Here is a 72,089-nt window from a genome sequence, read left to right as displayed (position 1 = left end):
TGTCCCTGACTTTTTGGTAAATGACTGAAGTTACAGATGAATCAGTAATGCTGGACATAAAGATTTTCATACTTCCTCTAGTTCATACAAGGTCTGTTGATGCAAACTCTGTTGTTATATTAACTTTTTTAAATTGGTCATGTTTGTAGCATTTATGCTTTACAGCGAACAGCTTTTCTCATTGTACTTTGCTGATAAAGTTGCAAAAGATTTTCAAAAAATAATGATTATAGGATGTTGTTAAACTTTTTAATTTCACCATTTACTCAGCCCTTCTCTATAACCACACCCACAAAATGACATCACCATAGGAACTGAAAAAAGATTTGCATGCAAATGCAACGCATTGTGGGTAATCAAAATTAACTTACTTACCAACAAAATAAATTGAAAAAATAATATACTTTTTGCTTCAAAAACTCTATAATTTGGCATTGTATAAGGTAAGGAGGTTATATCCTACTTCAAAGGTCTGTTACTTAACATGTGTTTTAAAACATGACAAATACACTGTAAGTGAATTAGAGTAATAGTTATAAATTGTCTCTGATTTTGTCCCCCCGTTATTTTTAGCTATGTCTAGGAGTTTTATGGAAAGAAATTGAGAGATACGCAAGGATCCCCACACATATCAGTTGTGCTAAAATTTAAAAAAAAACACGCATAGTCTGCTGCGGGTAGTATTTGTTATTATCACTGATCACAGGCGCTGTCCGGTTCGATTCTCAGCTAGAGCGTCTTCTGCGTGGAGACATGCGTGAATGGGCGTACCTTCGTTGAAGGTTGTGCATCAGGCCTGGCAAGCCGGTATGTAAAAATCAACTGCCAATCATTAGCGGACCGGAGTTCATAGGTTCATAGGTTCATACTAGGCTATCTGCCCTAGGGCATTTATAAGCCTAGCCAGAGTGTGTTTGGCTTTCGCCACCCATTTTAAATTAATTTTGCTATGCCATTTTTCAAGGTTAGTATACTGTGCCTCTGTCTAACAGTGACACAGAAGTGATACCCGGGGTAAACCTACGATCTCCCATCCACTCATCAAGATTCCTCTTGAAGAGAGTCAATGAGGGACTCTGCCTAACCTGGACTGGGATTTTATTCCAGAGTGAAGGGAGCCTCTGGGTTATGAATCTGTCCCTCCAGCATGTCCTATTTATTTCAGTGCTGAGGTTCAAGTCTCTCGAGCACGTAGCTCAATGGGATTTGGATTTTCTGAGGTGCAGCATGTCCATTAATTCCTGGTTGGACATGGCTTTATACGTCAGGCACAGATCGCCTCTGAGCAGGCGGTATACCACTGAGTGGAGCTGGAGTTTCTTTAACCATGCAGCATATGGCATCTGTTTGAGCCCTTTGATCCTCTTGGTGAGGTACTTTTGGGGTCTTTCCAGTTGCTGCAGGTGTCTGGTAAGGTACATCACAGAAGGGGCATTGTACTCAATTATGGGCCTGATGAGGGATGAGTAAAGAGGCACGATGACCTCCCCTGATCTAGATGTGAATCCCTTCATGATTAGGTGGGCTATATAAAATGTTTTTCTAACTACTTTGGCCACGTGGTTGTCAAATGAGAGATTGCTATCAACTTGGGTCCCCAGGTCCCTAATTACTTCTTCTGTACTTAATGGATTACCACCTATGTGGTAATTTGTGGGCACTTTGTTTTTGCCAAAGGGGATGACTATACACTTTTTGGCATTTAGCTTGAGGCCATGGCTCTGGTACCAGTTGTCTGTTTCTATGAGGCCTTTTTGGAGGATGCTTGTGTCGGCTGGAGAGTCAATTATGGCGCCCAGTTTGCAGTCATCTGCGAACTTGGTCAGCCACAGTCCTTCCGTGTTGGCCTGTACCTCCGAGAAATATATACCGAACAAGAGAGGTCCCAGGACTGAGCCTTGTGGGACACCACTTGTAACTGGTTTGGAGTCTGACATGACTCCAGCAATTCTAACCATGTGGGTTCTGTCCTTGAGCCAGTTTGCAACCCATCTAGTGACATAGGGGTTTATATTTAAGCTGGTGAGCTTATCTATAATACCCGAGTGGGGTATTGTATCAAAGGCTTTTGCGAGGTCCAGGTAGGCTGTGTGGACCACCTTCCCCTAGTCAATGGCCTTGGTGACTGTTTCAAAGAAATCAACCAGGTTTAAGAGGCAGGATCTGCCCTTAACAAAGCTGAACTGGGTAGGATCCAGTGTCTGTAGGTCCCCAATATCTTTATTTATGAGGTCCATGATGATCCTTTCCATAGCTTTGCAGACCAAGCTAGCCAGGCTTATGGGGTGATAGTTTCCAGGATCCGTTGAGGCACCACCTTTGTGGAGAGAGACCACTGTTGCTGTACGCCACTCTTTGGGTACATATCCTGTAGTAAGGCTGAGATTGAACAGTAGTTTTATGTTTGGGTTTAGCTCTTCTTGGAGTTCATGTAGGACGCAGCCCGGGACACCGTCTGGTCCCATTGATGCAGTGTTTTTTGCTTTGGAGAGGGTGGCTCTTACCTGGCATTTGAGATGTCAGGGGGGCAGCACTCTGCTGGGATAGATATTTGCCCTTTTGGTGGGGGGGGGGAGAAGTTTGCGCTGAACCTGTCAGCTAGGATGTTGGCAATCTCTGTGGGTTCGGTGTATTTTTTGTCATTTTGGACTAATTCTGAGCATATCTGGGAATTCCCACCCAGGCTCCTGGCATAACTAAAGAAAGCCGTGTGATTATCTTTAGTGTCCTATGCAATTTTTCTCTAGAAGCTGGCCTTAGACGATTTTATGAGTGCCCGTAGTTTTTTGCTAATACTGATCAGAGATGCCTTCCCTTTTTCGGATTTTGCTATATCATGTAGTAGCTTCCTCCTTCTATTGTATAGCTTGTTTATGGCTGGGGTCCACCAGATAGGACTTCTGCCTTTGGAGGATTGGGTCTTGGTTTTATTTGGGATTGCATGATCCATGCATTCCTGAAGGTGTTCATAGAATGCGTTTATAAAGGATTCTGCGGTCTGGGCTGTATTTTCCACAGGCCCGGGGGCTTTGAAGGATTCCACCTTGGTTTTGAGGAGTGTGAAATTTGCTTTAGAGAAGTTTTTCACTGTGGTTTTCTGGGCAGGGGGTGGGGTCAGGATGTGAATATCCAGTGAGATTAGTTTATGGTCTGATCTTACCAGTGAGGGATACACTTCTGGTCTGGAGCATAGAGTCCCCATGTTGGTGATGATCAGGTCCAGTATGTTTTCCCCTCTTGTGAGAGTGGTAACAAGTTGTTCCATAGCATTTGAGTTTATAAATTCTAGGAACCTTTGGGCTAGGGTGTTGGAGCTAGAGTAATGCTCCCAGTCTACGTTTGGGTAGTTGAAGTCGCCCAATATAATGGTGTTTGGAGAGACCTTCATATTTTCCAGTGTTCTCAGGAAGGCCGAGTGGGGTTCCTGGGTTTGGGTGGGTGGTCTGTAGCAGGCTATAAACTGGAAGGCAGTTTTACCCACTGTTAGCTGCACATGGATAGTCTCTGATGCTTTGTGCTGTGCCACCAACCTGGAGGTGTGGGCATCTTTGACGAATATTGATACTCCCCCTCCTTTTGTGGTTCGGTCCAAGTTTTGGGGCCAAAAAGCATGGTATGAGGTATAACCTGGTAGTGCTGGGGTACTCTCAGGAGCCTTGAACCAGGTTTCTGTTACTGCACAGATATCAATGTTCTGCATCCTAAGGAGAGTTTTGAGTGCGTGCATCTTGAGGTTTAGACTTCTGGCGTTGAGTAGCATTACTCTTAGTTTCTTATCCCTTGTGATAACTATGGAAGTGGGTTTGTCTTTTGAGCCTTGCCTAAAAAAGGCACTATGGGGGTAGCAAGAGCCTTTGCCAATATCCAAAAGCCCAGGGGTGACAGGTGCAAGCCATCCCTAGCGAAGCATCGTGGCTTGTCAAGCATGTCATCCCAGGCTGACAGGCATTGGATCCCCTTTGAATGACACCAATACTTAATCCAATTGTTGAAATTGATCATCTTGTCTTCATATTGTGGCATCATTCTTGGTGAGGGTAAGATGCTACTCAAGGTCAGGGTCATACCAGCCTGGGCTACATGCTCAGAGAGCTCCTCTATGTCTCTTTTCATGTAGTCCAGGGAGGCCTCAGGTCATTCACACCAGCATGGACAATGACTGAGTCGTATTTGTACTTGCCTTGGAGTGACCTGAGTGCTTATGTTATGTGGCAGATCCTAGCACCCAACAGGCAGCTCACCGTGACCTTCTCCTTGTTCAGTCTGGTGGGCGGGACGTCAGTGTGCCTGATGATAGAGTCACCTATTACAAGTGTATCAGGTGTGTTGTTTAGCCTTAAGGGCTGTGACTGTTCGGCACACTGGCTTTGTGAGCTATGTGTTGCACGTGTTTTGTTTTGGGGTAGCAGTTGCTTGGGTGTCTGCTTTGGAGATCTCTGCTGCTTAGGCAGATTTTTATTTAGAGCCTCCGAGTATGTTTTTGTGTGTTTATGTGTTTGGTTTGCTGTCATGGTAGGTCTATGTGAGACTGGAATTGTAGTGAGTGTGGTTTCCTTCTCCTCCTGACTGGTTACGCCAGTACTGAGTTGAGAGAGCTTAGCCTCCAGTTTGGCTATATGGTTGCATCTCTCACATGTGCTGGAATTTGTTGGGAGGAGGAGAGGGTTGTCTGTGTACATGAGGCAGTTGTAACATTGCCTCAAGATTCCCAGATTCACCAGCTGGACCGGAGAGGAGATTGACAACTGACCTTTGGACATGCTAGAATAGTACTGGGAATTCCTTTATAATTGAAAAAAGGGCCAATGGGGAACAAGGTACTCAAGGGGAGTTTGTGAGGGTGTAGTGCTTTTAATTTTTTAGTGCTGACTTAGTGAGCAAGTGCCAGGTAACTTAAATGCAATGTGTTACAGGTAACTTAAATGCAAAAACGACAAACAGTAACTTTCTGCTGTGACGACCCCTAACCAGGAAAAGCCGAAAGACACAAACAAACTGATCACAGTTTTGTTTAGTTTCTTGTCACAATTTAAAAAATGTACTTACAAAGCAAGTCTACAATTCTAGTCAATCTCTCATCAAATGACTACTAGACTACAGATTGCTGAGAAAGCATGGAGAGTGGTTGTTAAAGGCAACCAGTTTGAGACATTTAGACTGTACAGTTCTTGGTAGTTTTGTCATATTAATAGATGACTAGAGATTGTCAGTCAGCTCTTCATTCAGTTGCTAAGGATAACCAATTTCAGGAGCTTATATAGCATAGTAATAGGATGTTGGTTGGTAACCCATATCCTCTTATTATGATGAGAAAAAAATGAAATTGCTGGTCAATGTACACAGAGCATACAAGGTACACTTATCCCTTGTTAATAGCCACCGTCTTAGGGCACCTCCTACTTCCAGGAGTGATAAAGTCAAGATGTAAATGAATTAACGGGCATCCATCTAATCATCATGATTTGTCTTAAAGCAAGTCAAAAAAGACTCTGCCCAGATGGGTTCTTCCAGTTAACAAAGGCAAATAAATATCAGTCTGTTTTGTATGCAACATATTCCAGTGGTGAAGGAAGCATTGGATAGCAAATTTGTCCCTATGGCATGCCTTATTTGTTTATAACCGGAGATTCAAGCCTTTCATTTTAATGTTCATAGAGACATTTTGTTTTGTGGAGGTTTAGGAGATCATTGAGGGTTGAATCATCAATAACATAGAATGGTAGACATAACTTGCAGCACAGGAGTCTATACAAGGCAGAATATAAAGTTTTAAGCATGTCTTGGTAAACAAAGGTCATTAGCCTGGTGATCTTTTTAGTTAGCACCCTCTGGTGTCTTTGTAGCTCTGTGATGTGCTGATCAGGCTAGATTATAGCAGAAGGACAGCTTCTTTTGTCTTGAATAAGATACCTTGACTTTTAAACAGGGGAGGCAGAAGGACGTCCTGATTACTATTACTGCTGCTGCTTGGTGGTAAAAAGATAGGGATTTGTGTATCTACAATGGTGTTAAATCTCTGATGACCATGTCATTCTGGAGTAAGGTGCCAGCTATAATTGTCATGTTTTAATTACCAGAGGTGATAATGCTTCACTCTCTTACATTTAACTTAAGCCCATTTCCTAATACATCATTGATTTTGTATGGTTTAGCCCTTGCTGGTATCAGCTGTTGAGTGTATGAGAACAATGGCTTACAGTCATTGATAAATTTAAGTAGTGGTTTGTTGGAGTTTGTGATTTGGAGATACAAGTAGATAGATATTGGACAGAAGGGATCCCACTACTGACCCCAGGAGAAATACCTCTAACTATCGTTTTGCTTTCTGAGGTGCCACCTGCTATCTTAAATATGTGGGTTCTATGCATCAGATAGTTTGCTGTCTGATTTACAACTTTGAGGTCTGTGTTTAGGCATTTAAGCTTACTAGAAGTACCAGAGGAAGTAATAGTGTCCCACATCTTGGCAAGCTCCAGATACACTGTATGAGTTGCATGGCTGCTATCTACAGCTTCAGTGACTTTCTCAAAGTTTTCTAAGTCAAATAGCCATTATCTCCTTTTGACAAAATAATATTGTTGTTGGTATAGAACATTATTTTTGTATGTTGGAGCTTAGGAAATCAGATATAAATTAACAGATGGTATAGCTTTACAAACTGAAGTTATTAGATTGATGGATCTGTAGTTCCTGGGATCTCAGGTGAGGCTCCTTTATGGAGGGGCATACAATGGTCATTTTCTAACACTCAGGAACATACCCTGTGGCTCTTTTTAAGTTGAACAATTTTAGTGGTTAAAGAAAGATTTCTTATTATCTTTGACTGTGGATGCTAATTTTAATTGTGTTCCAGTATGGTCTTTATGGTTTCAGATTTTTGCTGAACTTTATTTTTTTATAGAGTCTTTAATGTGGGTAGAGTTTGATTTATTACAACCTTAATTAGATTTTTATGACTTTATTTCATTATATAGTTTATTAATGTTGCATTTCACCAAGATGGTTTACTTTTACATTCCCCAAGTATATTTGATGCTGATTGCAACAGCTTGGTTTATGACAGTTCTCAGACTGCAGTAAAACTCAGCTGCATGGAGGCTGGAAGTTCTGCATTCGATTTCTGGCAGCTCATCACAGTTTTAATAGGTCTGTCTTTTTAAAGCCAATGAATTAAGTGTTTTTTGGTGGGTTTAACTGCATTTATGATGTCACTGTAACCACAGGTAGACTCTTAGGGTATACTGTGCATGCTGGCCTAGATTGATGAGTGCAGAGGAGGAATGTTACTTTGTAGACCACTTTCCATGCTGTGGCACAGACATGTCACTGCTTCATATTGTCATTTGTGTGAATGGACCTGTGGACCTAGTTGCCATGATGCAGTATGCAGGCTTGGTGATCAGCAGTGATACTGGTGAGGTTGAAACCAAAAGCCAGTTTATGTCATGTGGCCAAAGAGATAAGGTACTGCAGTACAAATTCATGGTCTGTACATTTTATGGTGGGGGGGGGGCAGTATGGTTCTAACTGTGTAATTCAGTGATATGGCATAATCTATACCTTTGAAAGTAGGGTCAGTACAATATAGCTATGGTGTGTACAGTTCCAAATTCCTGGCTAGACCCCTGGTTGATGGCTCATTTTTTACCCTTGTCACTTATAAAATGTTTGATTTTCTGGTAAGTTATTACAGTCAGTCAGTAATGCCAGTCATTAGGGTTTCACATTTTTTACTGTTTGAAAAATGCATGTTTATGTGATACCTTCCTGCTATTCTATCAACTTTTTAAGAGAATTGAGATACTATTTAAAAAATGTTCCTAATCATCGGCCTTTGGCTCTCATTATTTTTGGTGTTGCTCTGAATTCTCGAGCAAAGGAGTTGAGAGGTATGGAAAAAGAAGACTCTGAGGGATTTAGTTCATCACCTTCATTTTACAAACACAGCAGTTGCGCAGCTTCCTTATTATTGTTGTCTTATACGGATAACAGATTAGAAAATATTTTTTCCAGCTGTTTCAGTGTGCATACTGCTGTCTCATTGGGACTGTTCATTTCTGAGGTGTGCTTTATGGCAGGTTTCATAAACGGTTGCACTGAGGTTGGATATAGCTGTAACACATGCACTTCTTCTCAGCCAAATAGGTGAAGATTATTGACACTAACAATAATAGATTTTGAGTTAGACCATGTTCTTCAGAAGAATGGATGCTAACTATTCTAGCCAGTTTCTAAGAATGTAAGAGAAGAGGAATATTTGAAATTATTTCAGTAATTATGAACCTTTTCCTCCACCTTAGCTTTTAGTTTTGTTAGCTTTGCTCCTGAGCTTTTTATTTTTTTTATTTTGAGCTGTATATGAAGAACAAAGCAACGTGATTAATCCTGCAGCAACAACTTGATCTACTTTGCTGTGGTTACTTGTCATTTTTTACAACTTTTAGTAGTTACTGATAATCACCAGAAGTGTTTTTTATTTGTTGGCGAGACCGTTGGTGCATGAAAGCAAACTGCAGTTACCATGATCATGGCCAAGTGATCATCAGTGTGTCTTGGCTGGGGTTGAGGGGGAGCACAGAATACTGCTTGAAAACTCCAAGTTGTGATTCTTTCATGTGGTTCTTTCAAGGTCAGAGGTACTGTAACTACATTCCGTTGGGACACTATGCATGTGTTTTGTACCAAAGTACCTTATTAGAAAGCCATGATTTTTTAGATGAATTGTCCTCATGCAACTGAAATACTGTCTTTTAAATGTAGCTAGTAAAGTCAACATTTCAGTGGGCCTTTGTTGTCACAGTTTGGCAATATGCTTGGTTTCCACATTGGTGCTCTGCACAAAAGGATGGAGGCAGGTGATTTACGAAAGAAAACAGTAGTTACAGTATCACTTCTGATTGATTATTGATATAGTTTGTTTGGGGGCAATGTCTGTCAAAGTGCCACATGGCCATTATAGTTATATGATTCATCCTGAATCAAAGGTAGTGTACCATCTCAGAAGTTGGACATTCCACTGGGACAATGTATGTTTTATACCACATACCTTATAAGAAGACTTTGATTTTTATCTGAACTATCTCTTACATACAGATGGTAAATCCTAGTTCTCCAAGGGCTCTTATAAGTCTCATAATTTGTGTTGTGAGCTCTTTTCAGGGATTTGATCTGTGGCTTTATATATACAGCTAGTGAAGTCAGAGTTTCAGGGGACTTTTGCTGTCACAGTCTGGTACTATGTTTTGTTTCCACCTGAGGGCTATATTTGTTTGTGTCTTTTGGCTTTTCCCAGTTAGGGGTCGGCACAGCGGAACTCCTGTCCACTAATGATTGGCAGTTGATTTTTACGTACTGGCTTGCCAGGCCTGACACACAACCTTCAATGAAGTTATGCCCATTCACGCATGTCTCCACGCAGAAGACGCTCTAGCTGAGAATCGAACCGGACAGCGTCTTACTGTGAGGCGACAACATTACCGCAGCACCACCTGAGGGCTATATGACCCCTGTAAAAAAGGCTGTGTAAATTAATTAACCACAGACTATGTAGACCAGTAAAACATGTAAAGAAGGCTCTTCTGAGGTCGCTAGAATGAATTTTATTCACCACACTCCAAATAGTCCAAGAAAAGACGAATAAATTACAGAATCCAAACCATAACCATAAAAGTACTTAGCGCTTTCACCCTGAGTCACTTCTGGGCATCTTCAGAGTACTAATGCATTGTAACACCTACTACCAATATAAAGATGTCATCACTAATTACACAATGCCTATAAATTAGTTAATTAGTAATTAATCATATGATGCCCAGAAGTGACTCAGGGTGAAAGCGTCAAAGTACTTTCATCTTTTATTGGTTATTTGGACTATTTGGAGTGTGGTGAATAAAATTCATTCTAGCGACCTCAGAAGAGCCTTCTTTACATGTTTTACTGGTCTACATAGTCTGTATTTAATTGAAAAAGGCTGAGGTCTCCGAAGGGGCTGCCTGAAGAATTTTATTTTCGCACATTTACCTTTTGGAATACATCAAGTACTGCTTTTAATTATTCACTTCCACTATATCCAGTAATTTTCAGTATTTTTCAGCATTTCTCAGCATTTCCCAGTATGGAATTACTTATGAAGCAGCATTTAGAAATCACGCAACACCTGATCAACCTAATTCAAGAATATGGAAATAAACAGCCCCAGGGTCCTAATGTCACTATTTCCGAGCCCCAGGAACAGCTATTGACACTGCATTCTACACCGGGCAACAATCCTACCCTTCCGTCGGCTAGTTATGGTTCAGCGGATTCCATTGGAGGTGGACACAAGAAGAACAACAACGGAAATAAAGGAAGTGTTGTTCCGCCTTCGAATCTGACATTGAACGCTGGAGACGGTAATAAGGGGAATGTTTATGCTAACAAGTTTTCAGATATTAAGGAACTCTTGAAAGCACCGAGCTTTGCGGATATACTCAAAACGAACACTAAGGACATGGGGACATTGAATCAACAGTTCAAAGAGTTCAAAAAGACTATTAAACAATACAAAACTCTGCAGATGGACAATGCGTTCCTAGAGAGATCGTTGGAACTGGAACAGGTACCGAAAGGTTTACGCATTTTCAAAATGCCTTTTGGGTTTGAAAATGACTCTGAATTATTAGACAAACTATTTCTTTTATATGATAGAACTGGCTTAGATCTTATGCAACTTATCATTAGGAACAATAATAGAAAATTAAGTAAACTAGATGTGATACTAACTAATTTAGATAGAAGTTTAAGATGAAAAAACATAGAATTGACAATATTTTAAAAGAATTGGATAATTTCATTTTGAAAGGGTTGGAATACAAAAATAAAAAGCTTGTAAGGGATAGTAATGATTATGCAAATAAGAAGGCATACAGTCACTTTAGAGAATTTAAAAATTTTAAATTGTATTATGACAGAGGTGAAAGTGAAAGTGTTGCTGTATTCTATCCAGAAGGTGAAGTGTACACATCTTCACATGAGAAGTCCAATCACACTAACAATGTACACAGGATACAATCTAATAAGAATGACAAAAGGGGACATAATGAAAATGACACTGTTTTTTTAGATGAACCAGTTGTGAGGAGATCAGAAAGGCTACACGACAGATATCAGGGGCAACCACACCAACAGATGCAGTACAGGAATGCCCCGATTTACAGGAAAAATACATATTATTGAGTGAAAATGAAATAAATTTGGTTAATTCCTTATCTGATAGTACAATATTAAATGAAAATTACGATATTGATTTTAATGAAGTAAATATAGAAAGAAGGTTTAGTGACAACTTCAAGGTTGACAGTGATAAAATTTCTCTAGAAAGTGGGGATATGGAGATTAATTTAGAAAAGGTAATCCTTCTGACATAATCATCACAGATGGAAGTTTTAGTCTGTACAACTACACAGGCAATACACTTGGACATGAATATGTTACACTTTTTAAAAAAGGTTTTACCTTTATTCCTAACTTTAGACATGATATAGGAAGACTATTGATTAATTTAAAATTGTATATTAGGTTGTTAAATTTAAAATTGTTTTTTTCAAACAACAACAAGGGGGTTGAACCAGATTTAGGCAGGCTGACTTTAAAAAGATCCAGCACATTTATACCACCCCAGAACCCAATTATATGTTTATTTGAGATGCTATGTGAATCACAAGTACGCAGAATTGTAAAAACACCCATTAATCAGGAAGGCAATCTCACCAATACAGAGAGATTTTGTTTAAAAGAACTAACTACTAAGGACAAATACAGAGTTATGAAGCCCAACAAAGGTGGAGGGGTGGTAGTTATGACAAAAACAGACTATATTAATAGAATGACTAACATGCTAGAAGATGATGAAACATATGAAAAAGTATCAAAATTTGAGATAAACAGGGCATACACAAAGATAGACTGGTTACTTTATGACTATCAGATAGAAGGTATTATTGATAAATCTGAATACGAATATCTTATGGTTGAACACCCTATAACTCCGTCAATTTTTGGTATTCCAAAAACACACAAAAGTATTGTAAACCCTCCCTTTAGGCCTATTGTTTCTGCCAAGGGTTTTAAATTAGAAGCCATGGCTAGATATATTGATTATTATTGTAAGGACATTCTCAATTTAGTCCCACACATCATCAAGGACTCCTGGCATTGCCTAGATAAACTAAGGACATATAATAATGTGAACAACATTGAAGATACTGTTATGATTACCATTGATGTGATAAACCTATTTTCTGTCATACCGCATAAGTTGGGTTTGGATATGTTTCAAACTATTTTAGACAGTCACAGTGGACTACACGCTGTTAAAAGTAGGTTACTGATTGAGATGATGGAAATGGTTTTATTCAACAATTTTATTTACATGGAAGGTGAATATTATAGACAATGCACAGGGGTAGCAATGGGGGCCAGATGTGCCCCCATTTATGCTAATTTGGTACTAGCACAATGGGAAACTGAAAGCATTTTTACATCCAGGTTCTGGACAAAAATATCATTTTATGTTAGATACCTGGATGATATATTAGTCTTTTGGAGAGGCAATAGGGATGAATTAAATGAATTTATAAGCTATATAGGTACTACATCGACCTTTCTTAAATTCACAACTAAAATACACAAAGAAAAATGTGAATATCTAGATATATATATGTATTTTAAAAATCATCAAGTTGAATCTAACATTTTCCGCAAACCTACATATTCTAATTCCTTTCTTCATTATGACAGCTGTCATCCATACTTTCAAAAAAAGAACCTTGTAAAGGGTCAGATGGTTAGACTGTCATGTATCATTAGTGAGGACAGGAATTTTATTTGTGAAATGGAGACTATTAGTAACATGTTTTTAGACAGAAGCTATCCATTAAGTCTCATAAATCAAATAAACAAGGAAGTTATGATGAAAAGAAATACTTTATATAAACCTATTCTGAAATTTGGACTAAACTATATGTCCAAGGTGACCAATAGTACTGACATTGCTAAAAGAGATGCATTTATTTTACCATTTAACGAACACTCAGACACTATTATTCAAGTTCTAAATGATACTTGCACCAGTGTTTTTTCCAATAAGATTGAATACAGTGAAATATTAGGACATTTCCCAAAGGTTACATTTAGTAGGGGTACCAATCTTAAAGAAAGCCTGGAAAATAATAACAAAGGTCGTGCATATACTATGTCCAAAATGAGTAGATGTGGTTTTCGCAAAGTGTGTAAATTTATAAATGATGGACCCTATACTATGGTACAAGGCTATGGTAAATCCATCAAATGTCCAGGACATTGTAATTGCAATACCAGGAGGGTGGTATACCTGGCCACATGCGTTTCCTGTCCAGCATATTATGTTGGAAAAACTACTAGGAAATTAAGGGAACGCATTTTGGAACATAACAGGGATATCAAGAATAAAAAGATGGTAAATGCACTTTATGTACATAGTACTAAATGTGAGAATTTTAAGCGTTTTATATTTTTTGTTATTGATAGAATCCCCAATTGTTGGGAAAAAGGAGAGGATTATGATAACCTGTTAGAAGCCAAGGAATGTCTATGGCAGCTAAGATTAAATGCAAGCTGCATACCTGGCATTAATGGTCACATTTCTATTTCCAGTATTTTAAAACAAAGATCCTACTGTATTTAATTACTGTTTTATTACTATTAATATATCTTTTTTCTGATTTTTTATATTTAGGTGGTTGCAACACAAGGGAAATACAATATAATTTATATGATATTTAAAAAAATATATAATTCATTTTTCTGGTCATTTATAACAATTTATTGTGTACAAATTATTTTAAATAAGAGTTCAACACTAATAATTTTTTATGAATTTTTAATGAATTTTGTATGAAGTTTTTTATTGCAACATTAATTTATTTTAATTCACAGATAACCATGAAATTATTGATTTTAAAAATGTGCTTTTTACAATTTAAACACTGTTTCTAGCTAAACATTGTGTCAAGCCAACAATAGTCTTAACGAATTTATACATATGTCTTTAAAACTATGATTAATTACTAATTAACTAATTTATAGGCGTTGTGTAATTAGTGATGACATCTTTACATTGGTAGTAGGTGTTACAATGCATTAGTACTCTGAAGATGCCCAGAAGTGACTCAGGGTGAAAGCGCTAAGTACTTTTATGGTTATGGTTTGGATTCTGTAATTTATTCGTCTTTTCTTGGACTATTTGGAATGTGGTGAATAAAATTCATTCTAGCGACCTCAGAAGAGCCTTCTTTACATGTTTTACTGTGTAAATTAATGTCCAGAATATATGTGTAATAAGTTTGCAGTACCTCAAAATGAAAATATTGCATATTTCCCAGAATAAAAATAGTTTTAGTTGTAAGATGCTGTAGCTACAATGCCATATTTTCTAGTAGCTAAAGCTGTGTAATCAAACTCAGAGACATGCTGTACTAGAAGCTCTGAAGTTAGAATTGCAATTCTAAATGTGTGTTGTAGTCAAATACTATATTATTACCTGAAAGTTTTGTAGTAATCTTAAAGGCAGATGGAGACAGAGCCTTTAGCTTGAGTTCATGTGTTTCTACATTTCTGTCTTTGTGTCTAACATTTAGTATGGAACTTGTTTTTCAATGTGGGTGCTGTGGTGAGCATCTGCAGAGTAAGTCAGGTAAAATAATGGCCTAAGATAGTTCTTCAATGAGTTATCAATACAGTTGAAGTAAAATGCCTTTATATTTCATCAGGAAAATATATATATTGTGATTATAGTATGCTATGGCTACAATGTCATGCCTTCAAGCAGCTACAGCAATGGAGACAATTGTTGAAGTGTACTACACTAAGAAGCTCAAGGGTTAGAACTGCAGTTTTAGGTATATTTCACAACTGAACAATCATGTTGTTAGCTGAAACTTTCATAATGAAACCTCAAAGTAAAACAGAAATATAACCTTTCAAAGGCAGGCTCTAGTGGCTTTAGTTCATATGCCTTTAGTACCACAGTGTAACATTTTGTGTTGTACTCTGTTTTTATTGAGGGTGTTATAGTACTCTAAGTAGAATAGTGACTTAAGATACCTGTTTGCTGAGCTGTCAATGCATTACTTTGTATCACTGGATCTGTACCCACCCCAGTTTAGACTCATTTGCAGTAACCTTAATTATATGATGACACATTTGTATATATGTCTTTACAGATGGAACTGCCATCTAAGTGCATTTTGTAGCTGAAGGTCATGATGTAGTATTCTAAAAATATTGTTGTAATACCTAGATGCCCTGGTTTTACTATTTGTTTCACGAAAATATACATTTTGTATTTTTTTTCAACTTGACAATCAGTTTATATCTCAGTCATATTGCTGATATGTTCTTTTGAAATAAGAACCAAAAATACTATTTTCTATTGAAAAGTAATACTTTTTATTTTTATGTTATAGCAAAGTACGCATATTCTAGGTGCTTTGACATGCATATTCATATTTTAGATTCTTTGGTCTGCTTCTATTCTGGCAGTAGATGCCAATATATAAGTAAATAAATGTTTGCCCATTTTTTGCATCAAATGCCCTGGTTGCCCTCCTCCTTTCAAGCCTTCAGCAGTTTCTGACACCTCTGTTTACAAGCTCCTGTATGGTGTCTGTGTCCACATGATAGCATTTGACTATGTCTCTGCCATGGAAAAAAGAGTATGTCAGGCAAAGTAGGACCTGTCTGTGACATGGACGGATAATGATGTGTACCACCGCAGACACTAACTGCAGAAACAACTCCTAATTTATGTTTTCAGGTTCATTTAATACAGATGCCATTCCTAGCATCCTAGCTTAGTCAGTTTCACTGTTTACCAACCAATGGCTGTATATATATTCAATAACCAACATGGCTCATTGCATAATTTTTAAGCTTTTCTTATTCAATCTGCATTGTTATTTGCCCTCATTTGCATTTCCACTTGGTTTCATTTCCTTAATATTGCTCACTTGCATATCATTATATGTCCAATTGCATATTGTGCTAACTGTGCTTTTTCTTATGGCAGTGTGATCATTTTACATGTATTTCAGAACTGGACCACCCTGTGTATGACCTCTTATTGCACTATTTCTGTTAGCTCAGTGCATTAATTGTTTCTGAATCTCAGCGATTGATTGTGTAACTGTCTCAGTTTTCATTTTACAAATATTATGAGCTGATCTGATTTGTATGCAGGATTGCTGCATGGCTTATGCATTAGTATACTGCCAGCAAATTAAGTTGTAGTTTAGGTAGTAGAATAAATGTGTTCCTGTATGATTAGTACATGGCATATAAAAGCTGATTAATACATAAATGAACTAATTAAATATTTGTATTTGAATGAAAACATAGTGCACTGTCGCTTGCCTTGTGTATTCAAATAAGACGATGAGGCTTGGGTGCTCGTTTAAGTTATTTACTACACACAAACACATCAGGATGGATGACTGGAACATAAAACTTTAACTAACTGACTTTCTGCTACACACATACATGCTTTCACTCAGACTACTCACTCAAAATGGCACTCTTGCTTGCACGTGCCCATACACTGGAAGGGCTCTTAAAGGTTCATAGCATAAATTAGTACAGTAGTGGGCTAACTGCCCTTCTGGGCTATTTTAAGCCTAGCCAATGTGAAAATCAAACCCTGCACATTGTGTCTGTAAGACAAATATCTTAACCATTATGCCAACCTCTCTCAAAAAAGTGGTTATGTCTAGATTAGAATCCTGAACGCCATTATAAAGGCTAATTGCCCATAACCCTTTGAGCCACACAGGCTGCTACAACACATGCACACACTGATCTATATCCTCCCTCTTTGACTATTCTGTCATGCAAATGAAAATGACAATTAGATGTGCATGCAAATTATAGAAAATACGTATAAACAATAACAGTCATGTCCAGTAAAACAACCAAATGCTAACAACCAGCAAATTTGTAAAAATAAAAAATGGTCACAACACTTCACAGGAAACTAGAAACTGTTTAATGACAGAGTAGCAAATCGACCAACAACTAAGTGCTTTCACCTTGGATTCCACTGGCATTATCAGAGTTGTAAAAAAAACCCAACATACAAGCTTAAGTACCCTCATGGTGAAATAAACAACCAATCACATTTTTATTTACAATTAATACAATCAGAACACAGAATAATTTACATAGATAAAGACATGTCATTAAAAATAAAAAATAAAAAACAACTAATAAAGCAATACCTATCATTTATAAAATGACTATGCTAAATAAAACGCTGAATACATTTTTGACTCAGCAAAAACCTAAGTCCAGATACAAGTGCAATTACCTACCAGAGTTTATAATTCCTAAAAATAAAACATAAAAAACACTGTTTTGTATGTTTTATTAACATATTGCTAATATGTTCTTTTGAAATAAGTTCCACATTGAAAGGGTCTGCATTTATTAATTCAAATTAAACAAGCCCTTTGTTTCAATATAGGGGCCAGTGCTATACAATCATTAAGTCCAGGTGAAACATTGGCATTTAACCTCTTCTGCCATTTACTTTCCCTTGTTGCTACTTCTAATTTAATGTCACCACCCCTCTCATTGTGTTGAACCTTGTCAATCACATGTCGGAAAAACTGTGTGCAGGTTAAGGGATATAATTAGTTAACATTTAAGGGCAATAAAGAATAGGGACCCAAATAATGCTCTTTTTGTTCACAGTGATAAGTATGTGAACTTTAAAAGGTTTATCTTTTTTGTGATTGACAAGGTTCAACACAATGTGACTTTAAGAAGCTGTGTCTGATTAATTAATTGTGTTACTTAATTGATCAAATGATAGGTTTGCAGTATATAAAACAAGGGCATTTTTATGGTTGTAAATGTCTGATGAAGCAATAGTGAATACTGTGAAAGTGCTAATTATCAAATAAATTGTTGGTTTGTCTGCTAGCTGCATTGCCTCACCTATTTTTTGCTACACGTACTTTTGGACCTTTCATGATGATACCATCTTCCATCAAAATCTTGTCCCTGTAAAAAAAATACTGCTGCACATCTACTGTTATACAAGATTGCTTTGACAGCCATCCTCGGCTGATAAAGTGGTTGAGCGTCTGGAGAACTGGATCTGAAGCCGTGTGAGTTCTAAGCTCATCAAGATATGTGGAAGAAAAATTTCTCACTTCCATGACTTCAAAATCAAGTTTTTCATTTTCATGCTGTTCAGTGTTTTTTCTGAGCGATCTGGATAAAGTATCAGCAAGATAAAGAAGATTGGCTTTTGTGTAAACCAAGTGAAAGTTGTACTTTTGCAATTTGAACATCATGCATTACAATCTTGCAGGAGCTGTGTGCATTGGCTTTTTCAAAATAGTGACCAAAGGTGGGTGGTCAGTCTCATTTTGAAAAGGTTGGCCGTAAATATAATCATAGAATTTTGAACATGCAAGCAAAATTGACAAACAATATTTTTCTATTTGAGCATACTGCATCTCAGTTTGGATTAGAGTTCTGGATGCATAGGCTACTGGTCTGCCATCTTGAAGAATGACGGCACCTAGACCAAACTTTGAAGCATCACAGGAAAGAGTTACTGGTTTGGAACATCATAATATCTTAAAGTGGGTGGACTGACAGTTTTCTGTTTCAGGGCATCGAATGCCCTTTGGTGTTGCTCTAACTAGGACTAGGTTACATCTACATCTTTGCATTGTCATCTCTCTTAATGGTGCTGAAACATCACTTAGATCTGGAGTGAGTTTTCCCAAATAGTTGACCATGTCAAGAAAATGTTGTAAAGATGTGACATTGTCTGGAGCTGGCATCTCAAGAATTGCAGTTTGCTTGTAAGGATCTGGACATAAGCTTGAAATGGTAAACAAATGACCCACATAAGTAACTTCTTGCAGCTTTAATTTACATGTCTGAGGATTCAGTTTAAGATTCACTTCACGAGCATGTTCCAGACCTTTTCTGAGATTTCAGTCATGTTCAGCTTAACCATTGCCTCCTACAAGAATATCACCTACTATTATAGCACATGGATAGCCAGTAAAAATTTGTTCCATCGCATGTTCGAAGACTTCACTGGCAGAATTTATTCCAAATGGCAATCTAAAAATGTATATCTTCCAAATGGTGTATTGAAAGTGGTTAGCAAGGAAGATTTTCGGTCAAGCAAAATTTGTGAAAATCAACTTTTTGCCTCTAAGACAGAAAAAACAGTGGCATTTGGCATAAGGGCAGCAACTTATTTGACTGTATGCAGTGGATGATGAGGTCGTTTTAGTGCTTTGTTCAAATCTCTTGGATCAATACTTATTCTAATATCATTTGAGCTTTTCTTATGAGCTACTACCATGGAGGATACCCATTCAGTTGGTTCTTCTACTGTACAAATTACTCCTCTGTGCACCTTTCTGTCTAGCTCAGCTTTTACTCTGCCTTGCAAGCTACTGGAACTGGGCTTACCTGGTGGTTTAACTTCATAGGGTACACAACTGGGAATTCACCTAACTTGTCTTTGAAAATATCAGCATAATCAGAAAAAATAGTTTGGGCAAAATTTTCGTTGTTACACGTGCTTATATGGGGGACTTCTTTATTAAATGAAAGCAGTCCCATTCTCAAACTGTCTTTGACGCCTAATAATGGCTGCACGTGTCTCTCGACTACTTAAAACTGCAAGTCCTAGCTGTTCCCAGCAGAATAACATGAAAGCACTACTAAACTTTCGGTTTGAATTTCTTTACCACCATAAGCAGCAAGCTTTGCACACTGTGCCAAATCAAGTTTCTCACCAGCTTTTATAAACTTAGAACGTATGTGCTTCTGTTTGTTTTCTGTAAAATGCTCTCTCATCATCCAAAGAAGATTATTTGATGCCAACTCAGTATACTGTGATGGTAATGTAATACCTGATTTTAGCCATATCTTTTCATGTATGTGTTTCCATCTGGCAGAATAAACATGATATTGTTTTTATACTAGATAACTTTTTTTAGATAAATGTTCATTGTTACATGTGCTTATATGGTGGACTTCTTTATTAAATGAAAGCAGTCCCATTCTCAAACTGTCTTTGACGCCTAATAATGGCTGCACATGTCTCTTGACTACTTAAAACTGCAAGTCATAGCTGTTCCCAGCAGAATAACATGAAAGCACTACTAAACTTTCGGTTTGAATTTCTTTACCACCATAAGCAGCAAGATTTGCATACTGTGCCAGATCAAGTTTCTCACCAGCTTTTACTCTAGCAAACAGATCTGCTGACATAACATTGCTCTTTGAACCAGTATCAACTTTGAGCTCTACAGGTATTCCATTAAAATGAGCAGTACAAAATACTTTGTTCTTTGCCCAAAAATCGACTGCATTGACTGTTTCACCAATCACAGACACACCATCCACATAAAAAGTAGGCTCAGAGCTTTCTAATTGATCAACTTGCCACTTTAAATGCTCTTTTTTTAAAAAAAGAATGTGCCCCTTTAGATTTAAAGAGCCCTTTGAAATGATTCCACTTTTTACATGTGTGGCAGGCACTACTGATCAAAAGCTAAGCACTTCTCTTGTTTGGGCTCATGGCTGCCTCTACAATTATGACAGTTGACTATGACGCTTGTCACATGTTTTGCTGAGTCACCCATCTGGTTTACTGAGTGTGCCCTAGGTTTTACTGTAACTGCTCTGGGTTTTGATGAAGTGACCACACCCCTTAGGCCTGTATCTTTTAACCTCATCCTGCATACTATCAATATTAGCACTGGAAGGCACTGCAAGCATGCTTTTCTTATTTGTAAGCATATTCGGGTGCTTTTCTGTGAGCTCATATATCTGACAAATCTTTATGGCCTTACTTAAAGTTAAATCACTGTCTCAAAGCAAAATCTTTCTCACTACATCATATTTATTTATTTATTTATTTTATTTTACATTTGTTTACCGGTAAAGTCCGACTGGACACAGGTCTTTTTTCAGCGGAGGCCCATGGAGAAAAGCTCCAGATACATTTTAGACAATTCTACAGGTCAAACAATTACAAATCACATATTACACAGTTTTGTTTCACAGGTCAAAAAAGTATGAATCATCAGGTTATATAGCATAGATTCTATTAATAATAGCTGGCAAAAGATGACATACAGCAAAAATACAACGAAAAATACTTGCAGATATTTTCATGTATCAGAACACAATGAGGAACCGTAGTAGATAGTTACATATGTACATAGTGTCAGTATAATATTTCACATAGAAGCTTTGGATGTTACTTGGCAAGTATAGTTTTTATCATATATTCAGGTAGGTGGTGCAGTTATAGTAAATATGTTTGGTGGACTATTTGCTGTATGGAAATTAAATTGAGATTAGGTTTAGATGGGGGAAGAGTAGCTGGGCAATGTTTATCCTGGGGTGTCACAGGAACATAATCAGGAATTCATATAGTATGCTTTCAGAAGCTTTTTGAATTGGGTATAGGAGGAAATGGAGGCTAGGTGGTAAGGTAAGGAGTTCCAAGCTTCAGCTGTGGAATAGCTAAAGCGAGATCTTCCTGCATTATTGTTATGTTTGATGACTTTGATGACTAGGTGGTTTTGGGTGCTGGATCTTAAGGTTCTAGTGGTGGAATAAGGTATAGTTCAATTTTGTAGAGCTGGAGTTTTAGTTGGTTGGTAGTAACTTTTATGTACAAATGACAATTGGTTGAGTTGGTTGAGTTGAGTTACACATAGTTTAATACCACACACAAGCATGTCTTTTTTCACCTCATCTGTCAAATCACCAGGTCTTTACATTTTAGCCTTATTTCTCAAGTCAGTTATATATGCTGCAAAGATTTTGCAGGACTTTTGATCTCTTGTGTAAAATATGTGCCTTTCCACTGTAATATTTGTTTCACTCAGGGTCTTCCCGAATTTCAGCCAGTACAACAATATGGCAGTCCTCCCCCTGCAGACATAGCAGGTGCATACACAAATGAATGCTCAATTCCAATGGGTTTTGAACCAGCTAGATTGAGTAGAATAAAGGCTTTTGTAAGTCCATCTTTATCAGAAAAAGCAGCTTGTATGAAAATATCGTACTCTTGCTCAAACACCCTCAAGTTTTCTGCAAAATTATTATCAAACACAAGTGGACCAGGTTTACAAAATCCTTCTGCCATGCCAACAAATTGTTTTTAGACACAGTACAGACTTGGTCCTTTTAATTATGTCAAACATGCATACCATGTACTTGAAAAATATTCAGCTGCACAACAATCTCTTTGAAATGACTGTATTCTGAGAAATAACTGTACTGTAATACTGCACACACTTACCAACACTTTAAACACTTGGGGTATTTCAAACAGCATAAGTTAATACAAAAAAGTAGCACAGAGTGAAAAATATAATTATTTCCCTTTTTTATACTTTATATGTGATTTGGAAGTTATTTTAAGCATTTTTGTAAGCATTTTGAGTACTTTTATCAATACATCACAGTTTTGAACATTTTGTTTAATTAGAAATTCATTTTGAACATTTTTAATGCATTTCATATTTGTTGAGCAAAAAATCATTTAAATGAGTTTTAGAACCTGGAATTATCTTTCTGTTGTGCTTGCGAGTTGTTTCAGCTTTAGATGATCCACTCATGTATATTCCTTTAATTGTAACTGCATGTCTCATGGATTTAAAGAAGTTTCACTTTAGTTCCCATTCTGACACCATGTCGCTCGATTTGTATATTCAAATAAGAAGATGAGGCTTGGGTGTTCATTTAAGTTGTTTATTACACACAAACATATCAGGATGGACGACTGGAACATAAAACTTGAATGAACTGACTGCTACACACATGCATGCTTTCACTCCGGCTGCTCAATCAAAATGGCACTCTTGCTTGCATGTGCTCAGTACTTATATGCGCATGCCCATAGACTGGAATGGTTCTTAAAGGTACAACACATACTCTGATCTACAAGGACAACATGAATTAAAATGATAAGCAAAATATCGCTTACAGTAATGTATCACAAAGGAAAGGGGATAAGATAAAATGCTAACATTTTTTTTCTTCTTTCCAGGACTGGATTCCTCATTTTTCACTTGCAAAACTGTGTGACTTTGAATAAACCAAAAAATAGTCAGCGGTCCACTACTGCCACTAAAACCATGCGTGTCTCATCAGCCATGAAATGGTCAAGTATTCCTTCGAGGAATGGTTTTAAGCCTTAAGCCTTTTCCGTGCAAGATCGGTGCCTCTGCAACATTACATAGGCTAAAGCAGGTTTTGAGAAATGTGTCAGTGGAATTTAATAAGAAATACGCAAGCTATTATATAATTACCCCAACACACACACACACACACACACACACACACACACACACACACACACACACAGTAAACTCAACATCTTGTGAGATGTACAAAAAAAACAGTCAATAAATGTTTGTCTCTATACTTGTAAAAGCTCAGCAGAGTAAAATAAAGTTAGTTTATGATATTATAAAGTGCACATATTTTAAGGCCTGAATGATGCCTTATACAATAACCATATCCTAGCAAGCTATAGATTACTCTCTGTGTCCCGAGAATCCTGTAGTTCATGCCTGGACCTACTGAAGACACCCACCATTAAACCAAATACCCTATTCATTGCAGATTTTACCTACCCCTCTATAGACTGGGAAACATACATTGCCTCATACTGGCAGGCACAGTGATTCCTGGAATTTACACACAGCCACCAGAGTTTCAAACATACTGAATTTGGTACTCACCAATCTGGGAGAGAACTTGCACCACCCCCCCCCCCCCACACACACACACACACCACCACCACCATGTCAAGCCCTTACTGACAATGTTGGTCCACAAAGCTGTCTCCTAAATAAAATCCACTTGGTAACCCCAACAAACCTTGTAACACTTAGGAGCTATTCCAAAGCAAACTGGGTCAACTTCAAGACTGAAAACTCAAAATACTGAATTTAATTTGACTGAGACCACAATACCTAATTTTGAAACTCAGCATTGTAAGCTTTCAGTAAAATGAGACTCAGTCAAATGAGTTTTCAGTATTTTGAAAATTAGGAATTGTGGTCTCAGTCAAATGAAATTCAGTATTTTGAGTTTTCAGTCATGTGAAGTAGATGCAAGCAAACTATACCCTATTAAGTAATAGGTTATCAAAATTCAGAGCCAATACCAACCCTGAGTTCACAACAACCTATGTGGAATTGTTCACAGAGACCCTGTACAACCATGTAAATGGCTGTATAGAGGCTAATATACCTACTAGATGTAAGCCCAAAACAAACTTTAAAAACAAACCACACTAGTAGAATCCTAACCTTAACAGGGTATATAATAAAATGAAAAAAAAAAGTCATGACTAAAATCAAGAAGAAGAAATCCCATAAAGATAGGAGCTCTCTGATTAAATGCATGATAGTTTTGATTATCACCCTGTCATGGAAGCAATGGCACGTCAGCCAAAGTTAGACCTGTCTGTGACATGGAGGGTAATGATGTGAAGCACTGCACACACTAGCTACAGCAACAACTCCTAATTTATGGTTTCAGGTTCATTTAATACACATGCTATTGCTAGCATCTTAGCTTAGTCAGTTTCACTGTTTACCCACCAATGGCTATCTATATACTTATTAATTGACATGGGTTCATCGCCAACAGTGGCTGTCTATATACTTATTAACTGACATGGGTTCATTGCATAACTGTTAGGCATTTCTTATTCAATCTGGCATGTTGTTTGTCCTGATTTTCATTCCCACTTGGTCTCATTAAGCCCAACATGGTTAATTATGAGGTCAAGACAACCTCTCAGGCTAAAGACAACCACAAGGCCTTCTACAGCTGTCTGAAACCTCAAAGGCAGCACTTATCAGTGTGCCAAACTGGGGGTCAATGGTGCCACCTTCACTAAGCAGAGCAACATAGTGAATTTCCTGGCTGACAAATTCAGCTCAAGCTTTATCCCCTGCTCCCCCCTGCAACCCTCCATGGAATACATACTAGCAAATCCGCCCAACTATTAACAGGGAACAGGATGAGGTGGCGCATGCTAAGGTCAAAAACACAGTCGCATTGGGCCCTGACAATATCCTGGGATACTACTTAAAATAGCTGTAAATATGACCTATCAGGACAACTTGAGTCACTTTTCAGCTATTGACTCAAAACAGGCTTTGTACCACAAGAATGGAGGAGTGCAATATTTATCACACTTCACAAGAGCGGACCATTAACTGACCCTGGAAACTACAGACCTATTAGTCTGGCTAGTCTAATATGCAAAGCTATGGAGCCAGTTATCATGGCAATGATCATCAAAGACAAATGCAATCTTCAGACACTGGACCCTCCCCAGTATGACTTTTTCAAGTGAAGCTCATGTCTACTAAACCTGGCAAACTTATTGGAGAAGGTCACCAAGGCAATGGATGAGGAGAAGAAGGTACATACCACCTACCTGGACCTAGCTAAGCCATTCCATACAATACCCCACTCGAGTATAGTTGAAAAACTCACTGAACTGGGAATACATCTCTACTTAACTCAATGGATTGTCAGCTGGCTCACAGATGGAACCCAGGAAATCAGGACCAGTTATACCACTACCAGCTCCTCACACTGGGACTGCTCCTACTTGGCATCTACTTCTCAGAGGTAAGTGCTAATGTCAAGGGCCTTTGACTGACCCAGTTCACAGATGACTACAAATTGAGAGATATCACAGATTTCCCCATGACACAAACATCTTATGAGAAGGTCTCACACAAATGATTGGTGCCAAAGTCGCAGACTAAAACAATGCCAAGAAATGCATTATGGTGCCGCTTAGGTAAAGTGCCATCCAGGCTAATTATTCCATTGATAAGAGACTCATAACAGCTGACCCAGTGGTCAAGGATCTAGGAACATATGTAGACATTAATCTGTCCTTTGACCAAAAGTGGCCAAGGTAGTAAGAAAATCATTCTATTTCACCAGGCTTATAAGTAAGGGCATGGCGTCCAAGTGCAAGGAAGTCATAGTGCCACTTTATTCAGCTCTTATCAGACCTTTTATTAAGTATAATGCCCCCTTTGTTGTCTACCTGACCAGACATATGGAAGAGTTGGAATACTTACAAAGATTCCTTACCAGAAGAATCCAGGGTATAAACTCATTGTCCTATATGGATTCGCTTTAAGCCCTATCTCTGTACTCTATCTCCTACAAGTTACTGAGAAGCGCTCTATACTTGGCATGCAAGGCATCATCAGATCAAGCTCTGATAGACATTTTGCACATCTGCAAAATGAACAGCACCAAAATCACTAGATCCAAGGATTTAAATGTTGCTTGTGACATAAATAAGGCATGTTGGTGAGACAGATATGTGTCTCAGAGGACTCCCATGCTCTGGAGTAGGCTCCCCATCCATGTGAAGCAGAGTCCATCCCTAACCATATTCAAGCATAACCTTGACCATTCAATGGGAAACTGGAAATCCACTGCAGGTCTAGCCCCATGTCTCTGATACACAGAGGTAGACAGTAATACTCAAGCTAACATATCTTACCTACAACCTCTAGAAACTTCCTAACTAACATACCCCTCCTTATACATGCCCATGATACATAGAGACACAACTGGGTTGGATTGCATGGTTAGGATTGTAATGGCCTTGGTGGCCATTAGCCTGGTATATGACTATAAACCTATGTACACCCCTGAAGCAATGCATCCCAAACAATATTGTAGATCTTGATAAAACAGTACGCATCTGCCATTAAGCATACATGCAAACATTTATGGAAAGCTGCAAGTCTGAAAGTCAACATTTTGCATGTGTATCTTTTTTAACGTTATTATGTGAAAATGCTACAATGAAGTCTAATATGTCAATAGTTTCACAGTAAACTGTCAATCCTTCACACATCTGTAAGGTGCTGATTTCTGCATTTTGGTACTACATGTGGAAAGATTTATATTGTCTCTTATATACTGTATCTGTAAGAAAAGAAAATCGATGCATGCTACTACTGATCAGAGTAAAGAAATTTATTTCCTAAAGTGGAGCAAATGTAAGGCTAGTTCTTTTCAGGGACTTGATACTTACAGGTTGTGCAGTAACCAGTATTGCTAACCCCAGCTGTGCCTCTGATGATGGATGAAGCATAAGAGTGAGAGAATAACTGTCTTTTATAAAATTCTGTGCAGAGGCACTGTGCTATCCCTCATCTGTGTCTACTGACTCAGTTACAGTCAAAAATAATTTTTCTTACAACTAGTGTATCTGTGAGCTCCAATCAAAGAGCTCAGGCTCTATTCCTGCCTACAACTAAAATACATCTATTAAACCCGTATGATCCCCCTCTATGGTGACACAAATTGTGCTCAGGCAGTATTCTAGTTCACAGCAATGCCTGTAATGAGGGCTTAAATTAAAAATTAGATGGTTGTTGTCTTCCTTTGCTTGCACAATTATGCAATTCCATCCCTAAGTACATCTGTGGCAATGATGTAAATTATTAATAAAATAACTGTGTCCCTCTGTTACAGAAGAATAGAATGTGCTTGTACTTTCTGATGAGTCTGAAATATGTTTCTTGTAAGGTTATAAATCATCTTTCTGGTAGCTTTATTCCAGGAAAGTGGCAGAATTAAATTCTACTTTCAAAATCATTTTTTTTACCCCTTATATTGAAATGTTAAAGCCTAAGCCTGATTTCTGTGGCCCTCTGTGATCACATAACATAGTGCAAGGCACTTGTATAATTGTATTCCACTGTGATAGCTGACTATATAGCATATGCATGGCTCTCACTTACCGAAAGCAGGTAATCTATCAAACAGCTGTGTTATGGCAGAATATAGTACTCAAGCACTATCGCTTCTCACAGTTATGGCTACAGCGAAAGGACAAAGAATCTCTTAGGCAACCACAACCTTCTGCAGTTCATCCACAACAATAGCTCTGAAGAAAAGTTTCTGATTAATCAAAGTAATCCTGTATGTTAGCAGGATAGAGACTGCATATAGTATTGTGACCCCAGCTGAGCCTGTGATCTAACAATTTGCTAGAGCAAAGGGATTTTGTCAAGGCCAGTGTGAACAAGTATAGATCACAACTGCAGACATTGCTTTTATTGCAGTTTAACTAATATTTATTTCACTGCTGTGGAAAGGGAATGCAGAAAGCATACTACAGTGCATATTTCACACGCTTCACAAATCATTCTGTTCTTTTAAAGAGACATTGCTCACCAATGACATGCATGCAAAAGACCACATTGGTTCTTGCTGAATGTTTTATGCGTTGTTATAGAAAGCAGGAATGCTGCTCAGTTATGAATTCCTAGCTGACTTGTATGATTTTTTATTCTCCTTTATGCCCACTTTCCCTTTATGTATATGTCAGATTAACTGGTGTGCAGAGTACAGAGGTAATGACATTTTTTATTTTCCTGTACTAGCCCTGATAAATCTGGATCCTTCTGCTCTAGTACCACATATATCTGTGGCAAAGCAGCCTTGTTTTTTTACACTTTAATCTGGCAGTGCAAAATGCACATTTTGTGTCACCCATCTATTGTACACATTACAGTGTACTCAAGTTTGACAAAAACAGATTGGTAATTTTACAAACAACTTTCTACTAGATAAAACATTGTCATGTGAATGTTACCTTTGCAAAAATTCTGATTTGTAAATGTTTGCATTTTAGTTATTTTCATATCATGAACATGGGATGAACCTGGAAAAGGTCAAATCTGACCAATGCTCTATCCCTCTCAACAAACAAATAAAAATAAAAATAAATACATAAATGTGCCTTCAGCAGACATTTATGCGTATGTGCCATGGAAAATGTTTCATTCCCTCAACTATATCAGAAAACATGTTATTTTGTTATCTTATAATAGTTGTTTTCATTTTATTTTTGTTACTTTCTGCACGTTTGTACTTTTTTCTGGAAATTGTTTCTTGTGGAGATCATGTCACTTCTGTGTGCCATGAAATGATACATCCCACTTCCTATTCTTTCCATTTTTCATTCATCTACCACTTACTCTGAAATATATGCATGTAAATGTTATGTTTTTGAGCTAAATCTCCTAAGTCATAGCGTGGCATTCTAAGTCGTTACACAAATGCGTTGACAATTCAAACTGTCCGCACAGTTGCACAGCAATGTGTGATGCCTGTGAATAAAGTTAAGCAAATGAACAAGTAATGAGATGTTAGTGAGAAATGATGTAAACCACCATATGCTAATAAGTCTTTTTCCTACCGGTTTGTGATTCATAGTGATAATTTGATGTGTTTCCACACCATGCTCAGATTCATTACAAAAGGCGGAATTGCTCTTTTTCTTCCTGTTTAGCCAGCCATGAAGATGCTTACCGTTGCTGCTAGCCTGTTTATTTCCTGGTGTGAACTACTTGCCTTAGCTGAGCCAAAACTCCTTGCACCCAACAGTGCTCACTGACCATGAAGGCAGAGAATAACTCATTTTAATTTTGATAATCAGAAGAGGTTTAACAGATTTAGAATGGACAGGGATACTGTAAGGGTCTTATGGAGTATGTATGTATGTCTGCCACAGGGGTACAGGGGGTATGCATGGCCTTCCCATCCCTTTGGATACTAAGGTATGTACAGCTCTCATTATACTTTCCACAGGGACCATCTGGAGATAGACTGTGGACAGCGTGGGTATCTCATAGGTTCTGCCTGAAGAATACTTCAGCAGTTCCTGCATGTACTCTTGGCACAGATCAGTACATCATTTTACTGGTGTCATCTCAGGGTCAGGTTTAGAATATGAATGATTGGCACATTTCTCTGATTTACTTAGTGCAATAGATTGCACCCATTTTGCAATTAGAGCTCCATTTGGTGCATGGGGAGACCAATACTGCAATAAGAAGGACTACCATTCCATCAACTGCTACGTAGTGTGTGATGCATGGGGTACATCTCTATCATCTCTGCCCAGCATTTTGGCAGTGGACATGATTCCCATATTTGGCACACTAGCTCACTCTACTGTCTCTTCCTGTATGATAGGATCTTCAGTGGTTATCATGTTGGTAGATAGAGATATATTTTTTTCCTGATTTAAGTAGTTACTCATAGTAAAATGCATTGTTTAATACTAAAGTACTTTTTTCTTTAATTTGAAATCCACCCTCCAATTCTTTCATTTATTTTTTTTTTCAGATAATGCTAGATATTCACTGGAGCCATAGCTCATGACAACAGTGTGATATCCAAGTGGCACTGCAGAAGATAATTTAATACAGCCATGTTACAGACCCATATTGTCATCAAAAGAGTTTTCAGCATGTTGAAAAGTAGATTTAGGTGCCTGGATGAGTCTGTATGTCCTATCAGTATAACACAGCTACAGCATGCAGGATGTTTACTTCATGTTGCATTCTACATGACATCATCATTCACTGGTCTGATGGTGAAATGACCCTTGCTGTCACTGCTGCTCCCATTTCCAGTTCTACTATGACTAATGATGACCAGTCAGCAGCAGTAGTAAGGGAATCCATGGGGCAGATTTGTGCATGCCTTACAGCTGTGTAGGTAAAGAGGTAGCATCTAGTCTAGAACTATGAACCATGGCATTCAGGTTATTGTTTCTTTTCTTGTAAAAAACAGATAGAGTATAACTGATACATGCAGTGATATGTCTGGATTATGCTGTGTGGTGCATGACATACTGTCACTGTTCATCAGACATTCTCTCTTTTTTATTTCAGAAATTTTATAAAAGTCATGCCTGAGTGCTCATTAACACCTGTTCAGTGATGTTGTAGGGCATCATATAAGTAATAATTACATTTTAACTGCTATTTTACAAGAAAGTATATGTATGTGGTGTACCTAAGAATGTACATACTGAATCTCCTGAAATGGCACATTTAATAAAAAGTGTTATTTCAATATTTCTTTTATTTATTTATTTTGCATTTAAGTTGGGTGGAACACTAATCCCACTGTATCCATTTCAGTCATTTCAGTCTCAACCCGGGGAAAACACAAGAGATACATGACATTATACACAAAGAGAATGATCAAATGCAATATATATATATATATATATATATATATATATATATATATATATATATATATATATACACATATACTATATGCAAAGTGAATATCATAGCTCACTCAAGGGTATAAAGGCAATAGATAAATAACATTATATACAGAGTGATGGAAAAATCACAGTATATACATGCATTAAATATAGAGTGGCATCAGAGTTCATATGCTGAAAGAATCACAATCAAAATTACAGTCAGAGCAAGGTATGCTGTCAGAAGAAGCAAAAGAAGAGGTTAAGTTATATGCCAGAGAGATAGAAGTTGCATTTTCCTGGATTCTTGCAAGTGTGCTTTTATTTGTTAACAGAAAGGGGGTAAGAGGAATGATGTTTAAGAAAAGAAGGGAGAGAGTTCCATAGTTTGGGACCAAGGATTGAGTAAGCATGATCTGTGCAGTGAAGCCCAGTTTGGGGGCTTTGAAGGAGAGGCCATGAGTGGTTAAGATTTCTAAGGTTGTATGTTGGTGCATCTCTGAATTGTCTGGAAGCTAGTAGAGGGAAGATGTCATTCGTGATAAGTTTAAATCACTGTGAGGCAAGTAGAAAGTCTGCCCATTGTCTCACAAGTTGCCAGGTAACTTTTTCAATGGTTTTGCAGTGGTGCTCATTTCTTGGGGAGAAAGTGATGAATCTGAAAATAGCATTTGAAATGGACTGAATGGTGGATATAGTTCTTTTAGAAGCTGCAGCAACAAGTAGTGGACAATATTCTAGCTGAAAGAATAAGATACCATTAACTACGGCATTTTTACATGGTCTGGATAGAAAAGTGGAGATCCTATTTAACATGAGTTCATACTTTGCAAATGAATAAAAAAAATCACATATTTTTGTATTATGCAATGTTTATTCAGTTTTAACTATTACATATTTGAAATGACATACTGCTCTCTGTTAAGGTACTGTACATCAGATTATTTCATTTTGTCATACACAATAAGTTGTGTCATCAGAGACGTGCATCATCATTTGTGCAGTGCTGAGGGTGAAGTGGCAGCAGTGCTAGTTCACTTAGAGGATACTCATGTAAACTTTCTTATTGTTAAGGAGTGTGTCTCTTAATAGTGTATACTGCTTTTTATGTTCTTGGTAATTGTCAGCTGTTACACTGACAATGGATAGACCATTAATAGTGTAAATCAGTGCAATCTGAGTGCTCTGACATACATCTTTCTTTCCAGATATTTCCTTTAATTGTAAGCAATACCATAATTGAAATGAAATGCATGCAGATGCAAAGTATCTTAATACTGGGTAACATTCTACTCTCGCATTTTTTTTCATTTTTTTATTTAATAACTCATTGCCTTTTAAGTTAAACATTGACATTTCTGTGTAAAAGTCAGATTGTAAGTACTGCAATTGTCTAGCTTGAATCACAGTAGGTCAAGGTCAAGGTTGAGTGTGCCATATATGACAGCTCCTAAAGATGGGGTAGTTGAAGATGCATGTGATGTTGAGGAAGTGCTGCCATGTGAGCTGGATGCTGACTTGCTGTGATGACATGACCTACTTAATGCAGTTGATCCTACAGACACTGAGATCACATTGCTTGTTGACTGGGACCTGAAATGAGACATTCTGCTACAGGATGATGAATGCTGATGTGGCCAGCATATAATCAGTTGTGGTTGCACCCATTATTATTTCCACTACCTTCTTGATAAATACTTGCAGTGTCATGGGATATGCCCTCACATGTCTGGACAGTACCCCAGCCTCTGATTCTTCCAAAACTGCCTCCTGTTTCAGTTTGGTAGGTCCTCACTAGAGTATGGAGGTGGATATAGATGCTCAGCATGTCACCAAACTACAGATCAAATTCATCATGGCATTATCACTACTTTCTGTCATTTCCTTGTAGTGCTGGAAATCCTCATGTATACTCTGGAGTACTCTGAACATTTCTAACTGACTGTATGTGGCAGTGGTCTGAGCCTTAGCAATGCCATGGCAAAACTGCTGATGGGCAGCCAATGCTTTATGTTTTTCTGGGGGTAGCTGTTACACATGCCTCCATCTCACACTCTTTTGGGGACCCTGTTACCTCTGAATTTCTGCCATCATCCAGAAAGTGTTCCTGTAGATTAGGAGATAGTGATATAGAGGTGCATGGCTTTTCTCCATGTACAACATATAGTGCAATGTTACCTTGTACTTGACTTTATCATCCACTGCCACTTCCTGCAAAGTAACTAACACTTCCGCAAATGTCTTTGCAAAAAATATCTTGCCAAAAAAACATTTTTTAAGTGTTTTTGAAGGGGAAGCCCCCCTGCTCACCCTGATGTGGGGAGGCAAGCACCCCACGCCCACAGACTTATATACACAACACTGATGTTGCACTTACTTGAACAAGAGGAAAAGTTCCCCAAAAATGGGAATCATGCCTTGCACAACTCACCAACAGTGATTTCCTGTGGAGGAACTCCAAACATCAGTGAGCTGAAGCTCAGGCAGTCAAAGCCTGAGAGGTCAAGTTGCTTCCACCAGTAGGATATCCATTACTAACATGCTGTGGGTTGCAAGATCTTGCCTTTAAACTTGGTGACTGTGTGTCACTGTTCTCAGGTTATCATCATCAGCAGCAGCCCTTCTGCTCCTGATATCCTCCAAATTTATTGGTATTGTGTAATTGTTTCTGCTGCTGATCACATAAAGTATTGATTGAATACATTACTACTCAGATAGTGGTGTATACTGCTATATGCTGTGTAAGGAGGTGTGTAGGGTGCTTGTCATGCACACTCTGTTCAATATTATTATGTGCACAAATGGAGAGTTCACCTGTTAATAGTAATTGTAATGTGTTACATGTAATCATTCTATTTCAGCATTCAGTCCTCTATAAAAATATGTTACTGCTGCCAAAAAAACTTTTAGAGCTGATGTCTGTTGATGCTGCAGACATGGGTAATAGCCAGTGTCCACACCACCTCTAACTATACCAGTGCCATCATCAAGTGTCTCACAGTCATCCCATGCATGGAGTGAAGGTAATCCTCTTTGGGTATTAATGGAATAGCACTGTATTGGGCAACTGCATTCTGTAATGCCTTTGCTCTGTCATGTCCTACCATATCATTGGTGAATACCACACATTTTATGTGGAACTGACCAAAAATATCAGGTAAAAAGCTAGACATTCTGTGAAAATCTGGACAGTTGAGAGGTAAAACTGGAATCCTCCAACAGGACATCCTCTGGCCCAATAGAATGTGTGGTTTCATTTTCTATTAGAAGGCTTTCATTGCCCTGACATAGGTTTGACCTAAGACCTCCTTTCTGAAAAGTTTTTATCATTACTTGTACATGAGAAGTCATGTGCATTCTGAGGCAAGAAAAGCCCTTTTCATTAGAAACAGTCATTCATTGTATGCTCTGGGGCACTGAAAAAGGACTAAACTTGACAACATCATGTCCATTTACACAAAGATCATTAACAAAAAACAATTAGTATTCTTGATTTTAAACCTGCAAGTGTATAGTAATATTAAGAGAATATGAAATAAAACTGTTTTTAAACATGATTTTGGGACAAGCTAAAATAGCAACACAAGAAAAAGGAAAATTCCTGAAAGTGCTAAAAGTTGCAAGTAGGTAAGCTTGGAATGTTACATAGTATACTGTACATTTAGAAAAACTAAGAATCTTTTCCAACCCTAAAATATATATTTATTTACTACACTATGTAGACAGCATGTTGCATAGCATACCTGTATATTTATCCAGAAAAAAATAAAGGAGAAAATTAACACCCATAACACTGAGCCATGTCTAATATAATAATATTAGGTATCCTAGGCAAACAGTTATGAAAAATGATTGTTAGACAAATGCTGCAGGTTACATTATTTATGATAAGAAACATAATTAAAAATATGCAATCTTCTACTAGACTGCAATAATTAGCAACAGTATATTTTCTTTCATCCCTAAAATGACTGTGTTTTGACTGTGTCACCAAAATGCAGATTCCTCTCCACTATTTTTTCTTAAGTTCACACCCAAAAAGGGAATGCAAAGGTTGTATCCCTCCTGCCTTTTACAAATGCTATTTAGAGTTCATCTTGTGTCTACTATTTCATCCTTCAAATGCCCCTTTTTAATGTGCTTGTTTACATGACAATATGAAGGAGCTAAGCTATGTGTACTATGTGACAGTTGCTGGACTTACAAGTGTGTACAATTTAGTTTCATCAGCTATGTAAGCTTGTACCATATCATGGCATGATGCGGGGTATGAAAACTCAGAAGGAGAATGAAAGATAAGGAGAGGCAAATAAAAGCAACTATGAACATATGTTCTGTGAAATGTGAAGAACTAGCACTCTCTTCAAAATAGTGTGGGCAATATTACTACCATATATTAAATGAACCTAATATTAACATTGATCTTTAAAAAACTGAGATAGGTTTTGGAACTTACATTTTAGAACAAATACAAGATGTCAACAAACATAATATGAGATATACATTACATGCACATTTTTTCTATATATAAGATAACATGGCTCAAATTTAAGTGGAAATAATATAGATACACTATTGCCTTTACAAACCCTGTGGCAAATAAATGAATGGCATGATTTGAATTATAGGGTGATTGCTATCCCTCCATGTGTGTTGCATTTAAAAATAATTAAATAGTTAATTGATCTAAGAAAGCTAACAGACAGTGTAACCCTGACTCATGAATCATGACTGTATACATGTGATTAGGTTTAGGTATGTTAATTAGATATTGGAGCATTAAAAATTTATATATTATAGTCTGCTCATGATGTTATCTATGTGATAAAGAGCATGTGTTTCCTTAAAACACAAACCTGTTGACTTCATTATTTTGATATATGATTCCTTTCACAATATGGAGTCACTTGCCTGTTCATTTACATATTCATTTGTATGAGCAACTGTCCGTTCATTAACTAGTTAACTACTTCTGAGCAATAGAAACTTGCTTCTGATCTGCATGGCATTTAGTAGTTCAGCACTGAGATGCAGTGTGACCGATATAACAAACTTTTAAGCACAGACATATTTTTTGTGTTTGCAGTATCTTTTATCAGGTCTACTTCAGATCGTTGAAACCCCATATAATCGAAGACTGGAACATTGAGACGACAATATTAAAAACACATTTCCATGAACCTGTGCAGCAAAGATCTTCCCATGGTAAGTAACCAATCATCCAAAAATTAACAAAACCTAAACTGCACCATCCCTAACCCACCACCAAATGTACTGGGCTGTGCCCACCATATCCCCCTAACTAAATATACCAACTATGAGATTGCACTGCAGTTGGGAAAAGGGCAATATTCACCTTGTTGGCCAACAGTTTACTTCCCCTGGGAAGATCTTCATAGCTGTGGTGGTTCACTGAAATGGGTTTTCAATATTGTCATTTGTAAGGGCTCTGTAAGGGCTCTAGGGTCGTTAGTCTAGTAACCTCCTGTGATCCTATGATTGACGATCCGGTCTTTGATTATATGGGATTTCAATGATCTGAAGGAGACCCCTTTCAACAGAAAACTCAAAGTGGGATGCATGGGAAAAAGAAGAATGTTCCAGTATCCAAGAGGGAGGTTTTATGAAGGGAGGTTAGGAGGGTGGCTTAATGGTCAAGGTGTTTGCCTTACAAACCCAAGGTGCAGAGTCCAAGTCTCACAAGGGATAATTGGCTAAGCTTAAAATGGCTAGCAAGGGCAGTTAGCCTAGTATTAACCTATGAACTATACTTAAGCTCTTGAAAAATAGTGCCACTTTATGAAACTTTACTACAGAAATTATACAAGAGTGTATCAATATATGCCAACAATGTTAATGATGTAGAAAAGCTATTTGTGGAAAGAATATCAGAACAGTGGACAGATAGTAATATGATGTAAAGGGTTATGAATTGGTATAATGTTTAAAAAAGTGATGCTTCAAAATATTTTATTAAGAATATAATCTCTCCTTTCCATTTTGGTGCTACAAGTAACAAACCTGAAGGGCCTGCAGTGACCTGCACATGTGTGTACTCAAACACTTGCAGGTATACTAAAAGTGCTACACATAGTACTGTGTAATGCACAGACATAGAGCATACCGGCTATGACATCTTGGTCTGCTGAGGTATCATAAGCCTGGCTATGTGATCTGGGAGACATGCACATACAAATATTAAACATAATGTAAAATGTGAACAATAACTATCAGCTACATTGGCAGGTGTAATTACATACCCGATTCTGTGGGAGGAGCACCCAATTTGTGCCAGCAGCTGGTATCCTTTGTGTTGGACTATGACTGTTCATTGACACCAGGGAGGCTTCACTTAATGTAATGGTTTGGGAGGGGTTATCACTCCAGTTTTACATCTGGTGGTCTCTACATCTCTAATCAATCACAATGATGCACCACACAGCTAGAGGTCTATAGTGTAGGGCTATGACCCCAGATCTTATTCACTCTTCAGTCTATGTCCTTCAATAGGTTGTTAACACTGTCTCCCTGCTCCGTTCCTTCTTGTAACTGCTGAGCCTTGGTTTGCAACCATCTCATGAAAGATTTCACAGTCTGCCAAGGAAAAAATATCCTGGCAGAGCCAATGCTGGCATACCTTTCAACCTCTCAGTGCAAAAAATCTAGACAAAGCCAGAAAAATTGGGGTACAAAGCCCTAAAAACAGGGACAGATTTTAAATATCGCTCTTGTAAACTTAGAAAGTTACTAGAATTACAGATTTTACATTGATATAGATTTTCTGAAGGATATGAAATCTAAAATTCAAATGGCTGTCATTAGTTAGTATTATTTAGTGACTTCAATTCTGACTAATTTGCCAGAAAAAACACACATTTTATGAGGAACAGACCAAAAATAAGATTAAAAAATCAAGACATTCTGTGAAAATCTGGACATTTGAGAGGTATGAATGCTGGACCAACATCTCAAGGAAAGACAGACAAATGCACATATGTCACTGTGATAAGAGCATTAGGCTCTATATATTCAGCATCTTCTTCTTCTTTCAGCTTTTTCCCAGTTAGGGGTCGCCACAGCGGATCACCTGTCCGCTCATGATTGGCAGTGGAGTTTTACGGTGTCGAGTTGCCAGCCCAGTGCCCAACTTTCCACAGAAAGCACACACATGCACACACTCATTCCTAGGGCCACTTTAGAGTGTCCAATCCACCTACATCATGTCTTTGCGATGTGGGAGGAAACCGGAGCACCTGGAGGAAACCCACACCACCACAGGGAGGACATGCAGACTCCGCACAGAAGGCACCCCAGCCAAGGATTCCATATATTCAGCATCTAAAAGTCAGACATCACATACAGATTTTATATATTGCTCTTATAAACTTAGAAAATTGATAGTATAATTGCTTTTTCTTTAGTCTACATTTTCTTTTGGATGTGAAGTCTGAAACTCAAATGTCTGTCAATATTTAGTGACCTCAATTCTCAATGGTTTGGTAGAAAACCACAATTGTTACAGGGAAGAGACCAAAAATATGAGATAAAAATTTCATGATTCTTCAAAATTCTAGATAGTTGAAAGTTATGAGCTATCAACAAATAAATATGTATCCATTTTGATAATCTGTAGAAATAATGTCAACAAACTCAATCTGAACAATACAATTATATTCATGGCCATCTTGGAGGCAGGACAGTAGGCTCATTTATTGGTGGACATTTTGGACACAGACAGTAGAATCATATATCTATGGGCATTTTGGGCACAAACAGTAAGATCGTGTTCCATGGATATCTTGGACACAGACAAAATGTGATAGAGTGTATAGCAGAGGAACAATCATAATATATATATATACTAATGCTTAAAAATATAAATGCAAATACACATGTAAGTCACTGAGCCTAAAATAGGTTTGCCAGGGATATGCATGCAGGTTTTAACCGTAATGCATGGAAATATATCCATGGCTTAGAAAGAAAATACTACTGTTTTATATATGCTAGTAGTGGTAAAAATGCACACTTTACATTATCTTGTAAAAGAAGTCTACCAAACGTCTTCTCCAATAATAGTGCATTCAGCCTCAATTGTCTGTCTGTGTCAGATTCATGCACCTACCACAACTTCACAATACAGATATCTGTAGTAGCATGCCATGCATTATTAGCAAGCTTCATGTGTATTGAATGTTCTGGAAGTTCATTAAATTACTTTAATGTATTGGTACAGAGAGATAGAAGGGTGCTGCAATAATAATTAGTCAGTGTTAATGCCCACCTTGTAGAGGAGATACACAGAACACTGTACAGGGCCTACACTCCTCTTTAAGGATACCCCAGTGAAGAGGCACCTTAATGGTAGATTACAGCCATTTTGGTTATTATTCCATTTTGTAGGGCTTTTTCACTAGATGAGAGACTGTTTCCCTTTGGTAAGTTGTTTAAGTAATTTCTGAATTTGGGAGAATTTAGAACATTCCCTATTCCAAAATGGTTGCTAATTCATTTTTTGGTTGGGTGTTAGGGAGCTGAGAAATTCATTTACTCCTTAATTCATTTTTGTTTGAGCTTTAGGGACCTGGAGATTTCATTCGCTGGCTACTAGCTCTGTTTTTGATTGTCTCTGTATTTGCTGCCCACAGTGCACTTCACTTTAGTAACCTGTTTTGTTGACACACAGCCCACTTCCCATTGCTTGACACCAGAGCTCCTATTCTGAGCAAATTTCCATGGCTCAGTTCTCTATTAGTATTCCTTCCATAACTTTTCCCCTCATTATTATCATCAGGTGTTTTGATGTTGTTTTATATCCAGGTGAAAATCTTTTTTGTTTTCGAGTTTCTGAGTGTTTAAAAAGCCAGATCTGGCAAGCAAATGTTAAATTTTAAGTGAGCAGTTCTATTTGTTGTTGCAAGTTCACTGGACATACCTGCTGCCATGGGGGAACTTTTCCTGGAGTGTGTTATCAACCCCTTGCTGGGATTTTGTGGTACTGACTTTGGCAGGGGCTGATCAGTGAGCATCCTAGGCCTCCTTCAGCCTGATACCCTTGTGGGGTCGTCTACCTCTCAGATTTCCTATTGACAGAATTCTTCTCAAATGAAGTCCTGATTTTTTGTTTACAGTATTTAATGCTAAGCTTTATTTAAGGTTTATATTTCTAATGTGAATCTAATGGTCAGATAAATTCTAGATTTAGGTTGCAAGTTGTCATCTTACTTTTGTAATATATGTTTTGATTCTAGCAATAAAAGGCTTTAAGGGCAATAATCTTGCAGAGTCTCTCTCCCTTTGTATTTTTTTTTATTATATGCTTATACGTGGGTGTGATGTTTGTGCCATACTGTTTTCATTTAAGAATATGTGATACCAAGCAGTGGTTTGTTATGTATATTGCCTAGATGTTAAATATGATAACAGAAAACTCTGCCACATCTGTAAAAGTAAGGCACAGAGGCATAGAGAGCTGAAATGTGTACCAACATATGATCAAGCTAACCAACTGTCTTAACTTATGGGAAGCTCGTGTGTTTAATCCTGCATCTCATCATTGCTTTACAAATCCTAAGCAGGAAGAACAGGACAAATAATAAGGCCATATTCTTGAGGTGAGGGAGAATGTAGTTACAGTAGTGTGGAAGAGGTCCACCCCTCTTGGAGGTCTCTCCCTTGGCATCTGGCTTACCTTAAAGCCAGCATCTGTGAGGAGTATGATAGGAATGGAAAAAGAAAGATGCCAGATGCTTTTGGGAAGCTGTGGTGTCAGCTGCTGGATATTCTTCATTACCTGAAAAAAAACCATGAAATGGTGGAATAAAGCATATGGGAACATCTTCATGAATGGCTTCTACTCTGGGAACTGGCCTAGAAAACAGGACAGATATAATATCCCCACTCCCAGTGCTGTGGCTACTCTAGACCATAACAGTATGCCATGGTTGCTGACCAACATTTATGGCTATTGGCCCTCAACAGGAATTGGTGGAGTTGTGGTCAGCAACATCCATTGAGGCTTCATATGCTTCACCATTCACTGGCCACATCTTCAGTTCATCCCAAAGACAAGGTATCTCTGCTCATGGACTCCATGAATTGCAATATAAAGTGTTTTCATTAGCTGTTGTACACAAAGCATACAGTTTGCCATTCATACTGTGTTGCCTTTATTACTTTATATTGTTTTTGTATGTATAAAAATATATATTTATATACATTTTTCTACATGCATTTGTTGGTGTGTCACTTTGTCTTGCACTTTGAGGATATGTATGAAATGTATTGCAGGCTTCTTATTGGGTACCATCCCTGTAAAGGAGACTGTTTAATGGAGTAATGTACCAGTATATATGGGTTACTTTAAAAATTGCAGTGCTGACCAATACTGGTAAGGTAGGAGTAGAAAAAAAGGAGTACATGTAGTGGCTCTGTGTTAATGGATCACGTTTGCCTTATGGGCATTTGTTATGTGTTGATATCTGTATTGCACCCCACAATAGATATTTATGTGTTGATATCTGTATTGCACCCCCCAATGGATGTAATTGTTGTTGTTGTTGGATATTTGTTATGTTTTATCTGTATCGCACCCCAAACCCTTGCTACACAATAGCCACTGTGCAAGGTTCATAATCATTTTCATAGGTCAGATAGAATTGTGTATCAGTGTTTACTAATCATGCACCCTCTCAGCTACAGGGTTTTGGATCTCACCTTTGCTGTGATGCACATCATCTTACTTGATACTAGGACAAAATGTGGCAATATTAAAAAATAAAAAAAAAAAAAAAAAAGAAAACTGTAGTAATCACACAGCCAAAAACCCGAGAGCAAGAATTATTATGCAGAAATATTGAAGAGATGTAAAACATGGAGTAAGGGAATGACTACATCTGAAAGTGAAAATGTTTGTTAAAAGGCATCACATTGATAATACCAAAAGAACTCTGAAAGGAATACATGGAAACAGAGTATAAAGTCCCTATGGGAGTTGTGAAGATCAAGGCTTTGATAAGGTTAGGTAAAATACCTGAACTGCTACCCATGATGAACTCACAAAGAAAATACTCGATTATGGCCTGTTAGGACCAAAAAAACACAGAGCATTGTATGACTTTTCATTAGAACTCACAAAAAAAACATGGACTAAATGATGCATTCGCATTTATTGACCTGTATACCACAGACAGCATGTATTGCTTATCATAACTTCTTCACAACAGAGCCAGTACCTTCCATATCTTTAGTGAAACAATCATTTTATAAGATGTTTACAACATTTTGTTTGCCAGAAACTCAAAGAACTATATATAGCCTCTCTTTAACCAGTCACTGGTTCAAACAGTTCTGTGAATACCAAGGCATGAACCATTAAAAGTGACTCCATTGCATCCAGAACAAAAGGGATAGTGGATAAGTTAATGCAGATTACAGCAAAGTTATGGGATTTATTAAAATAAAAGACATCCATTGCAAATAACAGCAGACAAACATGTCAACAGAGCATCCTAGTATCAAAGTGATACCTGGAAGCTTGCTGTATATGAAAACTTTCAGAAACAAAATAACTAGCATGACTAAATCTAGGGTAACAACAGATAGAAACATCAAGATGAAAAGTTACAGAGAAAAAAGATAACATCAAGATGAAATCTGAAGATAGGTATGCCATAACCAGCAACCTTACTTCTGTATTTATTGAAAACCACATAAATCATAGGATCATAGGATCATAGGATCATATGAGGTTATTAGGCTAATGGCCCTAGTGTCCTTACAAACCTAATCAAGTACAACCCCTGTTCCTAAGAATATCATGGTATTAAGCCGAACTAAGAGAACAACTACTACCCCTTTCCAAGAGGGACACAAGTAAAACTCCAGGGGTGAATTTGCGGTTTCCTATTCAATCATCCAAATTATACTTAAATAGGGTCAGCGGGGGGCTCTGCTTCACCTGAATTGGAAATTTGTTCCAGAGGAGAGGTAACCTCTGTGAGGCATACCTGTCTTTCCAGCAAGTTGTTCTAATGTCACATACTAGGTTTAGTTCCCTAGAGTGAGTGCATTTTATACCATTTGATTTATGAATGTGCAGCATTTCCATTACAATATGATCCGAGATTGCTTTATATGCAAGGCAGAGGTCGACTCTAAGTAGTCTGTAAGACACAGAGTATAGTGGCAGTAATTTCAGTCTGCCAATGTATGACATATGTTGAAAACTCCAATGTTTTTGTAAGAAACCTTTGAAGTCTTTCCAGTTGCTGCAGGTGTCTGGTAAAGTACATACCAAAGGTCGCATTGTACTATATTATTGGCCTGATAAGTGAGGAGTACAGGGGGGTTATAACCTCTTTTGTTCTGGATGTAATGCCCTTACTTATGAGGTGGATTACACAGAAAGTCTTTCTCACCACTGTGGTGATGTGGTGGTCAAAGGAAAGGTTGCTGTCAACTTGTGTGCCCAATTCTCTCACCACTGATTGCATGCTTAGTGTGTTGTTATTAATGTAATATTCTGCAGGGATGTTGCCATTGCTAAAGGGGATGATAATGCATTTTTTGCAATGAGTTTTAGCCCATGACTTTGGCACCAGTCGTTTGTCTTTGTAAGTCCCTCTTGTAGGATGTTGACATCATTTGGGGACTCGGTGGCTGCACCTAGTTTGTAATCACCAAACTTTGTCAGCCATAGGCCTTTTGTTTTAGCTGTACATTTGAGAAGTAGATTCCAAACAATAGGGGCCCAGAACAAATCCCTGTGGAACACCACTGATTATGGGTCTGCTGGTGGAAGTAAAGTCACCTATTTTGACTGTGTGTGTTCTATTGGTAAGCCAGTCTGCAACTCACCTGACAATATATGCATTGATCTCAAGCTGGGTGAATTTATCAATGATGCCTGAGTAGGAAATAGTGTCAAACACCTTGGCTAGGTCTGGGTATTCCATATGCATGGATTTGCATTCATCCCAGGCTTTGCTGACTGTCTCAAAGAAATCCACCAAGTTTAAGAGGAAGGATCTCCCTTTAATGAAGCCAAACTGGGTCAGGTCGAGCATTTGAAGGTCTCCTATATCTTTGTACATAAGCTCCATGATTATTCTTTTCATAGCCTTGCAGATTAGGCTGGTCAGGTTTATGGGTCTGTAGTTCCCAGGTTCTGTGGAGGTGCCTCCTTTATGTAACAGGATGACGGTTACTGTTTTCCATTCAGCAGGTACAAAACCAGTGCTTAGACTGTGCTTAAAAAGAGTACACAGCGGTGCATCTAGTTCCTGTTTTAATCCATTTAGATGCCAGCCTGGGATATTATCAGGTCCCATAGAGGCTGTATTTTTGGCTTTGAAGAGAGCATTTACAACCTGCTTTTTGGAGAAACTAGGTGGACAGCAGGTGGTAGGGATGCTTTGGGGGATATGTGGTAGGGACTGGGGGAAGAATCTGTCAGCTAACAGGTTGGCTATTTTTGTAGGTTCAGTACATGTGGTGCCATTAACAACCAGTTCTGTGCAGATCTGTGTTTTCCATTTAAGGTATCTGATGTAGCTAAAGAAGCTCTTATGGTTATCTTTAGCAAAGGAGGCTAATTTAGATACAGAGGTAGCTTTAGACTACCTTATACGGTGTCTTATTTGCTTGCTTAAGCCAAGGAGGGAATGCTTCAAATTCAGAGACCATTCCTTCCTGCTCTTGGACAGCAGTTTCTTTCTCTTATTGTATAACCTGTTAATGGCAGATGTCCACCATGAAAGCTTGTTTTTTCTTGAGGATCTTGTTTAGATCCTATCAGGTACAGCTGAGTCAATGCATTTGTATAGATGCTTATACAAGGCATTGTGTAAATCCCAGTGTAGGTGTCCATGTCATCCATGTGGGCAGAGGCTATGAAGCTATTAATGCCATCATGTATTAGGTTGTAATTGGCTTTGGAGAAGCTTTTTACTCTAGTTGCTGCTAGTGGGGGGGTCAAATGTTATTGTTACTTCTAATGAGATTGCTTTATGATCAGACCTCACTAGGGACGGCTGCACACATGGGGTGGTACAATGATCACCCATGTTAGTAAGCAACAGATAAAGAATGTTTGGGCCCCTTGTGGAGATGTCAACTGACTGGTTTAGGGCATTGGAGTTGATGAAGTCCAAGAACCTTTGGCAAGTGTGTCAGTACATGTATATTTTACCCAATCTATGGATGGGTAGTTAAAATCACCTAAAACCAGGGTGTTTGGTTGTATCTTGAGCAATTCAAGTAGATCCAAGTATGCAGTGTGGGTATCCTGGTTCATAGAGGTGGTCCTATAACTGCCAATAACTTGGGGAGGAGTCTTACCTATGGCCAATTGGACCTGAATTAGTTCAAGGGAATCATTTTGTTTAACCAGTCTAGAAGTGTATTTATCTTTGATGAATATTGATATTCCACCTCCTTTAGTTCTCGCACTTTCAGTTTGTGGTCTGAATGTGTGAAATGCATTGTAATCCAATATATTGTGCAACTTACAAACACAGGTAGGCATCTAAGTCCAAGGAAGTCATTGTTCCACTGTATTCGGCATTCATCAGACCTATCATTGAGTATAATGCTCCCTTTGGTATGTACCTAACCAGGTATATCCAACAATTGGAACATCCACAGAGGTTCCCCACTAAAAGAATACGGGGTGTAAGTAAAATGTCCTATGCAGACTGCCTCAAGGCCCTATCCCTGTATTCTGTATCCTACAGGCTTTTGAGGGGAGATCTATGCCTGGCATACAGGGTATTGCCATACCCCACTATGATAGACCTCCTGCATATCCTCAAAATAAACAGCACCAGAATTACCCATTCTAAAGACTTGCACCTTGCCTGTAATATAAATAGATCCTGCTGGAGAGATAGGTATGCATCCCAGAGACTACCAGATCTATGGAGCAAGCTCACCATCCATGTGAAGCAGAGTTCCTCCCTAACCCAATTCAAGTGCAGCTTGGACAATTGGATGGGAAACCAGAAATTCATCCCTGATTTGGCACCTATATTTCTAATGGACACAGGTAACCTGCAAATGGTTAATCTCCCAAACCCCTGCTTACACTTATCAAGGGTGTCAGAACTTGTCAGAGATTTGGGATGCATGGCTAAGCTTAAAAAGGCCCTTGTGATCATGAGCCTACTAAACACATATGAACCTATATGTCTGGGGTGCTTTCCACAGCCTTAAACCAAGTCATTGTGACTACACCAATGTCAGCATCTTTTAAGGTGAGGGCTGTTTCCAGACAGTGCAGTTTTAGGTTTAGACTTCTAGCGTAACTGTGAGGTTGCTTTTTGAAGATATTTTTATATTGGGAATTTTGTTGTTGTGACATTGCCTAAAAAAAGGTACTATGGGGGAGACAAGAGCCTTAGCCAGTAACCAAAACCTCAGAGGTGACAGGCAAAGACCTTTTCTGGCAAAGCAGTGTGGCCTATCTACCATGTTATCCCAGGCTAACAGGTACTGGATCCCTTTGGACTGACACCAAAAACTCAGCCAATTGCTGAAATAAATCATTTTTTTCTTTATATTGTGGTATCATTTTGTTGAAGGTAGTATGCTGCTCAAGGCTAGGGACATACTTGCCTGAGACACATAGTCAGAGAGCTCAGTCAAGTCTCTCTTCATTTAGTCCAGTGAGGTACGTCTGAAGTCATTCACATCAATGTGAACTATGACAGAGTCATAATGGTACTTGTTGTGGAGAGACTTGAGTGAATGTGTGATCAAGCTGATCCTGGTACCCAACAGACAGTTGGCCATAACCTTCTCCTTGTCCAGTCTGGTGAGTAGAACATCTGTGTGTCTCACTATAGAGTCACCTATGGCCAAAAAAATTGGTTTAGATGTGCTTTGCTTTAGAGGCTTGTTTGGTGAGACACTTTTGTACATGTGGTTTTATGTGTATTGAGTGCTGTAGGTACTGTATTAGGTGTAGCATGTTTGTGTTTTGGTCTCTGGTGTTTAGGTAAATTTCAGGTGAGTACTTCCATGTATGATGGTTTATGTTTTGAGAGCATGGTTTGTGCAGGAGGTGTAGTGTGTGGGCTGACAACCTGTTCAGTGTCACTGTTCTGTGAACGAGATAACAAGGATTTCAAATTGTTAGTCTATATACATCTCTCACAACTTGAGCTTGACTGGTTTAGGAGTATTGGCTTATCAGGATACATGAGGCAATTGCTACACTGCCTCAGGATACCCATGTCAATCAGGCTGGTAGCATTAGGAAATAACGGTAAATGTGAATTTTCTATATAAACTGTGAAAGTAATTTAAAGTTAACTTAAGATGGCAATAAGCTAAACAATGAGGTAGATACTGGAGTATGGGAATGAAAGAAAGGCACTGGTTATCTATACTGGAATAGTAGATGTTAAATTGGAAAGCAGAAATGATGGAAACAGTAAAATGAAAAGAATTGTCATTTTAAACCATTTTAGTACTGGCACATAATTATCAACATGGTAATTAGCCAGGATGGCTGAATTCCCAAAGGATACAATTATGCATTTCTTAGCACTGAGGTTAAGACCATCCCCCGGATTCTCAAAAGCTTGCATGGCATGCATGGTCAGTGTAAGGGGTAATGTTGGCAATATGGCGGCCGAGCGATCTACGTATGTGCTCGTTTGACATGTGCGAGCTGCATGTTCCTAGCCCCATATGCAAATTACCCCATTTGCAGGTGAAAAACATGCAAATGAGGTAAATCTGCTATCTAGGAAACAGGAATCAGGGTGTGCAGGACTAGTATAATATGCATAAATGTACTTGGTTAGTAACCGAGTACGGTTCTGCAAAATCCAAAACGGGGACATGACAGCTCCAAATAAAAGCTGCATATCATTGAAGAAGCATGCCAATGGCCAAGTATAAGGCCATTGGCATTGCAAACAATGCAAAATGTACAAAATACAACTTTTATTATATGTCCGCCAATCACGGCTGTTGAAGCATAGGGCAGTGGCGCTCAAACAGGATCAGTGGGGAAATTAGAAAATAAACATAAAAAAGCAGTCTAACTAAAATCAGTATTCCGCCATGCAAGTCAATGGCAGGCAAAAGACAACCTGGTCAGTGAATAGTGGCTGCTAAGGGGGGTGGTACAGTGTGACACATGTAACTATGCATTAGCAGGCAATCCTATGCAAATGAAGGGAAGGATAGTGAATCCTGGTTTTCCCCAGCATGTGAGGCAGGTCCCAACAGTGTAAGAGTATGAATAGCTGAGTGCTAGACTAGGAGGTAGGTGACATCATGGGTGGGTGTGTCAGGCATACTGTAAGCAGATTGGAGCCCTGTGGCTCGGGTATGCTCCCAGCTTAGCACAGCCAAGCTAGGGGGTGTGTCTAAACTTGCCCAGCACTCTTTACAAAGTGTAAGTGGGTGTGCGTGCCGTGCACCATGATTTATAGGAAGAAAAAAGAAGTTAAACCAGGAATCAGCAGCAGTGTGCACATCTGAGTACTCTGATTGCACGGTGCAGCCCCAGGCCCAAACAGAAGGGCCTCAGGAAGGGAAATCAGCAGTAGGAAGGTAATCAAGGAGAACTAGCATATCTGGCAGGTGAAATGTATCAGAATCAGCCAATTACACATGCAGCAGCCCAGCCCACCTCAGAACACTACTATAAACTAAGCAAACACCTTCCCCACTGGTTTTTCCCACACTCTATACCACCGGTGTATACAAGTGAGGAAATTTTAGCAAACAAACCTACAAAATGAGAAGGGCTGCAGCAGGCAACATAGAACAACATGTGCAAGAGGCTGAGGGTGGTGAGGATGTGCATGCTGCTGAACAACCCACAGTGAGGAGAAGGAGAAGAGTGTGCAGACCCAGGGTAACCTACCAGGGGCTACATGAGCTGGACATAGTGGAGCGCTATAGAGTGGACAGAGACCTCCTACAGCAAGTAGTTGAGCTGTGCCGGCCACACCTGACACACCAAACTGAATGAGGGGAACCCATTCCAGTGGTTACCAATGTATGTGTAGGCCTAGGTATACTAGCCACAGGTACCTCCCAAAGCACAACTGGGGATAACATGGAGATCTCACTGGCATCAGCATCCAGAGTATTCTACCAGTTCCTGGATGCCATGTCAGCACATGCCAGTGAGCATGTACATTTCCTCAACACCCGTGAGGTGTTGACCAGCAATATGCTTGTCTTCCACCAAATAGCAGAATAGCCTTGGGTAGTGGGTGCTATAGACTGCATGCACATATGTACCAAAGCACCACCTGGTGAGCAGGGTAGGGCCTACATCACCCGCAGGGGCATCCCCTCCATCAACTGCCAGTTCGTATGTGATGCCCAGGGCATTATAATGAATGTGTGTGCTGGCTGCCCTGAAAGCTATGATGATTCCCATATATGGCATCTGATGCAGCTGCACCAGAGATTTGCCAATGGGGACATCCCCTACGGTCACCTAGTGGGGAATGCTGGGTACACACTAGAGCCATGGCTGATGGCACCCATCAGAAATGCACACACACCTGAACAACAGCGCCATAATGAGGCACACGCACAGTCCAGACATATAATACAGCGTGTGCTTGGGATGCTCAGGTCACAGTTCTGGTGTCTGGACACATCCGGTGGAGTCTTACAGTATTCACCAGCTACATGTATCCAAATTGTTATGGTATGTGCGATGCTACACAATATGATCCTGCCGAAATAGCTTCAGAAGGAACAGCATGGGGCAGGGCCACACATCCCCCCACCAATGCCAAGGCCTGCACAGGCACAGAGTTACCCAGATGAGAAAGAACCTGAGCCTGCCCCAGTAGGCAGAAGTAGGTGTGCCCAGTATGCCCTGGCCTTGACAAAGAGGCAACGCATATCACATGCACTGACACAGTAGGGTCACAGGGAATGACACCTGTCTCCGACTCGCACATACAGTAAAAGGGATGCCAAACATGACACCACCTGTGCTCAACCATGTATAGGGAGTGTACTATGTGCATCTGACATAGGCAGCCCTCCAGCACCATCCACAAGTCTGGCACACCCACAAGGTAAACAATTGCCAAATGGAGTAGAATGTGTTGTCACTTGTAGCTATGGTATGGATGTGAGCATGCAAGAGAATTGGGTGGCTGAAGGTTATGGCAGCAGATATTAGACACCCATAGTGGCACCCGGACATGTGTAACACATACTGGAGTCACCAAAGTAGCCAGTACTACACAGGGTGACAAAAACTACTGCAGGAAATGTGTTGTGTAAAATGTGTGTCAATATGACCCACACATGCCAGTCAGGATGGTTCATATACCCAACAACAGTTGCTGCCAGCAGGACAGGTGGACACAAACCCAAACAGAGCCTGTGCCATGGCCCCAGAATGATGGCTAGGGTTAACCCCACCCCCCAGGCCTACACAGATAGACCACAACAGGGCAGGCAGTGGGATGCCAGTTCTGAAGGGTAGGACATCAGACAATAATATGTAGGGCAACCAAAGCCACGATCTGTAGTACTCTGGTGTGCCTCTAGACAGCATGATAGTCAGCAATACAGAATGAAATAGAGTACATGACATACCAGTACAGTCATAGCAAATGTGTAGAAGTGTCACTTGTGCCCCTCCATCCTACATAGCAATGTAATGACAGTCAGGTGTGCCCTCGCACTCCCATGTAAACATGTAGAAACAGTCAGGTGTGCCCCTACCCCCAATCCAGAGTAGAAATGTAGTAACAGCCAGGTCCCCCCCCAATCCTGTGTAGAAATGTAGTAAAATGCATGAGTAGGTATAATACGAGTGGAGCAGAGATGCCCAGAGGTGGCCAAGGTAGCAGAATAGGTTGTAGCATGTGAACAATATGCAGGTCTGTGTGTGTTAGGATGGTGTGTGTTTCATATTGTGCGAGAGTGGTTAGTATGTACGCATGTCGAGGTAAGACCTGGTGGCCATAGCCCAGTACTGCTGATGACAGGGTCAAGCCCTCACAACTGCAGTGCCAAGGATAATCCCCACCAGTATACCACCTGCTAGCAGTATGCCAATGTAAATGTATGGTGGTAAAATGTGTCACCATCTGAAAGACTGATATGGCATGGCTATTGGGCTAGATATACAAGCAGTAAACAGGGGAAAGTACACCAGGCATACAGTATACATTATATCACTCTGAAATGGAGACACCCTTGGAATTGTACATACAGGTATGCATCACAGCAACTGGTCCTGTAGTAGGGGATACCGGTGATGTCTGCCTGAACACCTGCAGATCACAAAGGAGGTAGGACTGATGTATTGGGAAAAGCTGGTGTACCTGCACATGCCAGCATACCTGGAATGTCCCATACATATCTGTGTGTCAGATGGAAGTAGTGTCCATAGCACACATGCACCCAGCTCATGCAAACACCACCCACAGGTACCTCTCTGGCCATATCCCTGCTGTGGGGAATGGGTACAGTATGACCCCTCCTGTACATGGCAATAGTGGAAGAATGCAGCATGCAGTGCAGGTGTCCCATGCAGGTGTGTCCCTAGCTGTACATAGCACCCTGCCAGCATCCACACCACCTGATCAAGACTGATAGAAGGAATTTGCATGAACACCTATCACACCTACCCTGTCACCCCAGGGGAATATACTGTATGGTGGTCTGCAACTGTAAGCCTGACAGAATGCAACGGCCTGACACATGTGGCCTGCAGCAACACCTAATGCCCCACAGGCCTCTGCCAAAGGTCTGTGTCTCACACGTACTGCCAATTCATGTTAAGTCACGGACACCCAAATAACAACATAACATACTCCACATAAGCCATATGCAAGGCCATGTGGACAAACCACAGTGACATGTCCACCATGTCCCACTGCATGAACTGTGGACCAACACTAACACACACCTGTGATGGGGTGATACCTTTAGGGAAAATATCAGAGAATGTATGCATAATGTATGGAAGAGGTTAGAATAACGGGGGGGGGGGGTAGGGGGTGGGAGCATGGCCATCATGGAATGTGCAGGGTCTGACACCAAGCTGTGTGCCCACACTATCCCTGGCAGCAAATACATAAATGGGTGGCTACACACCTGCCTGTGCATCCCAATAAGGTTAATGTCCTGACCCATGGCCCCTGCCTCTGGGCAACTTCTGCGAATCTGTACAGCTGTGAGGCATTGCCACAGCAAGATAAGCCCATACTGTCTTGTTAATGGGTGTACAAGTATGGTATCCCCCACCAACACTCTACCAAGGTGCTGAACTGGATACACAGACCAAGCAGCAAGTGTCTGCAGCTCCCCCTCCAGAATGGCATAACTTACCATGAATACATAGGTGTCTGCCCACAATACCGGACACAGCTGCAGTCACACTTGTCCCCCAAGACGACACTGTGAGCAAGAATGTACACCTGGCATTACATGAAGACAGAAAACATCACTGTGTATAACAGTACACATGTCTGAATATTTCTGCTAACAGCGATACCATGCAGCTGAAGCAGCACAGACAAAATCACCTACAGTACACACTATCCCCTACACAGTTTGTCCCCATATTGCCAAATGATCGACGGATACCCAGCAGAAAGACCTTGCTACCTGTAGGTGTACAACACAAAGGTCTGCACTGTAGTGCAAACTACCTGGTATAGATCCACCCATTCTATACAGAAGGGCAACTGGGCATGCTCACACAGAGAAATGAAGGCAGTGTCAGTCAACAACATACTGAAAGGTCATACTGGGCATGCTCACACACGTAATCAAAAGAAGCCCATGTCTGCAGACAACAGTGGATCAGACATATCTGGCAGTTGCACATGTTAGTGCAGACACTCCTCAGTATGCACCACTCATGCTTTGCACACACAGTGGATAGGAATATATGCATATATCCAAGGACAATACACTATAATAAGCCAAACATACATGTACATAGATTTGTGGGAGACAGTGATTGTGACAAGGAGCCAACCATTATGAGGCTTGTCTCACCCAGCGCACAGCCAAATGACTACAACCACATGATACTCAGATGTCACTCATTGTAGACATTAGCCATTACTGACTATGTGGTGGAAGTGCTAGCTGTGCAACATGACAGTAGAAAGAAGTAGTTATCCTGCAGCTGTATACACATACCTGCAGAATATAACCCTGCGTGTACCAACATGTGATGTGTCAACCTCTAGATGAATGGGTTATGGCCCATCCACACACACTGCCCTCCCCATAGCCCTACTATGACAAACCCGCTGAGGTCATCCACTTTGAAATACACCCTTTGGAAAAGTGTAGCCCAGTAATCTCCATAGCATGTCCCATAACTGTGTACTGCTGTAGTGTGACAAAGTAGATAGGTAGGTGTTCTAACCCCAGACGTGGCAAGTGTGTGTGTTAGTGTGCATATCTGTCTGTGTAGAGAGCAATGATTTTTATGGTAGCCACACTCCTTACAATTTCCATACTCAACTTTGGCAATACTGCTGATGTCACCCACCTAGAAATGCATCTCTGGGAAAGTTTTAGCCCAGTAATCTCCATAGCACGTCCTGTAACTGCATACTCACCGTAGAGTGATAAAATAGCTAGGTAGGTGTTCTAACCCCAGACGTGGCAACTGTGTGCATCTCTGTCAGCATAGAGAACAATGCTTTTTACGGTAGCCACACTCCTTACAATTCCCATGCCTATTCCCATGCTCAACTTCGGCAGGGCTGCTGATGTCACCCACCTAAAAATACACCTCTGGGAAGGCTTTAGCCCAGTAATCTCTGTAGCGCATCCTGTAACTGCGTACTGCTGTAGAGTGATAAAGTAGCTAGGTAGGTGTTCTAACCCCAGACGTGTGTGTGTGTCTGTCTGTCTCTGTCTGTGTAGAGAGTAATGCATTTTAGGGTAGCCACACATATTACAAGTCCTATACCCCACTTTGTCAAGCCTGCTGTCACCCACCTAGAAATACACCTCTGGGAAGATTGTAGCCCAGTAATCACCGTAGCATGTTCCATAACTGCGTACTGCTGTACAGTGATAAAGCACCTAGGTAGGTGTTCTAACCCCGGACATGGTAACTGTGTGTGTGTGTGTCTGTCTGTGTAGAGAGCAATGCATTTTAGGGTAGCCACACTAATTACAATTCCTATACTCGACTTTGGCAAGCCTGCTGATGTCACCCACCTAGAAATACACCTCTGGGAAGATTGTAGCCCAGTAATCACTGTAGCACGTATATAACTGTGTGCTGCTGTAGAATGATAAAGTAACTAGGTAGATGTTTTAACTGCAGACATGGCAACTGTGTGTGTGTTAGTGTGCATGTCTGTCTCTGATTATGTAGAGAGCAATGCTCTTAGGGTAGCCACACTCCTTACAATTCTTAAACTCGACCATGGCAAGGCTGTTGATGTCACCCACCGAGAAATACACCTCTGGGAAGGTAGTAGCCCAGTAATCTCTGTAGCGCATCCTGTAACTGCTTACTGCTGGATTGTAATTTAGAACTCTGGCAGGGTTCCATGACCACACATGGCAGTTCTGAATGTTTTGTGTGTGTCCATGTCTGTATACGGAGCAATACATTATATGCTAGTCACACGCAGTACATTTCACGTGGCTCACTTTGGCAATCCAGCTGATGTCATTCTTCGTGAAAGACAGCTTTGGGGAAGGAGTTCCCTAGTAATCCTTGTGGTGCATCCTATAACAGCTTTGTGCTGTAGTGTGGTATAGACCTCTGTCAGGGGTTCTATACCCACACAAGTCGGTCATGGATTTTTTGTGAGTGTCGCACTGTCTGTGTAGGGAGCAATGCATTTTAGGGTAGTCACCCACAGTACATTTCAAATGGCAAACTTTGGCAATCCTGCTGATGTCATTCATTGTGGAATACACCCTTGGGGAAGGAGTACTTCAGTAATGTGTGTGGTGTGTACTATAACTGTGTAGTGCTGAGGTGCAATAAACTAGTTAGGTAGGGGTTCTACTCCCAGACATGACAGGTGTGTGTGTGTGTGTGTGTGTGTGTGTGTGTGTGTATGTGTGCATGTGTGTGTGTGTTCGTACCTCATATCCTGTATAGAGATGGTTGTGAGCCTGTAGCCAATGTGGAGTGGGTTTTGCATATGTCTTATATGGCGGCCCTACTATATAGCTCAATGTCCACCGTACAGCGAAAACAGATGTGAAATAGATAAGAGGCTGGGGTGCAAAGCCATACCCATACACGTGACATCAAGGCCAGGCAATCACATTTAGCAACCCCAATATTACCCAGAGCACACTCTCAACCCATGTCTCATACACACACACACATGCTTAGGCAACAGCCAATATGTGGGTAGTACACTGCATATTGGCTACTGATAGTAACCATGGAGTGATAGCAGTGGGCTACAGAGGGCATGTCCCCTGTCCATCTGTCCAATATGCACATACATGCTGACAGTGCACCTCCCCCATGTTCCCCAATGGACAGCTGCACCACCTGTGGTGCCATCACATGTGCCCCACAAAGGACATACCATGCCTGACAACATGCCCTGTATGGACAGTTGCCACTGACACCAGGGAATGCTGTCAGCATGCTAGCAATGTAGGTGCAGGTAAACCTGGTGCCCATTACTGGTCACCACCACAGGGGGCAAGACTGACACAAATGATGGTAATCTGTGTTCACAACATGGGCCAGACACCCCAGGTACAGTTCCACATGTCACTGTACATGCATGTGGGAGGTGGGCACATCCCAGACACCATCCATGTCATGGAGTAAGGAACACATACATGGCAAGTGATCCACAGCATTGGTCAAACACAATAGTCACCCAGGTGACTGGATGAGGGATACAATACCCACCTGCGTGGGCAAAAGTGAAAACTACAGCCCTGAGACACAATGCAGACAATTGTCATGTGGCCTGATGCCATGGTATACCCATCGCCTACCCTTGTATAGCCTGCTGCCACAGTCAACCACCAGACACCCGTGCAGACATGCACCCATGCATGTCAGTACTGGCATCCTGTGTGTTTGTCTGTGTGTTGTATGGTGCGTATGATCACAGTCACACTCACTACAACCCCCATGTGCATACAGAAGCATGCTGTCAGATGTCAGATACCTCCTCATACCCTTTGCCCATACAATCTCCGTATGACCCGTGTGGTGCATGTGGTACCTGCACAGTGATGTGTTGTGGCAATCCTGCTACTGATGATTTATACCCCTGGCCCTGCCAAGTGTGTCAATGTGTGCATGTCCCTGTGAGAGTATGGCTGTATTAACACTGGCACCTGTTCATGCTGACAGGCATGTTTACGTCACCTATCATATAGCTACCATATCCCTGTTGCAGATGTCACACACCATCACAGATATGGTCTGAGGGCTCCACAACATGCAACCCATGTGGTGCATCCAATAACTGCATCGAACTGCGCGTGCAGTACATAGTTGTCAGGAGTTTAATACCCTGTGCTGGTAGGTGTGTGACACAAACATGCTGCAGTTTTACTCCCCCATCCCTCCCTGACATGTATTTGCTTCTGTTTGCCTCTCCCACTCCCTCTCTGGTGGATGTGGAGACCTACACCAGCTTTGCTTAGGCAGCAGCATGTGTATTTTAAGTGATGCTCATGATCAGCTGATGGCCTCTGCATGAGTCACAGCCCTCCCCTAGCTGATTGCATGTGGAACAGATGTGGTAACATTCCCATAGCCAATTGCATGGAAACACACTCTGATATCTAGGAACATCATGTTGATGTTGGCCCTTGTCATTCACTTTGAGCAGGAACTAGATCTGTTGGTTGGCAACCAGCATCTGCAATGGATTGGGAATTTACCTTCAACAACATACACTGTGGAAACAGGGCAACACACAGGAGGGGGATATGCCTGCCCAGTCTACAGACTGTAAGTGCTGCTATACTGCATGTGGCATACTGTTGGTTTAACAGTGTGTGTGTGGATATGTCTTTCCTACATGTCTCCATACCTGTCATGTCAGTGTCATGTTTATGTGGAATCCCCATCTGCAGGGTCATCTACAAAGAGGGCAGTGTGTTGCACCGTTACTTCCATGTGTTACCAACGGAGCATCTATCTGTGGACTGCAAACAGTAGTGTGAGGATTGCAGTCTGTAGATGGTGAAAGCCATGACAGTTACTGGTGTCTTATCCCTCATAGGACATATGTTGCCGCAAACCCTGTTACAACAGTAAATGTATGAGGTTATCACAGCAACATGTCATTATGGCCCTGTGTATGTGCTGCCAGCAACAACTCTGCCAATCCGTGTACATATGTCGTGCATGACGTGGTGCGTATGTGCTGTACACCATAATTAGTGTCATCATATCCGCTAACAAGCCAGTGAGATATCAGACCACCCCACATATTATGTACAGTAGGGGTTATATTTGATGACGTAACATGGATATTCTGTGGATGTTTGTAGAGTCCTATGTGTGTGTGTGGGCATCAGTGTTACAGACAGCAGGTAGCAATAACTTCTACAGGAGAAGCGGCACACTCAGGGCAGCTACATATGTGTAGGAGGTTCAGGAACTGCAGACAAAGTGTGAGTAGACCCGTGTTATGCTTTGTATAGTACTGGTGTTACAGGGTGTGTGTGTACATACTACTTTACCTTGGAATGCAGTCTGTCTGCATAGCCCTCAACTGTGGGCCTATCCTCTTGGTCACCAGTGGTGTGCTTAACATGTGTTGTCTGTCCACCACACAGGTCCTATGTCTGATATCCCACTGGCAGTGTGTGTGTGTGTGTGTGGAGTGCTATCAGTACATGACCTACATATCAAGCTTTGCACATTTGTCATGCTATGGGGGGGTGTTCCATAGTGGTTTGTGAGTATATCACACTGCCATTGCTGCCATAAGTCCACATCTGTTGTATCCCCCACACATATGGTGGGGCTGGGGCTATATATGTGTGGGCATCACCTACACAATACGTGTGTGCTCTTATGCACTCCAGAGGCCAGTGGATGTAACAGTGCTATATGGCCCTGTATTATTGAGTCTGGGGGGAGCACCATAAATGACCTAGGCTGTTAAATATGTGGGGGTATCAGGGGTGAGCTGCCATACGGTACCTGGATGTAAAGTGCCGTGTACTTCACCTATATGTACATCACGTACATATATTTGGTTACTGCAAGCCTACTGCCACCTGCCAAACGGACTGTTCTGTTTGTCAGTGTGCATGTGACGGTGTCAGTTATGCCTTGTTATGTCACAGTTACAACCCATGTGGTCACATGATGTCTTTATCTCCCACTGCTGTTGTACAGAGTGTAGATAGTGGCTGCTGAACTATACACCTGCATTACACACTGTTTATCATTTGGTATCCTGTGGCCCAGTCAGTCCTCACTATTTTATTTATTTATTTATTTACATCTGTTGACCGGGAGTGTCCAACTGGACATAGGTCCATTTTCAGCAGAGGCCCGGGGAGAAAAGCTCCACAGTTCAAATATACAGACAGCAGTTACATTGGATTTACATAGCAATTAACAATTTGATTAGCATTGCAATTAACAATTACAAACATAGTTACAGATGAAGAACATAGTACATCAGTAGACAACTAGAATCTTTATCATCTGTGAAGTACATAACAGACATTAACAATTGTTACAATAAGAAGTTCCTGCTGTATAATAAGTAGTAGGCTTATGAGCATCCGAGCTTGCTATAATCAAGGTAGTTAGTGGGCTGGAAAGAAAGGTAGTGGATAGATGGGGTGGTGATATTAGAGTGGGAGTTGCAAGGGCATAGCCAGCATGTTTTTAGTTGTGCATTTAGTCAAGTTTTGAAGTGGGTGCATGATGGTATGGAGGTAATTGTGGGTTCATAGGTTCATAGGTTCATAGGTTCATACTAGGCTATCTGCCCTAGGGAATTTATAAGCCTAGCGAGAATGTGTTTGGCTTTCGCCACCCATTTTAAATTTATTTTGCTATGCCCTTTTTCGAGGTTAGTATACTGTGCCTCTATCTAACAGTGACACAGAAGTGATACCCAGGGTAAACCTACGATCTCCCATCCACTCATCAAGATTCCTCTTGAAAGAGTCAATGAGGGACTCTGCCTAACCTGGACTGGGATTTTATTCCAGAGTGAAGGGAGCCTCTGGGTTATGAATCTGTCCCTCCAGCATGTCCTATTTATTTCAGTGCTGAGGTTCAAGTCTCTCGAGCGTGGCTCGATGGGATTTGGATTTTCTGAGGTGCAGCATGTCCATTAATTCCGGGTTGGACATGGCTTTATACGTCAGGCACAGATCGCCTCTGAACAGGTGGTATGCCACTGTGTAGAGCTGGAGTTCCTTTAACCGGGCAGCATATGGCATCTGTTTGAGCCCTTTGATCCTCTTGGTGAGGTACTTTTGGGGTCTTTCCAGTTGCTGCAGGTGTCTGGTAAGGTACATCCCAAAAGGGGCATTGTACTCAATTATGGGACTGATGAGGGATGAGTAAAGAGGCACGATGACCTCCCCAGATCTAGATGTGAATCCCTTCATGATTAGGTGGGCTATATAAAATGTTTTTCTAACCACTTTAGCCACGTGGTTGTCAAATGAGAGATTGCTATCAACTTGGGTCCCCAGGTCCCTAATTACTTCTTCTGTACTTAATGGATTTCCACCTATGTGGTAATTTGTGGGCACTTTTTTTTGCCAAAGGGGATGACTATACACTTTTTGGCATTTAGCTTGAGGCCATGGCTCTGGCACCAGTTGTCTGTTTCTATGAGGCCCTTTTGGAGGATGCTTGTGTCAGCTGGAGAGCCGATTATGGCGCCCAGTTTGCAGTCATCTGCAAACTTGGTCAGCCACAGTCCTTCCGTGTTGGCCTGTACCTCCGAGAAATATATACCGAACAAGAGAGGTCCCAGGACTGAGCCTTGTGGGACACCACTTGTAACTGGTTTGGAGTCTGACATGGCTCCAGCAATTCTAACCATGTGGGTTCTGTCCTTGAGCCAGTTTGCAATCCATCTAGTAATATAGGGGTTTATATTTAAGCTGGTGAGCTTATCTATAATGCCCGAGTAGGGTATTGTATCAAAGGCTTTTGCGAGGTCCAGGTAGGCTGTGTGGACCACCTTCCCCTCGTCAATGGCCTTGGTGACTGTTTCAAAGAAATCAACCAGGTTTAAGAGGCAGGATCTGCCCTTAACAAAGCCGAACTGGGTAGGATCCAGTGTTTGTAGGTCCCCAATATCTTTATTTATGAGGTCCATGATGATCCTTTCCATAGCTTTGCAGACCAAACTAGTCAGGCTTATGGGGCAATAGTTTCCAGGATCCGTTGAGGCACCACCTTTATGGAGAGGGACCACTGTTGCTGTACGCCACTCTTTGGGCACATATCCTGTAGTAAGGCTGAGATTGAACAGTAGTTTTATGTTTGGGTTTAGCTCTTCTTTGAGTTCATGTAGGACGCAGCTCGGGACACCATTTGGTCCCATTGATGCTGTGTTTTTTGCTTTGGAGAGGGCGGCTCTTACCTGAGCATCTGAGATGTCAGGGGGGCAGCACTCTGCTGGGATAGATATTTGCCCTTTTGGTGGGAGGGGAGAAGTTTGCGCTGAACCTGTCAGCTAGGATGTTGGCAATGTCTGTGGGTTCGGTATATTTTTTGTCATTTTGGACTAATTCTGAGCATATCTGGGAATTACCACCCAGGTTCCTAACATAACTAAAGAAAGCCTTGTGATTATCCTTAGTGTCCTGTGCAATTTTTCTCTCGAAGCTGGCCTTAGACAATTTTATGTGTGCCCGTAGTTTTTTGCTAATACTGATCAGTGATGCCTTCCCTTTTTGGGATTTTGCTTTATCATTTAGTAGCTTTCTCCTTCTATTGTATAGTTTGTTTATGGCTGGGGTCCACCAGACAGGACGTCTGCGTTTGGAGGATTGGGTCTTGGTTTTATTTGAGATCGCATGCTCCATGCATTCCTGAAGGTGTTCATAGAATGCATTTATAAAGGATTCTGCGGTCTGGGCCGTATTTTCCACAGGCCCAGGGGCTTTGAAGGATTCCACCTCAGTTTTGAGGAGTGTAAAATTTGCTTTAGAGAAGTTTTTCACTGTGGTTTTCTGGGCAGGGGGTGGGGTCAGGATGTGAATATCCAGTGAGATTAGTTTATGGTCTGATCTTACCAGTGAGGGATACACTTCTGGTCTGGAGCATAGAGTCCCCATGTTGGTGATGATCAGGTCCAGTATGTTTTCCCCTCTTGTGGGAGTGGTAACAAGTTGTTCCATAGCATTTGAGTTTATAAATTCTAGGAACCTTTGGGCTAGGGTTTTGGAACTAGAGTAATGCTCCCAGTCTATGTTTGGGTAGTTGAAGTCGCCCATTATAATGGTGTTTGGAGAGACCTTCATATTTTCCAGTGTTCTCAGGAAGGCCGAGTGGGGTTCCTGGGTTTGGGAGGGTGGTCTGTAGCAGGCTATAAACTGGAAGGCAGTTTTACCCACTGTTAGTTGCACATGGATAGTCTCTGATGCTTCGTGCTTTGCCACCAACCTGGAGGTGTGGGTATCTTTGATGAATATCGATACTCCCCTCCTTTTGTGGTTCGGTCCAAGTTTTGGGGCCGAAAAGCATGGTATGAGGTATAATCTGGTAGTGCTGGGGTGCTCTCGGGAGCCCTGAACCAGGTTTCTGTTACTGCACAGATATCGATGTTCTCCATGCTAAGGAGAGTTTCGAGTGCGTGCATCTTGAGGTTTAGACTTCTGGCATTGAGTAGCATTACTCTTAGTTTCTTATCCCTTGTGATACCTATGGAGGTGGGTTTGTCTTTTGAGCCAAAAAGGGTGGGAGGGAGTTCCATAATTTGGCTATGGCGCAAGAGAATAGTGCTTCACTAGCAGAGTTATTGGCTTTAGTGATCTGCAAGTGATTTTTGTTGCTGGATCTTAGTGGTCTGGTGGTGCAATAGGGTTGGTGTAGATTCTGGAGGGATGGGACATTTAGTGGATGGTTTACTAGTTTGTGGGCGAGTGTGAGTTGATACCACTGAAGGAGGTGAGGGAGTTTAAGCCAGCCCAGTTCAGCAAGTGAGAGACAGTGGTGACTATGGTAGGATGCCCCTGTGGCGAATTTGGTGATTTTGTTGTAGCAGATCTCTAGCTTGTTTAGATTGCATTGCCTTAGGTTGGTATATATTGGAGGGCATAAAGTAGGGTGGAGATAAGGTGGGAATTTGCTACTGAAATCTTTGCTGCTTTGGTGAGAAGTTACTTATTTCTGTATAACGCTCCTAGTTTTTTGTGGACTTTTTTTATGGTCATGGATATGTGAATGTCAAATTTTAGTTTGTCTATTTCCACTCCTAGCAATTTGGTGTGTTCTGTTGGGTGTATAGTGGTGTTGTCTTTTGCTGTGATGTTAAAGTGAGAGTTGTTTTGAGTATGATTGGTGGGTTGGAAGATGAGTAGTTTAGTTTTGTTTGGGTTGAGTATTAATTGGGCATCGGATAACCAAGTTTCAACAGAGGAAAAGGCTTCCTGTGTGACTTTTTGCAGTTTGGGTAGGGACTGGGCTGAGCAGATGATGGTTGAGTCATCAGCGTATTGTATGAGTGTGCCATGTTTGGTGGCAGAGGCTAGATTATTGGTGAAAATAGAGAAGAGTAGGGTCCAAGTATGGATCCTTGGGGAACCCCTATAGAGACAGGTAGTTTTGGAGATATGTCATTCTGCCATACAACGGATTGTTGGCGGTCAGACAGATAACTCTGAAACCAGTTGGTGACTGATTGAGAGAAGGATATGTTATTGAGGACAGAGATGAGTTGTTTGTGTGGGACCATGTCAAATGCTTTAGATAGGTCTAGGAAAGTAGCAGATGAGAGATAGCCATTTTTTTATGCTGAAGGATAGTGTTAGTAAAGTAGAGTAAGGCAGTGGTGGTGCTATGGTTTGTTTGGAAACCATGCTGAGTATTGGAAAAGAGGTTGTTAGTAATTTGGTAGTCTGAGACCTGAGAGTGAATGCATCTCTCTAGTATTTTGGAGAGTGTAGAGGGAATAGCTATGGGGCGGGAATTGGTTAGTTCTGTGGAGGGGCTGCCTTTGTGGAGGGGAATTATATGTGATACTTTCTATAGTGTGGGAACGTAACTTTCTGACAGAGATTGGTTAATCAAGATGGATACTGGGTAGGCCAGAGCATCAGCTGCGATTTGTAGGTATTCACTTGGGAGGTTGTCTGCTGCTAATTTGGTGGGCTTAAGTTTAGTTAAGAATTTTTTTATGTTGGAGGTAGGTACAGGAGAAAAAGAGAAGGCAGTGGGGAGATTACTAGTTGAAGGTGTGGGTTGGAGAGGAGGGGGGTTGTGTTGTTTAGCTAGTGATAGTATGGTTTGTGTGAAGTGTGTGTTGAATGAGGTAGCAATATTTTCGGAGGAGTGAGGGATGTTAGGAGGAGGGGTACTGACTTTACATGGGTGGAGGATGGAGTTTATGGAGGACCAGAATTGTTTGGGGTTGTGTTGGGAGGAGTCTAGGACAGACTGGTAGTATTGGAATTTGTCCTGTTTTATTATCTTTTTGACTCTATTGCATAGTTCTAGGAATTTCTGTCTAGTTGAGAGAGTTTTGGTTTTGTGCCCGTGCTCCAAGGCTTTATCCCTGTTTTTCATTTCTGAATTAGTGGTTTTCTGTAGCCATGGAGAGGATTGTGCTTTGGTTCTGGAAAGTCTTATGGGGGCGTGGTAATTAAAGATGCTCAGGAAGGTAGTATTAAGAAATTCAACTGCGTCATCAAGACTGAGGTACTTTAGAGGATGCCAGTTACATTCTTTGAGGGATGAGATGAATGTGAGTGTGTTAAAGTTTAGTTTTTTAAGTATTTGACGGTAGATGACAGGTTTAGTGTGGTACAGGCATTTTTGAGTAGGAATGTTGGGAAGTGATCACTGAGGCTATCTGATAAGCAGCCTGTTATATATGACTGGGGGCTCTTACTGACTAGTATCCAATCCAGGGTAGTGTGCTTGTTGGAGTTTTTATTTATCCTGGTTGGCGACTGGACTAGTTGGGTGAAGCCATGAAGGTTTACATGATGGGTTGTATGGTTGCCAGAACAGGATTGCCAGTCAATGTTGAAATCACCTAAAATTATAGTTTATTGGGGGAGATGGTGGGTAGACCAGCTGAGGAGGTTTTCTAGTGGAGGGATGTTTTGGCCAGGTGGGAAGTAGCATCCAATTATGTTGATGGTTTTATTTTGGTTTATTTTGAGGTTGGTATATATTATTTCTTCATTGCCTTTTTGTGGAGCTGATGATTTTAAGATCTGGATGTTTAGATGCTGTTTAAATATCATAGCTACACCACCTCCTTTCTTGTTTAGCTAGTCTACTCTTAGTATGCCATACCCGGTAGGGAGGATTTGCTCACTGGTAATGTGAGTTTTAGCCAGGTTTCTGCCAGGATGACTATATCTGGGGAGTACAAGTCTATGGTGGCATGGAGTTCATGGACTTTGTTGGATATACTTCTAATATGTAGGTGTCAAAGGAAAAATCAAAGATCAATGCAGCCAAGGTTCAGTTAAAGTTCCTTTATTCTTGTACAAGACAAAAATGCAGTTCAGAAATTTGTCTGACATTATACATGAAATCCTTCATTATTATACCATTCTATAAGCCATTGCCCTCTAAGCTGAGGTAATTAAATACAACTCTAAGCATTGTTCTAAAACAGGTGTTTACTAAGTTTTTCTGCTGATATAACAATTATAAATGTTCCCATGAGAAAGTTTTCTCAAAAACAATGTGGCCTTGCTGACCACCGGTCTGTAACAATTTGGTGTTACAATTCGTGATTCTTCCTTACTTCGAGCACAAAGCATATACTGATTGCAGCCTATAGTCTTATCTAGTTCCTCTACAGCTGCAATGTTCATTCAACACAAACAAGGTTATTTGTCTAAGTCTAATAACATTTCAAAATGCTTTATTGTTCTCTTTCCCTAATGCTAGCAGAATCATCTGTTTCTCAGTGTATGAACAAGGTCATTCACTGAGCTGACCAGAAGCAAAGTCAGAAAGTACATGCAATTATTTTCAAGCCTGTAACAGAATAAATGTGTTAACCCCTTTAGGCTTCTAATGCAGCAAGCATAATGCTAATACATATATGAATACTATATATGTGAATACATATTTTTCTTACATTTCCCCCCTATTAACACTTTTATTCTCTTCAAAAGGATAAACAGTTTGTTTCTTCTCCTAACCTCTTCCGCTTGGGATTTGCGGTTAGGTGAGTCATTTAGTTTAAACTTCTGAAAACATTTCATTTTCCAACAATTTATCAACCTCAGTGTTTTGATACAAGGTTTCAGATACTGACATGTCTATCAATTCTTTAATCAGTTTTTTTATGCAGGGTATGCCACGACATGCACACACTCCCAGCAGGAGTATCCCCACACAGACAGCTATTAATATGTTCATTATGAAGGTTCCCCACCCCCCAAACAGATTCTGGAAAAAGTCCGTCTGTGGGTTGGGGCCTGGTTTGGTCATGGCCGACACCTGCTGTATCACCTCAAGGTGGTCGTTTATCTCATGTTGATAATCAGGTATATACGCACAACACTCTTCTTTGATTAAAGCACACGTACCACCTCTCGCCGCTAGGGTGAAGTCGAGAGCCATACGGTTCTGGAGCACTACAGTTCTCTTAGCATTCAGTTCATCAGTTATCAATTCAAGAGCAGAAAAAGTTGCATTACTCATTACTTTGAGAAGTTTAGACAGTTTTCACAGTTCCCAAATTGATTTTGCCACTCCATATGCTGGTAATATGCCTGCCCACGATATGACAGCATCACTCAAGTCCATGTGCATCAGCTTGGTATCCACGGTATGATGGTCTTTCCAGCCAGCCTCAATCTGTCCCACTGGATTCTCAGGCTTTCTGACAGCTTTCTTGGCTACATCCCGGGTATTTCGAATATTTCCCTGAGACAAAACTGCAGTGTGTCGTATGGCCGGAACCAGGTGCCCCAAAAAACAACTGCCGGACCAATTCTCAGGTAACCATTTATATGCTTTCTTACCACACACAAAATAACAATCCTCTACCTTAGTAGTTACTTTACTACGAAATGGCTGCCCTGCATAAAACATTTTTCTATCTATTATAGACAGTTGCTTAAAAAGAATAGGATTATGATGCACATCACCAATAGTCTTGTGCATGGACTCGAGAAATGAGTCATAATTTGAGTTACAAACTGTATCCATTCTGTTTGCTTTGGTATAACATTTGTAATGTACAGTCACATTGCACCTGCTCCAACCCACTTGAATTGTGTCATTCTTATAAAAACATACAATTCCCTTTTGTGTCACAGGCAAATACAGTGCTACCTTATCATGTGCTTTGATAGCTACAGTCTCATAAACCAAATTTCCCCAGGTCTCATTGACCCCTAGGGGGACTGCAGTCATTAATAAACCCCTGTATGCTGTTGGTATGGCTGTGCAAATACAGCAATTCGAAATATTAAAAGTCTCAGCATACACACGTGTAATTGCCTGGTAAGTGTTAAAGTTCGGGTGCCAGTCTATGGGTGACTCATCACGTTTATTCAGTTCAGCTGGTGTGGCTGGAAAAAGGATGGGCCACAGCAAAAAGATTATTGTTGTCAGTACAATCAACAGGATAATCATGCAATACTTTTGGGGTTGTTCTGCATTCCTGTTTGCTCTAGATTCTGTCATGTTTAGTCTTTCTGTAGAACAGCAAGATTTTTATCTAGCTCAAAGCTTTTGCAAAGTTTACAGTGTGTCAAATGGAGCCAAGAGGATTTCTCACCGATCTTGACTGCTGTGGGTGTCGACAAGAGGACCTGGTAAGGTCCCTCCCACTTTGGCGAGTTCCAATTCTTCCGCTTGACAATCTTCACCCAGACCCAGTCGCCTGGGGCTACTGTCGCTTTCAACAGTTTACCTGAAACAGAAAACTGCAAAATATGTTTAGAGTTCAGCATACATTCCATATACCTTGCTAGTGTACAGTCTGCTTCCTGGTCTGCGGGCATGAGAGATTTCCACTGAGGGGTATAGTATGCCCTCCCAAATATTATCTCAAAAGGAGTCAATCCTTTTGCATTTGGAACAGTTCTCATGCTCAACAGTGCCAGGGGCAGGCAGTACACCCAATTCTTCTGTGTATCTGACATCAATTTCCTAAGCTTGTTCTTTAAGATCCCATTGTGCCTCTCCACCAACCCTGCAGATTGAGGATGATATGCACAATGGTTTTTTAAAGAAATTCCAAAATATCTGCTGAGTTGCTGTATAGTTTGATTTACGAAATGTGTGCCATTGTCACTATAGATCCTTTCCGGTATACCAAATCTAGGAATAATCTCTTTAACCAGAGCCTTTGCAACTGTAGCTGCATCTGGATTTTTAGTCGGAAAAGCTTCCACCCATTTGGAAAACATATCTACAATGACAAGGCAGTAACGTTTATTTTCACATTTACTCAATTCTATGAAATCCATACAAATAGTATGAAACGGATACGGTGGTGTAGGGAAACTCCCTTGCTTGGGCTTTAACGCCCCCTGTGCATGATGTTTGTTACAAGTGTGGCATGATAAACAAAATATTTTTGTATAGTTTGTAAATCCGTATGAAGTGAATACCCGGTTGACTAACTGTACCATCCCCCCTGTTGAGACATGGCATTGCCCATGGCTCAACAAAGCTGCATATCTACACAAATTAGATGGCAATATTGGTTTTCCTTCTTTGGAGATGTACAGTCCTTCCTTGAGGAGTGCTCCTCGCCTTACCCACTTTTGTTTTTCTGCCTGTGTAGTAAGTGTTTGCATTGTTTTCAACATTTCTAAGTCTAAAATCTCAGAAGGCTGTAATTCCTCATTCAAAAGAAATGCCTCTGAGGCTGCTTGTTTTGCAGCTGTGTCAGCTCTTGCATTGCCTTTTGAAATTCTATCTTGTTGCCTGGTATGAGCTATGCATTTACAAATAGCTACTTTCTGAGGTAACTGAATTGATTCTAACAAATCTATAATAAACTGTGCATGATTAATCGGTTTGCTAGTAGATGTCACCATGCCTCGATTTTTCCACTGTTGCGCAAAAACATGTACAATAGAAAAGCATACTGGCTGTCTATAAAAATGTTCACACATTTACCCTTTGCTAAGGTACATGCTCGTGTCAAGGCAATCAATTCTGCTGCTTGTGCAGATAAGCTGTGTGGTAAAGGTTTTGCTTCTATAATTTCAGTATCAGAAACTACTGCATATCCTGTTAGGTTTCGCCCCATAGGACCCCTTTTGCACGAGCCATCCACGTAATATGTCACCTCGGCATCATCCAAGGGAACATCCGTAAGGTCTTTTCTAGGTAGTGTCTTTTGCTCAATTACCTGCAGGCAGCTGTGCGGTGTGCCATTTGCAGGAGTTGGGAGCAAGGTAGACGCATTCAAAGTTGTACAACGTTCAATTGTCATGTGAGGTCGGCTCAATACGATAGTCATACAGGATAGATGCCTAGCAGAGGAAAGATATGCTACCTTCTCTTGCAGTAAAATAATCGCGACTGCATGAGGTACTCTCAATGTGAGAGGGTGGAATAATACTACTGAGGCCGAAGCCTGCACTGCCATGGTGGCTGCAACTACTGCTTGTACACAGTGGGGCAAAGACCGCGCCACTGGGTCCAGTTGTGATGAATAGTAAGCAATGGGGTGTTGCTTATCCCCATGCTGTTGTGTCAATACTGACATCATATAACCTTGCTTACAATCTACGGTTTGGAAGAAACGTTTATGATAGTTTGGTAATCCTAAAACTAATGAGGATGCTATCAACTGTTTCAGTTTACAAAAAGCTAATTCTGCCTCTGGTGTCCATTGTATCAAATATTGCGCTGCCATAGGCTTCTTAAAAATCAGGTTGGTTAACGGTGCAGATTCCAAAGCATAGTTTGGGATCCAGCTCCGACAAAAATTAGTCGTGCCAAGAAAAGACATCATTTCCTTCTTGGTTGTGGGTTTTGGTGCTTGTAAGATTGCTATTTTTCTGTCTTCATCTAATGTCCTACCCTCTTTGGATATTACATATCCAAGGTACTTAACTTGTTTTCTCCAAAGCTGCAATTTATCTTTGCTTACTTTGTGTCCTTCAGCGGCTAAGAATTTCAATAATGCTATAGTGTCTTCCTTACAATCTTGCTGGGTGGGGGCTGCCAGCAGGATGTCATCAACATAAAGTAAAATCTGACTACCTTTCGGTGGGGTAAACCCCGCCAAGTTACTTGCCATCTCTTGTGAGAATATTGTTGGACTTTCTCAATATCCCTGTGGTAGTCACGTATATGTATACCGTTTCCCCTGAAATGTAAATGCAAACCAATGCTGGCTGTCAGGGTGTATCGGTATTGAAAAGAATGCATCGCTAATATCTACCACAGAAAAATATTTTTGTTGAGGCTTTAGATCATTCAATAGGGTGTGTGGATCTGGCACCGTGGGTGCCCTTGATATTACTGTGTCATTTACAGCTTGCAAATCTTGGACCATACGCCATTCTCCATTTGATTTCTTAACCGGGAATAAGGGTGTGTTACATGGTGAATCAGGAGATTCCACCAGTATTCCTTCCTTAAGTAAAGCTGCTATGATAGGTTTAATACCTGCTTCTGCATCTTTTCTTAAGGGGTACTGCCTTTTTTGTGGTCTAAATGCTGACTTTGGCGTGATGGTAACTGGTCTTGCTGTACAAATAAGTCCTACATCTGATTTTCCTGTTGACCAGAGAGTCTCTGGCATGTCTAATAAAGCTTTTTCTTCTTCTTCTAATAAGAGTGCTTCTCAGCTGTCCCTGCTTGACTGCAAGTGTACAGCTCGGTGTGTCTGTGTTATCCAATTCAATTTCTGTCTTTGTACTCCTTGTTCTGACAGTTCTGACTCTGTCTGCTTTTCCCATTTTGTGACTTTTTCTACTAGATCTGCCCATTTCATACTCTTGTCCTTAGTTAAACTAACATGTGGTAATCAATTTGATTTATACAGTGCAAAGAACTCCTGGGGCAATTAACAGCTAACTACACTGTTCCATTTCATGTCCCAGTACAGATTACGCAATACTAATCTGTTTGCATGGTTTTTAAACAATTCTTGCTCATATTCTTTGTCAGGTCCTGGTGTATTACAATAATACAGAGTACAGTGCAACAGGTGTTGTATGTCAATGCAAAGGGAGGGGAACTTACTGATAGCTACATTCATTAACTCTCCAGTTATTGCCCCAGGACCAGTTGTAATCAAGTCCTGGCTGTACCAATAAAATGTTTCACCCTCCGATTGCACTGCAAAAGTATTAATTTGTCGCTGTGCTTCCATACCCTGCATGGTCGGGACTACTGCTATGCCAAATAGTTGCATAAGGTCTCTGCCCAAAAGGTTCACTGGGCATTTTGCAGAAACAACAATTTTACTTTTCTGGGTTAATCTTGAAACAGGATCTGTTATTGCAATATTATGGGAGAGAGGCTCCCGATACAGCTGTCCATTAGCTGCTTTCACTAATATGTAATCATGTGACTCTGAATTCTCCGGTAGTTTGGAGGGGTGTACCAGGGTTCGTGATGCCCCTGAGTCACACAGAAACTTGACTTCCCTCCCCTTTATCAGGAGTGTAACTTCTGGTTTCGTGTCAGCCAAATAGAGCTCCAAGTTCAATAAGGCTAGGTCTAATATTTCATTGTCTTCACTATTGGTAGCTTCCTGTGCTTCCTCTATTTCTCCTAACACATTATCTGCTCTGTCTATCACATTCTCATTTATCCCTTCTTCATTATTCCTATCTAGTGATTCTTGACTGTCATATAGTCAGTCCTCACCCTCTTCATTTTTATCCTCCATAGCTGCCTTCTTATTTTTCTTGCAATCCTTTGCCATATGTCCCTTTTTACCGCATTTGAAACATTCTCCCCTTTTCTTTCGCCCTTCAAAGTCCTCTGATCGCTGATCAGATTGTTTGTTTCCCTGGGCATTCTTCTTGCCCTTCTTCCCAGACTGTACTAAATAAATTTCTCCGTCATCTACAGCAAATACTTGGGCTTTCTTTTTGTTATTAAAATGCCTTTTGGCATGCCTAGCATATTCAAGCAGTGACTGTAATCTGCTTGTGCGATGATCTACCATATGCTTCGCAATAAAACTGCTTATGGGTGAAATACTGCCTTTTAAAAATGCATTCTTTAGCTGCTGCTCATATGAGGAATCACGTGTTTGGTCTTCAGGTATCTGCATTCCACAATAGTTATTAAAACATTCTAGTAATCTAGCAAAATATCTGTCAACAGTTTCACCTTCTTGTTGGACGCATTGATTAATGCAAGTCCAGTCTGCCCTAGGCTTCTATTTCTCAGAGATTCGGTCCATTAGACCTTTCACTCTGTTGTCTAACTCTGCACTGCTATGGGGGAGGGGCTTAAGTGCAGCATCACGGGGATTCCAGTTGCCACTGATCATGTGCCAATCTGGTCCTACTATTTGTCTGACTACTTTTTCTACTTCCTCTCCGTTTAAGTGATAACTTAACCTCATACCTTCCAAGTCTTCTAAAAACTTTCTAAAATTAACTTTTGGATGGGGAATTCCCTCTGTGGCTTTCTGGATATCTTCCGGTGTCCACGGTCTGTATACTAGGAGAGTTGGGTCCTGCCCTTCTTGTCCTGCCTGAGGATTTGGTACTTCTATGAGTGGACACATCTCTTCTTCACTCATAGCCTGTGATTCTCTATTTGCCTGATACAATTCAATTCTCTCCCTCTCCTTACGTGTTCGAAGTCTAGTTTCAATGGGATCTCTAACAAACG

This window comes from Protopterus annectens, chromosome 17.part0, assembly GCF_019279795.1.
Source record: "Protopterus annectens isolate FY-2018-M chromosome 17.part0, PAN1.0, whole genome shotgun sequence".
NCBI classification, from domain to species: domain Eukaryota; kingdom Metazoa; phylum Chordata; order Ceratodontiformes; family Protopteridae; genus Protopterus; species Protopterus annectens.
Note: the sequence above shows the minus strand (reverse complement) of the source record.